The 71,863-nt window shown below is 46.3% G+C and overlaps 5 protein-coding genes across 5 annotated transcripts; 3 read left to right on the forward strand and 2 right to left on the reverse strand.

The window, feature by feature from the left end:
* Positions 1 to 16,656: 16,656 nt before the first annotated feature.
* LOC109750858 (UPF0481 protein At3g47200) lies at positions 16,657 to 18,951 on the forward strand. Its single transcript, XM_040395691.3, has 2 exons — positions 16,657 to 16,757; positions 16,956 to 18,951. The coding sequence occupies exon 2, from the start codon at positions 16,964 to 16,966 to the stop codon at positions 18,488 to 18,490; it is 1,527 nt and encodes a 508-aa protein (XP_040251625.1). The 5' UTR covers positions 16,657 to 16,757; positions 16,956 to 16,963; the 3' UTR covers positions 18,491 to 18,951.
* Positions 18,952 to 34,388: 15,437 nt separating this feature from the next.
* LOC109750865 (UPF0481 protein At3g47200-like) lies at positions 34,389 to 36,496 on the reverse strand. Its single transcript, XM_020309802.3, has one exon. It carries the CDS (start codon positions 36,300 to 36,302, stop codon positions 34,779 to 34,781), a length of 1,524 nt encoding a protein of 507 aa, XP_020165391.2. The 5' UTR covers positions 36,303 to 36,496; the 3' UTR covers positions 34,389 to 34,778.
* Positions 36,497 to 42,857: 6,361 nt separating this feature from the next.
* On the forward strand, positions 42,858 to 46,175 carry LOC109750864 (tropinone reductase homolog At5g06060). Its single transcript, XM_040398378.3, has 3 exons — positions 42,858 to 44,901; positions 45,342 to 45,448; positions 45,812 to 46,175. The coding sequence occupies exons 1-3, from the start codon at positions 44,670 to 44,672 to the stop codon at positions 45,974 to 45,976; spliced, it is 504 nt and encodes a 167-aa protein (XP_040254312.2). The 5' UTR covers positions 42,858 to 44,669; the 3' UTR covers positions 45,977 to 46,175.
* A 5,745-nt stretch (positions 46,176 to 51,920) lies between these two features.
* LOC109750867 (CASP-like protein 1U2) lies at positions 51,921 to 52,613 on the forward strand. Its single transcript, XM_020309804.4, has one exon. It carries the CDS (start codon positions 51,964 to 51,966, stop codon positions 52,480 to 52,482), a length of 519 nt encoding a protein of 172 aa, XP_020165393.1. The 5' UTR covers positions 51,921 to 51,963; the 3' UTR covers positions 52,483 to 52,613.
* Positions 52,614 to 55,248: 2,635 nt separating this feature from the next.
* On the reverse strand, positions 55,249 to 55,749 carry LOC109750853 (putative cyclin-dependent kinase F-2). The gene has a single exon (XM_020309793.1). The coding sequence runs from the start codon at positions 55,747 to 55,749 to the stop codon at positions 55,249 to 55,251; it is 501 nt and encodes a 166-aa protein (XP_020165382.1).
* Positions 55,750 to 71,863: the final 16,114 nt, after the last annotated feature.

Raw genomic sequence — 71,863 nt, forward strand, 5'->3', positions numbered from 1 at the left:
ATTTTTTGAGCTATATGACCCTGAAAATGAAAAGCACTACAAATGAACTATGAAAAGGTTGAAAATTGGCATGGTATCATCATTTCACCCAAATAGCATGTGCTAAAAAGTTGAGAGGGTTACGGCAAAAACTGGATGCACTTCGTGTACAAAACGGACAATCTCTTTCGAAGTATCAGAGTTTCATACGGAAACTCGTCTGTTACATGGATATTCTAGATCAAAGGCATCATCATAATAGTTGTGGAGAGAAAGTCTTCACTTTTTCTTCACTTGTGTCCTTTGCTTATTGCGTCGTAACCATGGATAATCTTCATCGTTTATCAGGGTGCTTGGGTCAGCCTTGACTTTGAAGGGAGGAATTTCATGAAACTTTTCATAATCTTCGGACATGTCTGTCTTGCCCTCCACTCCCATGATGTCTCTTTTTCCTGAAAGAACTATGTGGTGCTTTGGCTCATCGTATGATGTGTTCGCTTCCTTATTTTTTCTTTTTCTCGGTTCGGTAGACATGTCCTTCACATAGAAAACCTGCGCCACATCATTGGCCAGGACGAACGGTTCGTCTGTGTACCCAAGATTGTTCAGATCCACTGTTGTCATTCCGTACTATGGGTCTACCTGTACCCCGCCTCCTGACAGATTGACCCATTTGAAGTTAAACAAAGAGACTTTAAAATCATGTCCGTAGTCAAGTTCCCGTATGTCCACTATGTAACCATAATATGTGTCCTTTCCCCTCTTGGTTGCTGCATCAAAGTGGACACCGCTGTTTTGGTTGGTGCTCTTTTGATCTTGGGCGATCGTATAAAATGTATTCCCATTTATCTCGTATCCTTTGTAAGTCAATACAGTCGAAGATGGTCCCCTGGACAACGAGTACAACTCATCACAAACAGTGTTGTCACCTCTGAGACGTGTTTCCAACCAATTGCCGAAAGTCCTGATGTGTTCACATGTAATCCAGTCGTCACACTGCTCCGGGTGTTTGGAGCGCAGACTGTTCTTGTGTTCATCGACATACGGGGTCACCAAGGTAGAGTTCTGTAGAACTGTGTAGTGTGCTTGAGACCAAGAATGCCCGTCCCTGCATATTATTGAGTCCCCTCCAAGCGTGCCTTTTCCAGTCAGTCTCCCCTCATACCGCGATTTAGGGAGACCAATCTTCTTAAGGCTAGGAATGAAGTCAACACGAAACCCAGTGACATCCTCTGTTTGATGGCCCATGGAGATGCTTCCTTCTGGCCTAGCGCGGTTACAGACATATTTCTTTAGGACTCCCATGAACCTCTCAAAGGGGGAACATATTGTGTAGAAATACGGGGCCCAGAATGACAATCTCGTCGACTAGATGAACTAGGACGTGCGTCATGATATTAAAGAAGGATGGTGGGAACACCAGCTCGAAACTGACAAGACATTGCGCCACATCACTCCTTAGCCTTGGTATGATTTCTGGATCGATCACCTTCTGAGAGATTGTATTGAGGAATGCACATAGCTTCACAATGGCTAATCGGACGTTTTCCGGTAGAAGCCCCCTCAATGCAACCGGAAGCAGTTGCGTCATAATCACGTGGCAGTCATGAAACTTTAGGTTCTGGAACTTTTTCTCTGGCATATTTATTATTCCCTTTATATTCGACGAGATGCCAGACGGGACCTTCATACTGAGCAGGCATTCAAAGAAGATTTCCTTCTCTTCTTTGGTAAGAGCGTAGCTAGCAGGACCTTCATACTGCTTTGGAGGCGTGCCGTCTTTTTCGTGCAAACGTTGCAGGTCCTCCCGTGCCTCCGGTGTATCTTTTGTTTTCCCACACATAGCAGGTTCACGCAAAGGTTCTTCGTCACGTGCATCACGTCGATTGAAGAGCGGACCTCTAGGTCTTTCCAGTAGGGTAGGTCCCAAAATATAGATTTCTTCTTCCACATGGGTGCGCGTCCCTCAGCTTCATTCGGAACAGATAGTCCGCCGGGACCCTTTCCAAAGATCACGTGTAAATCATTGACCATAGCAAGTACGTGATCACCGGTACACATGGCGGGCTTCTTCCGGTGATCTGCCTCGCCTTTGAAATACTTGCCTTTATTTCGACATTGATGGTTGGTCGGAAGAAATCGACGATGGCCCAGGTACAAATTTTCCCTGCATTTGTCCAGGTATATACTTTCGGTGTCAGCTAAACAGTGCGTGCATGCGTGGTATCCCTTGTTTGTCTGTCCTGAAAGGTTACTGAGAGCGGGCCAATCGTTAATGGTTACAAACAGCAACGCGTGCAGGTTAAATTCCTCCTGTTTGTGCTAATCCCACACACGTACACCGTTTCCATTCCACAGCTGTAAACATTCTTCAACTAATGGCCTTAGGTACACATCAATGTCGTTGCCGGGTTGCTTAGGGCCTTGGATGAGAACTGGCATCATGATGAACTTCTGCTTCATGCACATCCAAGGAGGAAGGTTATACATACATAGAGTCACGGGCCAGGTGCTGTGATTGCTGCTCTGCTCCCCGAAAGGATTAATGCCATCTGCGCTTAAACCAAACCATACATTCCTTGGGTCACCTGCAAACTTAGCCTAGTACTTTCTCTCGATTTTTCTCCACTGCGACCCGTCAGCGGGTGCTCTCAACTTCCCGTCTTTCTTACGGTCCTCTCTGTGCCATCGCATCAACTTGGCATGCTCTTCGTTTCTGAACAGACGTTTCAACCGTGGTATTATAGGAGCATACCACATCACCTTCGCAGGAACCCTCTGTTGGGGAACGTAGCAGAAATTCAAAATTTTCTACGCATCACCAAGATCAATCTATGGAGTAACTAGCAACGAGAGAGAGGGGAGTGCATCTTCATACCCTTGAAGATCGCGATGCGGAAGCGTTGCAAGAATGCGGTCGGTGGAGTCGTACACGAAGCGATTCAGATCGCGGCCGAATCCGATCTAAGCACCGAAGAACGGTGCCTCCGCGTTCAACACACGTGCAGCCCGGTGACGTCTCCCGCGCCTTGATCCAGCAAGGGAGAGGGAGAGGTTGGGGAAGACTCCGTCCAGCAGCAGCACGACGGCATGGTGGTGGTGGAGGAGCGTGGCACTCCAGCAGGGCTTCGCCAAGCACTGCGAGAGAAGAGGAGGGAGAGGGGTAGGGCTGCGCTAAGAGAGAGGGAGACTCATGTCTGTGGCAGCCCCAAAAAACCCCACTATATATAGGGGAAGGGGAGGGGCTGCGCCCCCATCTAGGGTTCCCCCCTAGGGGTGGCGGCCAGCCCTAGATGGATCTGGGGGGCGGCCATAGGGGGAGAGAGGGGGGCGCACCCTAGGTGGGCCTTAGGCCCATCTGAGCCTAGGGTTTTCCCCTTCCCCCCTTCCCTGCGCCTTGGGCCTCTTGTGGGAGGCGCACCAGCCCACCTAGGGGCTGGTCCCTTCCCACACTTGGCCCACGCAGGCCTCCGGGGTTGGTGGCCCCTCCCGGTGGACCCCCGAACCCTTCAGGTGGTCCCGGTACGTTACCGATAATGCCCAGAACACTTCCGGTGTCCAAAACGGGACTTCCCATATATAAATCTTTACCTCCGGACCATTCCGGAACTCCTCGTGACGTCCTGGATCTCATCCAGGACTCCGAACAACATTCGGTAACCACGTACATCTATTCCCTATAACCATAGCGTCATCGAACCTTAAGTGTGTAGACCCTACGGGTTCGGGAATCATGCAGACATGACCGAGACATCTCTCCGGCCAATAACCAACAGCGGGATCTGGATACCCATGTTGGCTCCCACATGTTCCACGATGATCTCATCGGATGAACCACGATGTCGGGGATTCAATCAATCCCGTATACAATTCCCTTTGTCAATCGGTATGTTACTTGCCCGAGATTCGATCGTCGGTATCCCAATACCTCGTTCAATCTCGTTACCGGCAAGTCACTTTACTAGTTCCGTAATGCATGATCCTGTGACTAACTACTTAGTCACATTGAGCTCATTATGATGATGCATTATCGAGTGGGCCCAGAGATACCTCTCTGTCATACAGAGTGACAAATCCCAGTCTCGATTCGTGCCAACCCAACAGACACTTTCAGAGATACCTGTAGTGTACCTTTATAGCCACCCAGTTACGTTGTGACGTTTGGTACACCCAAAGCATTCCTACGGTATCCGGGAGTTGCACAATCTCATTGTCTAAGGAAATGATACTTGACATTAGAAAAGCTCTTAGCAAACGAACTACACGATCTTGTGCTATGCTTAGGATTGGGTCTTGTTCATCACATCATTCTCCTAATGATGTGATCCTGTTATCAATGACATCCAATGTCCATGGTCAGGAAACCATAACCATCTATTGATCAACGAGCTAGTCAACTAGAGGCTCACTAGGGACATGTTGTGGTCTATGTATTCACACATGTATTACGGTTTCCAGTTAATACAATTATAGCATGAACAATAGACAATTATCATGAACAAGGAAATATAATAATAACCATTTTATTATTGCCTCTAGGGCATATTTCCAACAGTCTCCCACTTGCACTAGAGTCAATAATCTAGTTTACATCACTATGTGATTGCAATGAATCCAACACCCATGGTGTTTTATCATATCTCGCTTGTGAGAGAGGTTATTAGTCAACGGGTCTGAACCTTTCAGATCCGTGTGTGCTTTACAAATCTCTATGTCATCTCCTAGATGCAGCTACCACGCGCTATTTGGAACTATTCCAAATAACTGCTCTACTATACGAATCCGGTCTACTACTCAGAGTCATCCAGATTAGTGTCAAAGTTTGCATCGGCGTAACCCTTTACGACGAACTCTTTTACCACCTCCATAATCGAGAAAATTTCCTTAGTCCACTAGTTACTAAGGATAACCTGACCGCTGTCCTATGATCCATTTCTGGATCACTCTTGTACCCCTTGTCTGACTCATGGCAAGGCACACTTCAGGTGCGGTACACATCATAGCATACTGTAGAGCCTACGTCTAAAGCATAGGGGACGACCTTCGTCCTTTCTCTCTCTTCTACCGTGGTCAGGTCTTGAGTCTTACTCAATACTCACACCTTATAACACAGCCAAGAACTCCTTCTTTGCCGATCTATTTTGAACTCCTTCAAAATCTTGTCACGGTATGTATTCATTTGAAAGTACTATTAAGCGCTTTGATCTATCCTTATAGATCTTGACGCTCAATGTTCAAGTAGCTTAATACAGGTTTTCCATTGAAAAACACTTTTCAAACAACCCTATATGCTTTCCAGAAATTCTACATCATTTCTGATCAACAATATGTCAACAACATATACTCATTAGAAATTCTATAGTGCTCCCACTCACTTCTTTGGAAATACAAGTTTCTCATAAACTTTGTATAAACCCAAAATCTTTGATCATCTCATCAAAGCGTATATTCCAACTCCGAGATGCTTACTCCAGTCCTTAGAAGGATCGCCGGAGCTTTGCATACTTGTTAGCATCTTTCAGGATTGACAAAAACTTCTGGTTGTATCACATACAATCTTTCCTCAAGAAAATCGTCGAGGAAACAATGTTTTGACATCCTATCTGCAAGATTCCATAAATGATGCAGTAACTGCTAATATAATTCCAACAGACACTTAGCATCGCTACGAGTGAGAAAGTCTCATCGTAGTCAACTCCTTGAACTTGTCAGAAAACATCTTAATGACAAGTCGAGCTTTCTTAATGGTGATACTTACCATCATTGTCCGTTTCCCTTTTAAAATCCATCTGTACCCAACAGCCTTACGACCATCAAGTAGTTCTTCCAAAGTCTATACTTTGTTTTCATACATGGATCCTCTCGGATTTTATGGCTTCGAGCCATTCGTCGGAATCCGGGCCCACCATCGCTTCTCCATAGTTCGTAGGTTCATTGTTGTCTAGCAACATGATTTCCAAGACATGATTACCGTACCACTATGACGTAGTACGCATCCTTGTCAACCTACGAGGTTTGGTAGTGACTTGATCTGAAGTTTCATGATCACTATCATCAACTTCCACTTCAATTGGTGTAGGCCCCACATGAACAACTTCCTGTGCCCTGCTGCACACTAGTTGAAGTGACGGTTCAATAACCTCATCAAGTCTCCACCATCCTCCCACTCAATTCTTTCGAGAGAAACTTTTCCTCGAGAAAGGACCCGATTCTAGAAACAATCCCTTTTGCTTCCGGATCTGAGACAGGAGGTATACCCAACTATTTTTTGGTGTCCTATCAAGATGCATTTATCCGCTTTGGGTTCGAGCTTATCAGCCTGAAACTTTTTCACATAAGCATCGCAGCCCCAAACTCTTAAGAAACGACAGCTTAGGTTTCTCTAAACCATAGTTCATACGGTGTCGTCTCAACGGAATTGCGTGGTGCCCTATTTAAAGTGAATGTTGTTGTCTCTAATGCCTAACCCATAAACGATAGTGGTAATTTGATAAGAGACATCATGGTATGCACTATATCCAATAGGGTGTAGTTATGATGTTCGGACACACCATCACAGGTGTTCCAGGCGGTATTAGTCGTGAAACAATTTCCACAATATCTTAATTGTGTGCCAAACTCGTAACTCAGATATTCATCTCTATGATCATATCATAGACATTTTATCCTCTTGTCACGACGATCTTCAACTTCACTCTGAAATTACTTGAACCTTTCAATAATTCAGACTTGTGTTTCATCAAGTAAATATACTTAGCATCTACTCAAATCATCTGTGAAGTAAGAACATAACGATATCCACTGCGTGCCTCGGCACTCATTGGACTGCACACATCAAAATATATTACTTCCAACAAGTTGCTCTCTTGTTCCATCTCACTGAAAACGAGGCCTTTCAGTCATCTTGCCCATGTGGTATGATTTGCATGTCTCAAGTGATTCAAAATCAAGTGAGTCCAAATGATCCATCTGTATGGAGTTTCTTCATGCGCATACACCAATAGACATGGTTCGCATGTCTCAATCTTTTCAAAAACGAGTGAGTCCAAAGATCCATCAACATGGAGCTTCTTCATGCGTTTTATACCAATATGACTCAAATGGCAGTGCCACAAGTATGTGGTACTATCATTACTATCTTATATCTTTTGGCATGAACATGTGTATCACTACGATCAAGATTCAATAAACCATTCACTTTAGGTGCAAGACCATTGAAGGTATTATTCAAATAAACAGAGTAACCATTATTCTCCTTAAATGAATAACCGTATTGCGATAAACATAATCCAATCATGTTTATGCTCAACGCAAACACCAATAACAATTATTTAGGTTTAACACCAATCCCGATGGTAGAGAGAGCATGCGATGTTTGATCACATCAACCTCAGAAATATTTCCAACACACATCGTCATCTCACCTTTAGCTAGTCTTCGTTTATTCCGTAGCTTTTATTTCGAGTTACCAACACTTAGCAACCGAACCGGTATCTAATACCCTGGTGCTACTAGGAGTACTAGTAAAGTACACATTAATATAATGTATATCCAATATACTTCTGTCGACCTTACCAGCCTTCTCATCTACCAAGTATCTAGGGTAGTTCTGCTTCAGTGATCGTTCCCCTCATTACAGAAGCACTTAGTCTCGGGTTTGGGTTCTACCTTGGGTTTCTTCACTAGAGTAGCAACTGATTTGCCGTTTCATGAAGTATCCCTTCTTGCCCTTGCCCTTCTTGAAACTAGTGGTTTTACTAACCATCAACAATTGATGCTCCTACTTGATTTCTACTTTCGCGGTGTCAAACATCGCGAATAGCTCAAGGATCATCATATCTATCCCTGATATGTTATAGTTCATCACGAAGCTCTAGTAGCTTGGTGGCAGTGACTTTGGAGAACCATCACTATCTCATCTGGAAGACAACTCCAACTCGATTCAAGCGATTGTAGTACTCAGACAATCCGAGCACATGCTCAACGATTGAGATTTTCTCCCTTAGTTTGCAGGCTTAAGAAACTTTTCGGAGGTCTCACACCTCTTGACGTGGGCACGAGCCTAAAATCCCAATTTCAGCTCTTGGAACATCTCATATGTTCCGCGGCGTTTCAAAATGTCTTCGGTGCCTCAATTCTAAACCATTTAGCATTACACACTGAACTATCATGTAGTCATCAAAACGTGTATGTCAGATGTTCGCAACATCCACAACCGACGCTCGAGGTTCAGCACACTGAGCGGTGCATTAAGGACATAATCCTTCTGTGCCGCATTGAGGACAATCCTCAGTATACGGACCCAGTCCGCATAATTGCTACTGTCAACTGTCAACTAAATTTTCTATAGGAACATATCTTAAATAGTAGAATTAAAGCGTAAGCCATGACATAATTTGCAAAGACCTTTTGACTATGTTCATGATAATTAAGTTCATCTGATTATTTAATGAACTCCCACTTGGATAGACATCCCTCTAGTCATCTAAGTGATACATGATCCGAATTGACTAGACCGTGTCCGATCATCACGTGAGACGGACTAGTCATCAACGGTGAACATCTCCATGTTGATCGCATCTACCATACGACTCATATTCGACCTTTCGGTCTCTCGTGTTCCGAGGCCATGTCTGTACATGCTAGGCTCGTCAAGTCAACCTAAGTGTTTTGCATGTGTAAATCTGGCTTACACCCGTTGTATGCGACCGTTAGAATCTATCACACCCGATCATCACGTGGTGCTTCGAAACAACGAACCTTCGCAACGGTGCACAGTTAGGGGGAACACATCTCTTGAAATTTTAGTGAGGGGTCATCTTATTTATGCTACCGTCGTTCTAAGCAAATAAGATGTAAACATGACAAACATCACATGCAAATCATAAAGTGACATGATATGGCCAATATCATCTTGCGCCTTCCATCTTCGAGGCGCGGCATGATCACCTTCGTCACCGGCATGACACCATGATCTCCATCCTCATGATCTCCATCATCGTTTCTTCATGAAGTTGTCTCGCCAACTATTACTTCTACTACTATGGCTAACGGTTAGCAATAAAGTAAAGTAATTACATGGCGTTTTTCATTGACACGCAGGTCATACAATAAATTAAGACAACTCCTATGGCTCCTGCCGGTTGTCATACTCATCGGCATGCAAGTCGTGATTCCTATTACAAGAACATGATCAATCTCATACATCACATATATATATATATAATTCATCACATCCTTTTGGCTATATCCATCACATAGCATACCTTGCAAAAACAAGTTAGACGTCCTCTAATTGTTGTTGCATGTTTTACGTGGCTACTATGGGTTTCTAGCAAGAACGTTTCTTACCTACGCAAAAGCCACAACGGTGATATGCCAATTGCTATTTACCCTTCATAAGGACCCTCTTCATCGAATCCGATCCGACTAAAGTGGGAGAGACAGACACCCGCTAGCCACCTTATGCATCAAGTGCATGTCAGTCGGTGGAACCTGTCTCACGTAAGAGTACGTGTAAGGTCGGTCCGGGCCGCTTCATCCCACAATGCCGCCGAATCAAGATAAGACTAGTAACGGTATGCAAATTGAACAAATCATCGCCCACAACTACTTTGTGTTCCACTCGTGCATAGAATCTACGCATAGACCTAGCTCATGATGCCACTGTTGGGGAACGTAGCAGAAATTCAAAATTTTCTACGCATCACCAAGATCAATCTATGGAGTAACTAGCAACGAGAGAGAGGGGAGTGCATCTTCATACCCTTGAAGATCGCGATGCGGAAGCGTTGCAAGAACGCGGTCGGTGGAGTCGTACACGAAGCGATTCAGATCGCGGCCGAATCCGATCTAAGCACCGAACAACGGTGCCTCCGCGTTCAACACACGTGCAGCCCGGTGACGTCTCCCGCGCCTTCATCCAGCAACGGAGAGGGAGAGGTTGGGGAAGACTCCATCCAGCAGCAGCACGACGGCGTGGTGGTGGTGGAGGAGCATGGCACTCCAGCAAGGCTTCGCCAAGCACTTCGAGAGGCGAGGAGGGAGAGGGGTAGGGCTGCGCCAAGAGAGAGGGAGACTCATGTCTGTGGCAGCCCCAAAAAACCCCACTATATATAGGGGAAGGGGAGGGGCTGCGCCCCCATCTAGGGTTCCCCCCCTAGGGGTGGCGGCCAGCCCTAGATGCATCTGGGGGGCGGCCAGAGGGGGAGAGAGGGGGGGCGCACCCTAGGTGGGCCTTAGGCCCATCTGAGCCTAGGGTTTTCCCCTTCCCCCCTTCCCTGTGCCTTGGGCCTCTTGTGGGAGGCGCACCAGCCCACCTAGGGGCTGGTCCCTTCCCACACTTGGCCCACGCAGGCCTCCGGGGTTGGTGGCCCCTCCCGGTGGACCCCCGAACCCTTCAGATGGTCCCGGTACGTTACCGATAATGCCCAAAACACTTCCGGTGTCCAAAACGGGACTTCCCATATATAAATCTTTACCTCCGGACCATTCCGCAACTCCTCGTGATGTCCTGGATCTCATCCGGGACTCCGAACAACATTCGGTAACCACGTACATCTATTCCCTATAACCCTAGCGTCATCGAACCTTAAGTGTGTAGACCCTACGGGTTCGGGAATCATGCAGACATGACCGAGACATCTCTCCGGCCAATAACTAACAGCGGGATCTGGATACCCATGTTGGCTCCCACATGTTCCACGATGATCTCATCGGATGAACCACGATGTCGGGGATTCAATCAATCCCGTATACAATTCCCTTTGTCAATCGGTATGTTACTTGCCCGAGATTCGATCGTCGGTATCCCAATACCTCGTTCAATCTCGTTACCGGCAAGTCACTTTACTCGTTCCGTAATGCATGATCCCGCGACTAACTACTTAGTCACATTGAGCTCATTATGATGATGCATTACCGAGTGGGCCCAGAGATACCTCTCCGTCATACGGAGTGACAAATCCCAGTCTCGATTCGTGTCAACCCAACAGACACTTTCGGAGATACCTGTAGTGTACCTTTATAGCCACCCAGTTACTTTGTGAAGTTTGGTACACCCAAAGCATTCCTACGGTATCCGGGAGTTGCACAATCTCATGGTCTAAGGAAATGATAATTGACATTAGAAAAGCTCTTAGCAAACGAACTACACGATCTTGTGCTATGCTTAGGATTGGGTCTTGTCCATCACATCATTCTCCTAATGATGTGATCCCGTTATCAATGACATCCAATGTCCATGGTCAGGAAACCATAACCATCTATTGATCAACGAGCTAGTCAACTAGAGGCTCACTAGGGACATGTTGTGGTCTATGTATTCACACATGTATTACGGTTTCCAGTTAATACAATTATAGCATGAACAATAGACAATTATCATGAACAAGGAAATATAATAATAACCATTTTATTATTGCCTCTAGGGCATATTTCCAACACCCTCTTCCTGGGGGGCTCGCCGTCAACATCACCAGGGTCATCTCGTCTGATCTTATACCGCAATGCACCGCATACCGGGCATGCGTTCAAATCCTCGTACGCACCGCGGTAGAGGATGCAGTCATTAGGGCATGCATGTATCTTCTACACCTCCAATCCTAGAGGGCATACGACCTTCTTTGCTGCGTACGTACTGTCGGGCAATTCGTTATCCTTTGGAAGCTTCTTCTTCAGTATTTTCAGTAGCTTCTCAAATTCTTTGTCAGGCACAACATTCTCTGCCTTCCATTGCAGCAATTCCGGTACGGTACCGAGCTTTGTGTTGCCATCTTCAAAATTGGGGTACAACCCTTTTTTGTGATCCTCTAACATGCAATCGAACTTCAGCTTCTCCTTTTGACTTTCGCACTGTGTCCTTGCATCAACAATGACCCGGCGGAGATCATCATCATCGGGCACAACGTCTGGTTCCTCTTGATCTTCAGCAGCTTCCCCCGTTGCAGCATCACCGTATTCAGGGGCCACATAGTTGTCATCGTCCTCTTCTTCTTTGCTGTCTTCCATCATAACCCCTATTTCTCCGTGCTTGGTCCAAACATTATAGTGTGGCATGAAACCCTTATAAAGCAGGTGGGTGTGAAGGATTTTCCTGTCAGAGTAAGACTTCGTATTCCCACATATAGGGCATGGACAACACATAAACCATTCTGCTTGTTTGCCTCAGCCACTTCGAGAAAATTATGCAGGCCCTTAATGTACTCGGAGGTGTGTCTGTCACCGTACATCCATTGCCGGTTCATCTGCATGCATTATATATAATTATGTGTGTCAAAAACCATTACAGATTCACATGGATAGATAAGTGACCAAATTAATAGAAGTTCATCATCACATTAAAACCAAAGTACATACATAGTTCTCATTGAACAACATATAGCTCTCCAGAGCATCTAATTAAACCATACATTAAAACTATGTAAAACCTTTCAATGCAACAACAAATGCGATCATAATTACAACCAAGGTAACAATTGATCCAACGACATAATGATACCAAGCCTCGGTATGAATGGCATATTTTCTAATCTTTCTAATCTTCAACCGCATTGCATCTATCTTGATCTTGTGATCATCGACAACATCCGCGACATGCAACTCCAATATCATCTTCTCCTCCTTAATTTTTTTATTTTTTCCTTCAATTAATTGTTTTCTTCTTCAACTAAATTTAACCTCTCGACAATAGGGTCGGTTGGAATTTCCGGTTCACATACCTCCTAGATAAATAAAATCTATGTCACGTTGGTCGGCATAATTGTCATAAACAATAAATGAACCAAATAGTTATAAAAGATAATATATACCACATCCGAGTCATAGACAGGACGAGGGCCGACGGGGGCGGATATCAAAACCATCGCACTATATAATAACAAGCAATAATAAAAGTAAGAAAATTAGACAAGTATCTATCTAAAGTAAGAATTTCTTTCTTTCAGAAAGAAGATAAGAACAAGAGGCTCACCACGGTGGTGCCGGCGACGAGATCGGCGCAGGCGATCGACGGCGGTGAAGACGGGGACGGGACGTGACGGAACCGGGACTAAAGGCCCCCCTTCTGTCCCGGTTCTAGGCCCGAACCGGGACCAATGGCTGTGGGCCAGGAGCGAGGACCATTGGTCCTGGTTCGTGCCTAGAACCAGGACAAATGGGTACACACGAACCGGGACAAATGCCTTCCGAGGCCCGGCCGGCCCGCTGGGCGCACGAACCGGGACGTATGCCCCCCATGAGTCCCGGTTCGTGACAGAACCGGGACTAATGGGCTGGCCAGGCCCCAACCAAAGCCCTGTTTTCTACTAGTGGCATGCAGTGATTCAATACATCTTGAAATCTGAACATGTAATGGTAAGTACATAAATTTCTACATGTATATAAAGCTGAAAGGAGGGAGTATCTCTAGAGTTTTGCCACCGACCTCGTAATGAAAGATTGGTCCGAAGGGCGACCTCTTGCAGCCCAGCCCAACGAAGAATCAGACCCCACAGAATTGAGACAACACCACAGCTCCAAAATAAATGGGCAAAGATGCTGAAAAAGACTGTTTCTGCGTTACAAATTCGAAGGCGCGGTACTCATACAGGCATAAATGGCATATAAGGTTGCACTATTAGTTTATGAACCCGTTCATGCATTGCTTTGGTCTTGATTGGTGTACGTGATCACATGCATGGTTGGTGGCACTATACCTTGCTCGCACTCACGACCAAATCTCCAGCTATCACCCAATCATATCATACCCTATCGACTTGTTAGAGTGTCGCGACAAGTTGTTGTTTAAGCAGAGGGTGGGTGATGGCGGTAAAGAACAAAAAAGGAATGCACTATCGCAGTTTGTAACTACTCGCTCCGTTGTGGCACCAAATAACCAATCTGGTACGCATCTATTTGCAGATTCTATGCCCAATAGACTGATAGATAATTCAACTCACAACTGGTAATGTAATCTTGATTACTGTTGAGTTTGTTTGCTAGCTCGGCATGTTAACTACGAACATGTTTTGTCGTAAGAGTTGTAGTTCCCTTGAGCTAGCTAGCTAGCGCACGTCAAGGTAGAGTTGGCTTACATTGGATATACTACCTCCGTTCCCAAATATAAGTCTTTGTAGATATTCTATTATGAACTAGATACAAAGCAAAATGAGTGAATCTACACTTTAAAATGCATCTATATACATCCATATATTATCCTAGTACGTCCGGATGTCCTCTTATACGCCCCAAATCTGGGCCGGATATAGGAAGCGCCGGTCAGTTCGACCGTTTTGGCCGGCTGCCCGGTTGGGTGGTCAAGAAAGTCCAAGCATTGACCAGGCAGTCTGTCCATGCATTTGGGGCGGGTATGGGTTACTTGGTCCATCGTATGTGCCAATGGACACCCACATGGTCCCTCGTGTGTGCATGTGGCGTAAGATGGGATGGAACCTTTTTATTTGAGGAAAGAGATGGAACTTTACATGTCTACTACTAGTTGGCACATACAACATAACCATTATATATGCTTAGCAGTTTGGTGGGCGTGTGGAGGTGTGTCTCCGGCGGATCTATGTTTGGTGTATTTGCTCGGATCTGGTCGTAGTTCATCTACGTTTATGTGTTTTCAGGTTCGATCCTTCCGATCTACGCTACTCTTCATCGGCGGCGGTGGCTGTTCTGCTGCGCTGGTCCTACGGGGCCTTAGCACGACGACTTCCCGGCTGTCTACTATAACAAGTTTTGTCCGGCTCCGGCGAGGGAGGGGCAATGACGGTGGCGCGCCTTCGGCTCGCTTCAGTGCTTGTAGTCGTCGCTAGGTGGTCTACGGATCTGGATGTATTTTTTATTATTTCTGGTGTTCGTTGTACTACCATGATTGAAGATGAATAGATTAAAAGTTTTCTCGCAAAAAAGGAACTTTTGTACAAATAAATATTTGGAAACCCATAAATGGTTAAAATAATGGAGTTTTATCATACCATATTTTATCTACTCCCTCTGTTTTTAAATATAAGTCTTTTTTAGAGATTTCGATATGGACTACATACAGAGGACAATGAAAGTACAAAGAGTACCTTTAACATGCTCCCTCTTACCATTTCTTTTCACATGAAAGATAAGAAGGTAAGAGTTAATCTGACCACTACTTAATCAAATCAATGGCTCAAATCTATTATGAACTCTTACGTACCTCTCATGTGAAAAGGAAGGTAAGAGAGATCATGCTAAAATTTGCCAAGTAAGTACAAAAGGGGATATATATATATATAGACAAGTTGAGGCAAACCAACACCTATTGCACCGGCTCTATTTTTTTGGGATGAAGTTCATATGGCATGTTTTATCCCATCCATAGTGTGTAAGAAATTTAGGTTTTTGGCCTACCCTCTATTCACCTATGGTCGATGGGTGTGCTTGCTATACTACTACCCCCGTCCTGGTTTATTGGTCCCCTTAGTATTTTGTGTCAAACTTTGACCATATATTTAACTAAGAAAATAATAATGCATATCATCAAAAAATATATCATTGGATTCGTATTTAAACATAGTTTCTAGTGATATTATTTTTTGTTACATGCATTAAAATTTTGATAGTTAAATATAAAGTCAAAATTTAGCACAAAATGCGAAAGGGACTGATAAACCAGGACGGAGGTAGTAGAGCAAGTACAATAGTGGGCTTAGACTAGCCACAATGGGTAGTAACATAGTGTAGTAACATGCCCATGTTACTACTCTATGTTACTACCTCTATAGTGGGGAATAACATATGTGTGGTAACATACAACACTTAATTTATTAGGCTATAGACTCATCTTGTCTTGATATGTGTGATGTTACTCACATTAGTAGTAACTAGCTATGTTACCACATGCCTCTCTTTCTTCATTTATTGCTTGCCACATCATCTATATTATCTAGATATGTGTGATGTTACTACCTATGTTACTCCCATTGTGGGTAGTCTTATAGCATACTTACATGGCATTTTTGCCTATGTGGAGGAGAGAGATGTAAAAAAGTAAGGGAGTGGGCTCTCATGCAAGAGCCTAGCTATATACGCATTCCTAAGTAAATGCAATAAATGTGAAGAAAGAGAGAGAAGATGGAAAAAGGTACTAATGTAATAGCCAACCTTATAGCCCACATTATTATATGAGTGCATATAGACGATGGCTATAGATGGCATGGCAGTTCCTTAGAGCATGGTTAATAGTATAGCCAGTTGCTGGCTATATGGTCTTGTCACATCATCTATAGCCAACCTTATAGCCGGCAAGTACAATAGTTGCATATAAATATGTACTTTTTTTGATACATGGCCCACCTCCCTCTCTCACAACATGCCTAGGAACACGTGCTGCAGCCGGCTGTTAATCAGTAGCCCGCTTCCCTTCTCTCCTCTCTCTTCTCCAACTCATCCAAAATATAATATTTAAATCTTACAGCCTGACTACATCATCCTATTGTACTTGCTTATAGCCATCAGTATCCACATGTGGCAGGTGGAAATGTATGTGGCAGGTGGAAATGTATCCACATGTATGTGGCAGGTGGAAATGTATGTGGCAGGTATAATCATGCTCGTATCCACATGTGGCAGGTGGAAATGTATGTCTGCCTACAATTAATGCACCTTGATTGTATAAAAATCCGAGTTGGTCATGACTAGCTGATCAAGACTTGATCTACAAAAGGAGGGACAAGGTTGTGTTTCTTCTCGATCGCCGAGCACGCGAGGTGACAGTCTTCCTCTTTCTTTTCTTGTACCGTCGCCTCTCTGGCTCCTGCTAGGTAGGTAGGCCATCAAATTTCCTTTCTCCCATTCCCATGCATGATATTAGTGCTGAACTAGTGATTGATGCCAGCTAAAAGTTTCGCTATGATCTCTTCCTAGCTAGATCTTATTCTCAGTTTTCGTTTCCAGTTTGATAAAGTTATTCACTTACAAATGCTCTGTGGTGGACCTTCATTTCATGGCCGATTTGACAGGGAGGAGCATGGAACCTGCTGTATGGCCACCCTGCGACTTTCATCTGGCCGATTGGTCCATGGAACCCGCGGGAGCTGCGTGGGTTGCTGACGAGTTTGTTTGGTCCACTGAAATGCTGGGCACCTGCTTCCAGACGTATGTTCCTAGCAGCCCTAGCGGAGGGCAGCTGCAGCAGGTTCAGTATGCGGCAGCCACACAGAAGTCACCTTGTGAGGAAGAAGCACATCCACAAAACAAGATGGAGATGGAGATCCGCGACCCGATGCAAGTGTTCGAGAAAACAGCACACGAGTTCGAGGTCGACATCGACATGTTCGACAGGAAGATGCATAGGTACCCCGGACTCATTCGACGTCTCAGCGACGGCAACAAAAACTACACCACTCCGGTGACGGTGGCCATCGGACCCTACTACCACGGCAAAGACCACCTCAAGCCGGCGGAGAAGGTGAAGTATGTGGCTGCCTACCACTGCATCATGGAGTCGGGCCACTCTGTCCAGGAGATGTACGACGCAGTCGTCTCAGTCGCAGGCGAGGCCCGGGGGCTCTATGACAAGGACGTGATGGCAGGTATCAGCGACAACGACTTCGAGCCTATGATGTTCTATGATGCCTGCTTCTTGGTGCAGTTCATGCTTAAACTTACAGGCTCCAACTTGAATTCGTATTTATCCCGCTATTTCAAGGGCAATATGAACGACATCTTCCGTGACATCCTCCTGCTTGAGAACCAGCTCCCCTGGCGGGTGGTCGAGACCGTCATGTGGTTCAGGCAGGTGTCGTTGCCGAAGCTCGTTAATTCGTTGAAAAACGGCCTGCAAGACCGCAAGGTCCGCGGGAGGAAGCCTTTGGACTGGGAAGAGAAGTACAAACCGCCACATCTCCTCGGTCTTGTCCGGTTCTACATTGTGGGAAGGAGCAAACCCAAACCGAACCGGCAGCCGCTACCCCGCCTCGAGTCGGTTTCGATTTCTGTAGGTGCCATGGAGCTTGCAGAAAGCGGCATCATGCTGACGGCCAACAAGACAAGTGACCTCGTAGACATGGGCATCGACACGAAAGGGCCCTTCTGCGCGGAGCTCTCTCTGGCGCCACTGTCCCTGAACGATTTACGCTCAGTCTGGCTAGTCAACATGGCAGCCTTCGAGCTGTCCACGACCCTAGAATTTCAAGGGCGTGATGCTGAAGATGAAGCGTCCGCTGTCTGCTCCTACCTCCTCCTCCTAGCCATGTTCGTGGACAAGGAGGAGGACGTGCACCAGCTGCGAACACAGAGTGTTCTGCAAGGAGGAGGAGGGCTTACCAACAAGGAGGCGCTCTCCTTCTTCACCAGCCTTCAGGACCTGCCTCTCGGGAGCCGCTATGTCCGCACCATGAAAGAGATTGAGAATTACAGGAACAAGCAGAGGCGGAAGCGGACACGGTGCCACGCCTTTTTTCACAAGAACTGGAGAATCATCGCCACGGTCTTCTCCGCCGTTGCTGCACTCATCACTATCTTGAGCACGCTTGCGTCTCTCAAGAAACAATAGCTCCTCTCCCTTTGTCTATGATCGATGTTGTGATTTTGCAACCTTTAATTATTATTTTTCTTTTTGAATCAGAATTAATGACATTTGCAAGTAAATGCTCCATCTTAATCTTCTGATTCTCCTGGGTGTTGTTTGGTTTCATCCAAAGATTAATCACACATCCGAAACAGAGAATACTCGCCCACGGAAGGCTATCTAGGCCAACGCTTAGGTTATCTGCAGCTTCGTTGCCGCTGGCAGCTGGAACCGTACGTGCTGTCGTGCGGGCCTGCAACATTGTTCCCATGTTGTGAGTTATTTATCCAAAACCCTCACACTTGGGTTAGAGTAACAACTTGATAGCACATTAAAGGCAGGGCACGAAAAACCACCGGAAATGTGACTAATGCGTAACACGGATCACTGATAGTGAGATAACTTCGCGAAAACAGTCAAAGTGACCGGTTGGGCCCACCTGTAAGGCTGACGTGGCATGCCTATTTGGAAATTTTGCTGAGATGGACCTAGGTCCCACCTGTCGTCCATCCGTTGTCTTCTTCCTTCCCATCTCTTCAATCGGCCGCGTAGAGGACAGGAGCTCCGATGGAGAGGTGCTCGCCGGCGGAAGCTAGGAGCGGTGCAGGCCACCACGCTCCCATAACAGAAAAAGGAGGCCACCACGCTCCGGTGGTGGAGAGGTGCTCGTCCGCGTCACGCCCCCTACTTGGCCGGAAGAGGAAAAGGAGGGCAGGCGCGCGGCGGCGGTGCTCCGGTCGCTGAACGGCGACGGCGGTCGGTGTTGGCGGCGTGGAGCTCCACGGTGGCGGTGGCGTTTGGGAGTGGGAGCGAGGAGGCGGGGTCGCACAGCAGGGAGCGCGCGATGCGGGCGCGGAGCAAGCTAGCACGACCTGTTGCCGACGCTGCTCCCGCTCGCTGCGTCCCTGCCTCATCCCTTCGTTCCCTGCCGGCGGCGTGGAGCTCCGCGGCGGTGGCGGCGCTCGAGACTGGAAGCGAGGATGCGAGGCCGCACACTGAGCTCCGGCGAGATCCTACGCCGGCCAGGTCCGCGTCCACCTCTAACGAGCGGCCACTTCCATGACGCCACCCACAGACGCGAACTGGTCTCCCGGAGGTGCTCGCCGGTGGCAGGCAGGAGAGGTGCTGGCCAGGCGTTACCGCTGCACATGTCCTCTGTGGTGGCGGCGCCGGTGATGTCCGTGTCCAGTGCTCGCTCACGAAGTGTTCGGTTAAATGCCCATAAAGAAGAGAAAGAAATAAAAAAAAGGTGACAAAACTAAACACTTTTGTCATTGACAGGTGGGACCCCAGTCCAAGTCAGCATCTTGTCCACACAACAACACCACATCATCCCGACGGCGGGCCTCACCTGTCGGTTTCGCTGTTTTCGCGGTCAAATTCGACCATCAGTGCTTCGCGTTATGCATTAGTCATATTTTCGGTGGTTTTTTTTGCCCTGCCTTTAATGTGGTACCAAGTTGTTACCCTATTATCAAGTGTGGTAGTTTTGGGTAAATAACTCCCATGTTGTTAAGCGACTTGGTTCTCCTTTTTTTTAGAAACACGACTTTTTTTTGGTTCTCCTATTCTCCGACCCGCGCGAGGGGAAACGAGCAAACCCAGAGAACAATTAGTTGACGAGCGCTTCTTCGGGAGTCTCACAACGATCAGGGCCACTTGGCGCGCTCTCGGTGCTCCCTCCGGATTTTTTTTATTTTTTCGCACGCGTTTTCTGCTTTTTAAACGGTTTTTTCCTTTTTTTTTGACTTTTTGGTTTTCCACCGGTCTTCCTTAGATTTTGGAATAAAAAAAGTTTGCACGAAAAAGCGTGTTTTTTTGCTTTCGTGAGAGGCACGGTTTTGCTTTCGCGAGAGGCACAATCACGCCTCTCAGAAACGAAAAAAAATACGTGTTTTCTTTTTCTTTGCCTACGCGACAGGCACAGTTTTGCTTCTGCGAGAGGCACGGTTTTGCTTTGGCGAGAGGCACGACCGTGCCTCTCAAAAACGAAAAAAAACGTGTTTTTATTTTTTTTCCTTCCGCGAGAGGCACGGCCGTGCCTCTCGAAAATGAAAAACGCGTTTTCTGTTTTTTCTTTCCACGAGAGGCGTGTTTTGCTTCTGCGAGATGTACGTTGTGCTTTCGCAAGAGGTACGGCCGTGCCTCTCGAAAACGGAAAGGAAAACGCATTTTCTGTTTTTTTTTCTTCCGCGAGTGTCATGATTTTGCTTCCGCGAGGCGCACGGTTGTGATTGCGCGAGAAGCACGGCCGTGCCTCTTTCGGAAAGGAAAAAAATGGTGCTCCGGGTTTGGTTTTTTCGTCCGGTTTTTTTTATGAAAAAAAGTTCATCAAAACCTATCAACATGGGATCTAGTTTTGAAGATCTCACACGACGAAACCAACGGTGAAAATAGTTCGAGATTCGGACGCTTGGTTTGAAAGATAAAACGTTTTGAATAAACGGATGTATGAAAAAAAGAAAACTCCGAGGTTGTGACTAGTGGCGCACATGCAGCGCGCCATTGTCACAACCTGGGAAGGTGGGAGTGATCTTTGCAATGAGTACTCCTAATTACTGATTTCAGCAAACCCACACCTACCCACACACTTTGGATCAGCCCACGTGCGCCCTTGTTGTTTCATAATATTTTCTTTGTTTTTATTTACTATTTAAAAAATAATCCGGCTTTCAAAAAGTACTGATTTTTTTGAAAAAACTGCGAATTTGAATGTTCACAAATTTAGGGTTTTTGTTTTATTTGTTTTAAAAAACCAACATGTATGTAAATTAAAAAAAAGGTCACACATTTGAACAAAAAAATTCATTGATATAAAAAACGTTCATCGATTCAAAAAAATGTATATGAATTTTAAAATATTCACAAATTGCAAATATTCATGATTTCAAAAAAATCACGAATTAAGAAATGTATGCGAGTTTGAAAAAAATGTCCATGTTTTTTAGAAAAAGTTCACAAATTTAGAAATGTACTTGAAGTTTAAAAAATGCTAATGAATTTCAAAAATTGTTCGCAAGTTTAAAACAGTATTTCCTAATTCCAAAATATCATGAATTTGAAAAACAAATTTTCAGTTTGAAATAATGTTCGTAACTTTTATAAAAATGTTCATGAGTTTGAAAAGATTCTCAGGAATTTCAAAAATTGTTTACAGCTCTAAAAATGTCATGAATTTAAAATTTGATCATGATTTTCGAAATATTCATGAATTGAAGAAATAGTTGTGATTTATAAAAGTTCGCGAATTTGAAAAAAAAATAACAGGAAAAAATGAAACAGAAAAAAGTAAAAAGGAAAAAAGATTGGTTGAGGAACTGGTGGGGAGAATGCCCAAAATGGGACGGTCCATATAGAGGCCTATTGCTAGCTGGTGAGGTACAACAGATTTTTTGTGCCCAGTTTGTGTAGAGAAGCCCTTTGTTCAGTGCATTCGCTGGCTTGTGGGCCCTGTAGTGTGGGTTGTCTTTGCATTCGTGTTTTAAATGCAGCCTGAGTTTGAAACAAAATCAACCTTTTAAGTTCTAAAAAATTCGGAAAAAATTACAAACCTATATAGAAATGTAAACTACATGTTTGTAAAGTTCCCTTATGGATTATTTTGATGTGATATACACAACAAACAATTCTATCATGGGTACTATTCACTATTAAAAAAATCCATGAATTTATCTTTCTATAGAGCACACTAAAACGTATGTTATCATGAAAATTTACGGCCATGAAGTATACATCCCTATTTATATATATACTCGTCTTCCGAAAAATGAAATATAAAAGTAGATTTTCGATTTTATATGAAGTGCTAGAAAATATATCAGAAATCGTATAGTCTCTCAAGCTTTTGGCACATCCTGTAATTGAATGTCATCGAGCACCAAAATAACCACATTATAATTAAGACGTGGCGTCGAGCTTCAGCTACGACTATGCTTTTCTGCCTCACCATCCTTGTTGTCCTCTGTCACCTCACCGTTTGTGATTAGTGGCCCCCACCTAAACATAAATGAATTTCATTTTAAATTTTAAACATGAAATTGAGTAATGTAATACAATTTCAACATCAAAACTCCCCCGCACACAGAAATATTGGAGAAAGTCCGACTAAAAAAAAACAAGTAACCATGAATGAACAAAGACATGTATTAAAATAAAACATAAACTCTGACTTTTTGCAACCACAAAATAGGCTAACGAGATATTTGGGTCGGTCTGAAACATAACAGAAACTAACTCCATACCTAGTAAGACAAAAGACAAAAAAACATAGAACAAAGTTTTCCTTAATGAATTAGTGGCATTGATATTACCCTTTAAGAAGATAGAAAATGAAAATGAATAAAACAAATAATGACAGCATTTGCACATAATTTGCGCTCTTTAATAATTAGAAGATAAACATATAATAGTGAAGTTTTCATATAATTCTTTTCTAAGAAGAAATGAATTAATGTCATTGGTATTATCCTTAAAAAAGAAAGAAGAAGAAATAAAACTAATACTAAATCCCTTTTTTTGCGGGTGAAACAAGATTATATTAATTAAGAAAAGGTGACAATGTTATTACCCTTCAAGAAGAAAGAAAATGAAAATAAAACATAAGATAAGTACACACAACTCCACACTGAAATTACTTTTTCAAATATGAAGAATAAGCATGTAATAGTCCATTTTCTACACTTCGGTATAATTTACACACGTATTATAGAGTACTTGTGTGTATACATTTACACTCACCCAATATCCTAAAAAATACACATATATAGAAAAAAGAAAAATCAGCTAAAAATAAAAATAATAGCTAAAGTGCACAAAAAAATATAGACAATGGGTAATGAGTTTCAAGCCCAACTGAAAAATGAACTATCTACAAATAGAGGCAAGTTAAAAAAAATATAGCAAAAAAAGCCACAAAACACCACCAAAAGGAACAACACGAATCTCGATAAAAGAGTCAACGTTCAGACAATTGACTTATCCAAATATAAAAATCAGACAGCTTACATATAGCTGAGGTGAAAAACTTATCATTAGCGACAATAGCTTCCTACCAAGAAGTTCGGTACCTATAGATATATTAATTGTGAGCAAGTTAGTACACACTCGGTTGAGTAAATTGTCAAAAACCATCACAATTGCGTCTGATAATGCAAAAAACAATTGTTTTTGTATAAGTTTATTGAAAACACCTATTTTGAGTAATTGTTTACTAAAAGAACTAAAACCTCAATTGACTGCATTTTGACAGCAAATCTGACAGTGGGGCCCTGTCATCAGTCCCACGTGGCACCAAATTTTCACTTCGTTTGGCAACAACGTTAGAGCATCTCCAACAGCCGCGTTATATAAGCACCGCGCTGGAAATTTTTGGTTTTTAGCGCGCGCGCAACCGCTCAGCGAGCTCCAGCGGAGGCGCAATAACCGCGCGCGCGGCATAAAGAATTCAGTGCGCGGTCCAAAACGCCATCGTGCGCCGTTTATTTATTGCGCCTGCTTCCGCGCGCCGCACACTCGAACGCTCGCGCCGTACTCTCTCCGCCGCGCTACTTTCGCCCCGCCCGCGTCGCCGTCGGCGAATTGGCCCGATGGACGGACGCGCCAGCACCCCCCTCACCCCTTCCTACACCCGCGACCCCTCCATCATCGCAGGCGCCGCAAACCCTAGCGCGGGGAGTTTTCGCTTCGCCACCGTCGGTGCTCCTCCAAGCACCGGCGTCGTGCGCGGCCTTTTCATGCCACAACGGACGACCTCGACGGCGGGTGGCGTCGCGCCGGCGCCCGCGATGAAGCCACGTGCCCCCCCCCCCCCCTCTCAAAGCTCCCAAATGCGGCGCGGGCGAAGAAGGGCAAGGTATCCGCGAAGAAGAACCAGGCTGCGGACGGCTCCTCTAGGCCGTCGAGGAAGAAGCTTGCAGGGCGTGCGACGAACGCGGCGGCGAGCTCACTTGTTCAGCCGACGGCCGACGCGCACAAGGTGGTCGATGAAATGCCCACAAGGTAAAATTTCGCCAACTTTTTGTTGTTGTTGTTGTTGTTTTTCGAATGCATACATATGGATAGATTATTTGCTTCGTTGTATATAATTCGTAGTTTCAATGACGAGGCATATATGTCAACTATGGGTGTTGGCTCCAACATTTCTCATTGATCTCAAACCAATGAGATGCATTTCGATGATCGTGAGTTTGAGGTGGACGAGGATGGTGAGGGCATCGTTGATGCACCGAAAGGAAGAGGGGGCAACTACATCATGGATGAAGACATCTTGCTTTGCAATACTTTCTGCAAGTGTCGAATCCCTCCGTTGCAACTATGCCATGTCTTTGTTTTGATGTTTGAAATATCATCATTGTCTTCAAAATGCAACGTATGGCAAGTGCCGGCTGCTCGCGCGCGCTGCAGTTTAGCGCATCTGTTGGAGCGGCTCGGGCGCACTATAATTTTTAGCGGCCGCTGGAGCAAGCGCTCCTCGCCGTATAAAAACTCGCGATCAGTACGCTGCAAACGCTTTTTTAGTGCGTCGCTCGTTGCATGGTTGTTGGAGATGCTCTTAAGCTAGACGTAAGGCCCACCTGTCAGTGTGTCTGCTCTTCTCTCTCCTAGAGGCATTCCCACAAATACGTTCTGTGCGTCTCTCCATCTCGTGCTCCCACTCTGCACCTGCGCGCCAGCATGGACGAGCTGCTGCTTGCTGTTGCTAGCGCCGCCGTAGTATGGCCCAGCCGCAGCACGGGCTCGCTGGTGCAGGGTCGCCTTCCCCGCCTTGTGGTCGAGCTCGGCCACGAGTCCGTCCAGAGTGCGCCGAGCACCGCCGTTTAACGCCTGCGTGGCCAAGACCGCAACACGCCGCCCCGAGGTGCTCTCAAGCTCCGAAACGACGCCCCAAGCACACCTGCCCAAGGAATCGGCCCCGGCTGCTCCGAGCTCGAGCCATGGCCGCCGGCCGCCACGGCGACGGCGAGGACGAGCGCATCGAGACCCGGCCCGCAGCGCGTGCATGGCGAGCAGGATGACCACGCAAGGCGGAGGTCGAGGCGCTCCAGCGCGAGCGCGTGCATGCGGAGGTCGGGTGTCGTCGTGTGTCGCCCATAGATGCCGCCGTGCTCCTCCTGGATGCGGACGTTGACGAGGCGACAGCCCACGGCAAGCTGTTGCACGTCCGGGTCGGGGGTCGCCAGGGAGCTCCGCGTCCGTACGCGCCAAGGTCCTCCTCTCCCTCCGTGCCCACAGCAGCTGCTGCTTTGGCACGAGCGGCAACGCCCGCTGCTCGCAGGCACAGTGGTCGTCAGAGCATCTCTAGAGGATGCAAACGGGGAAGGAAGTAGAGGGAAAACAACTGGGTGCTCACCCTGAGCATGTACGCGTCGTCTGGCAGCTGGGGATGCAAGGGAGCATCGTCTTCGACGTTGATGGCGGCGGCCGGAGTGAACGGCGTCAGGGACAAAGCTTGCCTCAGCTGCATCCGTTTAGCGGAAGGTTGAAGACGACGGTTCATCGGTTGTGCAACTGGCTGGTGGGCCTCCCTTTCTTTTTAACAGTCCAGTCAAACGGTCTACTCCAAGCCGTTACCTCGTGCCACATCAGCACCGACAACAGATTCGGTGTCAAAACGTGATCAATAGTTGTTTTAGTGCTTTTGTCAACACAATTACTCAAAATCAGTGTTTTCAGCAAACTTTTAAGAAACGGTGGTTTTTGACACTGTCACGCGCAATTGTGGTGGTTTCCAACAATTTACTCCACTCGGTTACTATACGCATGCGTACCGTACATGTCATGATTGAGCATTGATTAGTAGAGGTGAAACCGGATCGGATTCAGACGGATAATTCTCATACCGCATCCTATTTCATATTTATTTTTGGTTTTGGAAATGGGCCGGTTGTGGATTCGAAACCAGATCATGCAGATTCTAATACCAAGTTATGGCGGATTCATACATAGTACGGTAAGAATGGAGTTGGATCAAAAATGTCCATATACCACATGCATAGACGAGGAATGTATAAATGATTTAAACTAAATTTTATATATAAACAATGAGAAAGTATTAATACTTATACACTTTAAGCACATAGAGAACATTAAAAAGTACTAAAATAAGCCAAATAAATCATTAACTATCATTTGTCTCATCTCATAAGCGAAAATACCATTTACCTATTGCTAATCTTTATCTTTATCTTTACCTAATAATAAAAGGGCTATTGCTTCTTCCCACCGTAATTTCGTCCCTCTTAAAATTTTCGTCCGTCCGTCTCAAAAACCATCGTACGTCAGTTTCGCTTCCGTCTCAAAAATCCTTCCTTGATATCTACTCTGGTCCGAGAGAAGGACTAAACCCAACATATCCACACCAGCAGGCCAAATTAACCATCCCGTTTGATGCGGCTGATGGCCGAAGGAATCAGGCCCACTTATCCTGACGAGCCAGACCGAGGCAAAAAATGTTTGAGCGTAGAATCGAACACGCAACCTACTGTTGAGCGCATAACGCCACAACCAACCGAACTAGGTTATATTCAGTGTTAAAAAAAGGTCAACTCGCACCACATCGCCCCCTTACATGTGATCCACCCAATTTATATATGTCATTAACTTCCCTGGGAGTTAAGAAGTCCTCTTGGAAATAAGAGAGAAAGAGAGAGATGCTAAGGAAGGAAAGAGAGAGGGGCTAAAGAAATTAAAGAAAGAGAGGCTGATTTCAGAAACAAGGAGAAACAGACGTGATTCACGTTCCTCAAGAGGGCTAAGTAAGGAAGGAAACAGAGAAGGGCTAAGGAGGAAAAGAAAAGAGGCTTGTGATTTCAGAAATAAGGAAGCAATAAGAAAATAGACGTGATGCATGTTGCGTCAGGGGCGCTAAGAAAGGAAAGGAGAGGCTCTTTGAGTTGTGATAAGGAAGCAAAGAGAATATACCGAAGAAAAAGATGGTAAAATTACAACAGATTATTGTTGCATTGACATCCGATCTACAACTGAAGTTGGACGGATAATGTGTGCCACTTCAATGTCAGCAAAAAATGGACGGCTTTATCAACACATCCACCAATTAATGATGCAAAATCTATTCGGTTTCTTTTTTAATTAATAACGGATGCATACAATATAAAAAGCTCTCATGCAGGCAAGCGATTTGGATCACAATCTCAGGTCATTGGTACCAAGTAACAAAGAAGGAAAAGGGATAGAGAATGGTATGCACGGATGACCAATGTAGAAAAATAGAAAAAACCAAAAAAAGCGTCATGAAACCTATCGGCAAAATAAAACAATTAAGATTCAATCCAGTTGCAAAATAAGACACAAGGGAGGAAGAAATATTCAAACATGAAGCCAATACGAAAGAAAAAAAATGCGCACAGAAAGGCAGAAATATGCAAATATGCAGAGGAAAAAAAATATGTTTCGGTACTTTGAATTTTGTTATCTTTTGTATGTCTTTTTATTCTTATGCTTGAGTTTATTTTTTTCATCACAGTTGGAGATGACTATCTTTAATCAAACCCGCAAATTGTACAATGCATAAGTTTATTAGCCGTTTGTAAAAAATGGTTGGTTGAAATCAAAATTCTCCTTCATGTTATTCCTCAACATACACATTCCCGTCGCCATGCATATTTGGTTTAGGGGCATGTATTTTTCACCCGTTGCAACGCACGGGCATATTTGCTAGTTAGTACTTAAAACTTTACCTATAAACTAGATATGCATATTAAAAAGGTCTGATTATACTATAAGAAAAAGGTTTATCCTACAACGTCATATATTAGTAATAACATATCCTACCAGTCGGACTCCGACTCGGGTTGGATTGTGTTCCGATGTCTAACATCTCTTACCGAAGGTGCGTCCCTTGCGGGATTCGGTCGGTGGTTGTCTTTGGTGGATCCCCTCGAATTCGGTCTTCATCTATGTCAGTGTGTCTCCCGGTTCCCGGAACCTTCCGATCTACGCTTCTCTTCATCGGCGGTGGTTGCTTTTCTGGTGTGATGGTTCTATGAGGCCTTAGCACGACGACTTCCAAACTATCTACTACAACACGTTTTGCCTGGCTCTGTCGAGGGAGTGGTGATGACAGTGGCGCGCCTTCGGCTCGCTTCAGTGCTTGTAGTCGTCGTTAGATGTTGTACGGATCTGGATGTAATTTTTATTATTTATGATGTTCGTTATACTGCCATGATTGATGGTGAATAGACTGAAAAAATTTCCGCAAAAAAAGAAGGTGTGTCCCTCAATTTTCTTTCTTCTCGTGGAAGAAAGAAAGACGATCTAGCCGCCGACCTCTGGCATCGTTCTCGTGCAAGGGCGAAAAGCCTTTCGGCATCGTTCTCTGGCGACTTCCCTCCGCCGCCGACCTCTTGGTCGCTGATGGTGAGGTGGGCTGCCAGATCTCACACATGCAGGCGTGTGTAGCAATAGGTTTAGGGTATCTGATAGTTTAGGTTTTGGTCGTTCGACATCTTGCCTTCAGTGACGTTGATGCGACGTAGAATAAAGAATCTCCAGATCCTTTTTTTTGAACCTTTCCAAATCCTTCTTCGATGAGGCGCTTACTCTATGGTGATGGTCGGTGATGAATTTAACAACTAGTATGTTCAAGCGGGGATGGCATGGCCGCGACAACATCCTTGTGGTGAATTATGTCCTCAAGCTCTGACGTTGCCACGACGCTCTGGCGTCGGTGCGGACCATGTGAGGTTGTTCAGGAGCGGTAGCGGCGGTGGCTGGAAGACAATGGATTCATGGTGGAAGGTTGGTGTGTCAGGTTTCCTCCCCCGATGTCGTCGCGCAAGGGCGTTAGATTTAGAGTTCAATGGCGTGTCCGGGATGGTGCCCCGGCTAGATTCTTTCGATGGATATGGCTTTGTCTTTGGCGACCTACTTTGGAGGTCCGAAAAGCTGGAGCCCAGCGATGGAGACGCATCAGTCTCGGGCCTTCAGTGGCCATTGTGATGGTGCCGGAGACGGGTGATGGATGTTGCCATCAAGCTCGGGGATTCTTCAATCTTGATTGTAATTTTCATTTTTTGGGTGGTGTCTATGTGGCTTGTACTTACTTTTTGTTTTATACATATGGCATGTATTATCTTTCAAAGGAAATCCTTTACCGTATCCTAATAAAACGGATTTGTTAATAAATTATCCTAACCACTTTCAACTTTACTAGTCAGTGACGTTAGGCAAAACTGAAAAAAGTTAGGGCAGTGATCTGCGCCGGTGCATCGGCCCAACGGTTGGGCCGGTCGAGCGCCAACCGTCAGATCTGGTGCCCTCGCCGTCAGATCCCTTCGTCCCCCGCCTTCTTCTTCAACCTCTCGCACGGGAAAAGGGACATGCCCGCCTCGTGCACGTCGACGCCCCAGCACGTGCCGACCGACTCGCCTCGCCTCCTCACCGTCGACCGCCCTCGCCGTCGGTCGCCTGCGGTCGCCGCCCTCGCCGCTGGTCGCCGCCCTCACCTATGTCGCCTTCGTGTGTTTCCTAACCTTCGTGGATGCAGCAGGGTGCGGCCATGTTGCAGCCCTTGTAGCTCCGGTGCCACCGCTCGCAATTCTAGTGCACGACGGCCGCGCTCCGGTGGCGATGGTTCGCCGGACACAGCACCCCGACGGTTGCAACTTCTCTGACTGCAGAGTCTGGTTGTAGCTTTCTCTCTCAAAGGTTGAAGTTTTTTCCTCTACGGTAGAAGCTTTTCTGTAAACGATTGAAACTTTTTTTCTTTTTGAGCAGCATCTGGGTGAAAGCTTTTCTCTATCGTTCGGTTGAAACTTTTTTCATCAAAGGTTATAGCATTTTATATAGACGGTTGTAGCTTTCCTCGATAGCACTGAACGCTTACAGCTTTCTGTATATACGGTTGAAGCACTTTTAATCTTGGGTTGGAGCTTTCCTGTCAACGGTTGCAGCACTCACCAGCCTCCCCAGCTATCGTGCATCTCTGATTGAAGCAAAAAATACCATCGGTTCCAGCAAAAAATCTCTAAGGTAGTAGCGAAACCAAAACACAGTTGTAGCAAAAAATGGTCATCCGTCGTCTCGCCGTGACGTCGAGGTTCCAGCAAATTTGCGCCGCGGGGCGCAGTCCTGCCATGGCTGGTTGCAGCTCCAGCGTGGCCGGGTCCGGCAAGGTAGGGAGAGCTCCGATGCACGCGGATCCGCGCGGATCTGGTCGAGGGCGGCCAGATCTGCTGAACGGCGGCGCGCCTGGGAGGCCTGCGGCGCGGGGCGATGCATTGACCATGGCAGCGGGGAGAGAGAAAAAGAGAGATGCGCGAGAGGAAGAAGAGAAAAGGGAGGAGGACTAGTCGTCTCGGGTCTATCGCGCCACGTGGTTGCTCGCGAGTGGGTCGCATCGCGCGCGCGTGGACTGGACCGGCCGAAGCTTCGGCCGGTGCCCCGGCCCCAAACGTTTCCCAAAAAGTTACTATACGCAATCACCGGAGGGACGTATGAAATTGGAAAACAAAATTGGAAAACCGGCTCATCCACGGAACCCTTTTGTGTGTTCGCGTCCAAACCAAGGCGAGGCCGACGCAGCCGCGTGCTTAACCGGCCGGAGGCGAGGCAAGGCTCGGAGGCAGGCGGGGAGCGGGGAAGCGAGTACAGCCAACGGCGGCGGCGAGTTCAACCAATCGCGGCTAGGCCAGGGCAACCTGCGGCAGTGGTAGCGGCGGCGCGAGGGAATCAAGCAGCAGTGGTAGAGGCTGCAGCAGAGCGGGGCAAGGTCAACCGCGCTCCTCTCCAGCCCCAACAAGCTCTGCCCACTACCAAGCTCGCCTCCTCCTCCCATCTCATAATCTTGTGCCCGACGAGATCTCCTCCTCACCATCAACACAAACACAAGCTTCAGCCCCGTAAGCACGGTCTCCCCTCTGTTCTTCCCTCCCTCCCCGCCTCTCCATTAATTTGCTTGCAATACTGGGTAGCTAGATCATGCACTCTAACTGTTTGTGGAAATGTAGAAATAAAATATGCAGTATTCTCTTTTCTGATTTGATAAGAGCATCTTCAACAGGCGCACAAAAGTTTCGCGACTGTAGCACTTTTATCGCGCCGGACCCAACATTGCTTGAGATGCCAAAAAACGCGCGTCCAAAAAAACACGTAGTGTAAATTGTGAAGCGCGCGCAATCCGGCATCTCAAATTTGCAGCATGAGATAGCATTTTTCAGCGCGTGCCCAACTTTTTTTTTGCGCACGCAGTATTTTACAGCTTCTGTTAGAGCTGTCCGGCACCCAAAAAATCCAAATTTTAGCACGCGGAGCAGTTTTTGGGCGCCTGTTGGAGATGCTCTAACTGGGTTTGGCTAGCATAATGTTACTGCATATTTTAGATAAATTATCTAAGTACATTGATCTCTCGGAAGTTGGGGCCCTAGATAAAATGCAGTGGTCTCATAGTACGAGGATGTGCTTTGGTGGATGAGTTTCTCACCAACAAGTTTTTCCCAGCCTCTCCTCCAATGGCCCCAATATTTGTAAAATCATATACATGTTCACACGTTTGGTTGAAAAGGAAAGGCTTCTTACACTTATTCAGTCCCTAGATTTAAAAGCCGAGTCCACAATCCTTCACACTACGGAGCTTACTGCTAAACTTGAGGCGGAGATGAGATTGAAAGAGCTTCTCCATGAAGAGGAATTGAAGTGGACGCTGCGGGCTAAGGTTCGCAAAGTTGTCCAGGGGGACGCGAACACTCAATTCTTTCATATGATCGCTAATGGCAAGCACAGAAAGAAAAGAATATTTCAGCTTGAACAAGACGAAGGAACGATTTTAGGACAAGAAAACCTAAAATTATACATAACCGAATACTACAAGTAGTTGTTTGGGCCTTTGGAGGATAATTGTGTGTCCCTGGATGAGTCTAGGATTGAGGATGTTCCTCAACTGGCTGCCGATGAGAATGATATTTTGACTGCCCCATTTTCGGAGAAAGAGGTGTTTGTAGCAATCTCGCAGATGAAAAATAATAAGGCTCCAGGGCCGGATGGATTTCCGGCGGAGTTCTACAAAAAGTGCTGGCATATTATTAAGGGGGATTTGTTATCGATGTTCCATGATTTATTCTCTGGACAGCTTCAGTTATTTCACCTGAATTTTGGAACAATAATCTTGCTTCCTAAGAAAACAGAGGCTGTGAGAATTGAGTAATTCAGGCCGATCTGTCTTCTTAACGTTAGTTTCAAAATTTTCACTAAGGTCGGGACTAATAGGCTCACGCAGATTGCGCATTCTGTGGTGCAGCACTTCAAAACTGCTTTCATGCCGGACAGAAACATCCTTGAAGGGGTTGTGGTCCTTCATGAAACGCTCCACAAAATTCACACGAAAAAACTAGATGGAGTTGTTTTCAAGGTGAATTTTGAGAAAGCGTACGATAAAGTCAAATGGCCTTTCCTTCAATAGGCCTTGCGTATGAAAGGTTTTGATGAAGCCTGGCAACGACAGGTTAAATCTTTCACGCAAAAAGGGAGTGTTGGAATTAAAGTGAATGACGACATAGGTCATTATTTCCAGACACATAAGGGCCTGAGACAAGGTGATCTGATGTCTCCTATTTTGTTCAACACTGTAGTTGATATGTTGGCAATTTTAATAGGAAGGGCTAAGGAAGCTGGTCAGGTGGGTGGCTCGGTGCCTCACCTAGTGGATGAAGGTGTGTCCATCCTGCAGTACACCGATGATACTATCATCTTTATGGAGCATGACTTGGCAAAAGCAAGAAGTATGAAGCTAGTGTTATGCTTATTTGAACAGTTGACCGGGCTAAAGATTAACTTTCATAAAAGCAAATTGTTCTATTTTGGAAGAGCCAATGAGGAACAAGAGGCTTATAGGTAATTGTTCGGGTGCGAATTGGGGGCTTTACCGTTTACGTATCTAGGTATACAAATTCACCGTCGTAAGCTAACAAACAGAGAATGAAAGTGTATTGAGGATCGATTTGAGAAGAAACTGAGTTGCTGGAAGGGCAAGCTCATGTCATACGGAGGCCGATTAATTCTTATTAATTCGGTTCTCACGAGTATGCCTATATTTCTCTTGTCTTTTTTTTTGAGGTTCCAGTTGGAGTTAGGAAAAGGCTGGACTTCTATCGATCCCGTTTCTTCTGGCAAAGTGATGAACTAAAAAAAATACAGACTCGCCAAATGGGATATTATTTGTCGACCAAAAGACCAAGGGGGTCTTGGCATTGAAAATCTTGAAGTCAAGAACAGATGTCTTCTTAGCAAGTGGTTGTCTAAGTTGTCTGTAGGGACAGAGGCCACATGGGCGCAGATTCTCCGTAGTAAGTATCTTTCCTCCAAAACTTTGTCCCAAGTGACAGCAAGGCCGACGGATTCGCCTTTCTGAAAAGGGCTGATGAGAGTCAAATCAGCTTTTTTCAATAGGACAAAGTTTATAATCGGAAATGGCACCAACACGCGTTTCTGGGAGGATACTTGGCTAGGAGAGACACCCCTTGCGCTTCAATACCCGAGTCTTTATAGTATTGTTCAACGACGTGACGCGTATATTGCAACAGTATTTGAGTCCATCCCCCTTAATATTCAATTCAAGAGAACGCTAGCCGGTAATCGGTGGGAAGCTTGGCTCTATTTAGTGAGTAGACTGATGGAGGTCCAGCTGTCTCATCAACCCGATCAGTTGCACTGGAAACTTACTAGGACTGGGAAGTTTACAGTTGAATCTATAAACGGAACTGCTTTACAAACCAAAAAGCATGGACGATGTGTGGACGGCTACAAAACCAGCGGCCGTTGCTCCGCTGTGGACATGCATGTGCGGTCGGATTTTCACTGTCATGCAGGAGCCGTCTGAGTTTTGTCGTCCGTATAGCAAGGTCCATCTATGAATGTGGCATGTCATCTAAGGTTGCACAATTAGTTTATGATCTTGATCGCGTATACTTTGGTCTTGATTGGTGATTTGATGTACTCAACCACATGGATGGTTGGTGCCATTATCCTACTGCTTAGCTCTCACTCATGACCAGATCTACAGCTAACCGCCATCCATATCATAATACCCTATCGGCTAGATGCAACAAAGTAAGTAGATTAAAAGAACTGCATTGTCTGGCAAGAGCAGTGTTCAGCTATAAATTAGCCCAGTGACACCAAGTAACCAATCTCATATACATCTATGTGCAGATTCCATGCCCAATAGACAAATAAATAATACAAATGGACAACATTTCACTGCAAATTGCATTCAGATGCAGATGCAGACGCAGGGAAGTTCACTAAAAACAAGTTAGACAAATTAAGATCGTCTCCTGAGGGACATAAGCGAGCCGAAGATACCTGCGAGTACACCAACGATGGAGAAGACGGTAACGATGATCCTCATGTTCTTGTAAACGAACGCGTGCAACCGGGTCCGCTTCCGCCTCTTGACCCTGTAATTCTCAATCTCTTCCATGGTGCGGATATAGCTGGATCCGAGAGGCAGGCCCTGAAGTCCGGTGAAGAAGTCGAGTGTCTCCTTGTTGGTGAGCCCTCCTCCTCCCTGCAGGAGACGCTTCCTTCGCAGCTCGTGCACGTCCTCCTCCCGGTCCGCAAACATGGAGAGGAGGAGGAGGTACGAGCAGACGACGGACTCCTCGTCGTCGACCGCTTGGAAGTTTGGGGTGGAGCAAACTTCGAAGGCAGCCATGTTGGCGAGCCAGCTTGCGCGCGCGTGATCTAGGGACAATGACGCCATGGAGAGTTCGGCGAAGAGGGCCCGCTTGTTCCTGACGCCCATCTCTATGAGCTCGCTCGTCTTGTTGGCCTTTAGCGTGATGCCGATTTCCGCTAGCTCGATGGCGCTCACGGAGAACGACATGGACTCGGTTTGGGGTAGGCGGGTGCGCTTGATGTTGCTTCTCCCTACAATGTAGAATCGGAGAAGGCCGAGGAGGTGCGGCGGCTCGTAGCTATCGTCCAATGCCGGAGACTTCTTCTCGGTTAATTTGCGGTCTTGCAGGCCATCTTTCAAGTAAGTGATGAACTCCTCCAAGGGAACCGGCCTGAACCCCATGACGGTCTTGACCACTCGCCATGGGAGTTGGTTCTCGAGCAGCAGGATGTCGTGGAAGATGTCGCTATCGTTTCCGTCGAAGTAGCTGCGCAGTGACGGATCCATCTCGGAGCCACCACTGGTGCATGTGAGCATGTATTGCACGAGGAAGCACGCATCATAGAACATCATGGGCAGGAAGTCATCGTCGCCGATACCTGCCACCATGTCCTTGTCGTAGAGCCCTCGGATCTCGCCGGCGACCGAGGCCACCGCGGCGTACATCTCTTGGACGGAGCGGCCCGATTCCATGATGCAGTGGTAGGCGGCCACGTGCTTCACCTTCTCCGCCGGCTTGAGGCGGTCCTTCCCGTGGTGGTAAGGCCCGATGGCCACCGTCGTCGGGGTTGTGTAGTAGCCGCCGAGACGTTGAATGCTTGCAGGGTACTTGTGGATCTTCATGTCCCTCATGTTGATGTCGACCTTGAACTCGTGTGCTGCTTCCGCGAATACTTGGATCGGGTCGTGGATCTCCATTTCCATCTTGTATTGTGCTTCTTCTTCTTCTTCCTGGATAGCTAAATTTGGTGTTGTCGCTGCCCCATACTGAAGCTGTTGCAGCTGCTCTTCGCTAGAGCTGCTAGAAGCATGTGTCTGGAACCACACTGCAGACTCGACGGGGAAGCCAGGAGCCCACACAGGTTCCAAGGACCAGTTGGCCGGAAAGCCGCAGGGTGGCCATGCAGCAGCTGGTGGTTCCATGCTCCTTCCTGTCAAATCGGCCATGAACGTGGCAAAGCACCTAGAGAAGGGTGGCAAAATATCTATGAAGAGATCATAGAGAAGATTTCAGCTAGCATCCATCAGGGTCCATGCCATGACTAATACAATGCATGGGAGAAACGAAAACTGATGGCCTAGCAGGAAGCAGAGAGACGGTAAAAGACAAGAATAGAAGAAGAAGAAGAAGAAGAAGAAGACGACGACTGTCATGGGAGAGGCCTCGCCTGGGAAGAAGCACAGCCTTGTGTCTCCTGTTATAGAGATAGTATTGAGTAATTGACCAACCAGCCATGTCCATCTCGCTTTTGTTTTATTCACTCAAGGTTGGCCACATGCCCAGTTGCCCACATCCACATACTGACATACATACATTTCCACCTGCCACAAGTGCATAGGTAGGCACACTCGTCGATCACAGTGGATGTCTACTAACGGTGGGACAAAACATGCCAAATGAACTTCACCTCTCATCTGAAGAAGATCACCGCAGGTACTGGTTTGCCCCTCGTCTTGTGTATGTTAAGAGGGCCTACATGCATGTGTGCTAAGCATAAGCGTGTGCTGACTATTGATGCCAATTAGTGGCCATGTAAGTAAACTTTGGAAATCCATCCCATCTCAGATCTCACATCACATGCACACGGGAGGGACCATGCATGTGGGTGTCCATTTGGCTTATACGATTGACATTACAATACCTTACGGAGAGGAGACTATATATATAGTACTGGTGTTCGGTAGGAATAGGTATTCGACAAGCAGGATTACTTGGAATGGTTTATGGATGCAGTCCTGGGCTTGATCATGGAAATGGTTTTACTACGTCTGTATACGTTTCATTTTACAGGGGCTATGAACGTACGAGTTGGGACGCGGATGGTGCACCAAAACTAGGCACTAGTGACCTTTTTAAGTTAATAAGTACTCCCTCCGTTTTAAAATATAAGACATTTTTTGGTCTAGATTTAGACCCAAAAAAACATCTTATAGTTTGAGACAGAGATGGTAGCACATATGCCCGTTGCAAGTTTGTCGCAATGGGAGATTTTTTTTATGTGAATTCAATTTTTAATGAGAATTGTGAGATCTCGCTCATTTCACAAACCTGCTCCGCGCGCCACTTCTTCTATTCAACTCTGACAAATTCGTTATGAATATGCACAGAAGATGGGAATAATTCAAAAAACATTTAGTGCACTCCATATTTTTTTCCATTCTTCTTTCTTCGAGTAGGGGGTATTTACAAATGTCACAAATAAGATTTCTATCATTTGCAGCGATAGTGTAAAAATAATGTTATTGTCGTCATGCTTTCACCCTTGTTTGTAATTGTAATTTATGTTTCCGTTCATGCTATAAAAGATTAAAAAAATGTTTCAGTTCATTGATCTGCTTCTGTGATGGATAAAATCTGCTTCGATTTATTTGAAATTTATGCCCTGTGTAACCAACATGACATTTTGTTTCAGAAGCATCATGATATTGCATCGGTCAACTAGACGATTAGAATCGATTCAAACTGGCTGCATCAAGACATAAAATATTTCACATGTTATAGAACCATCATGATCTTGCTTCCGTCGACTGGGCAATTAGATAACTGCTTCACCTTCACACATGCTTCCGTCAAAAAAGAAAATATTCCATATGTTTCAGAAGCTTCACGATCTTGTTTTCATTGACTAGACACTTGCTTCCAAGGAAATACTATTTTGCTTCCATAAAAAAGAAAAATATTTCCAGTCATAACTACACATGGTTCATACAAATTATGAACTTGTTTGCAACCCCTGAGCCCCGCCGTGGCTAGGCTACTTCGGCTACCACGTCCACCCTCCGCGCCAAAAAAAATACATTGCTTCCAAAGTGCCAACAGAGAATATAATTTGCTCCCATGGCTAATGAGATTGCTTCCAAGACAAGCGAGCATAATTACTGAAGCAGGAACATAGATTGCTTCCAATTGCTTTCGCAAAAAACGGATTGCTTCCAACTGATGCATTTTTTGTCCTAATGAGCTATAGAAGCATAGTTTGATATGTTGAAGCAGGAACAAAATAGTACCGAAGCATTGGCAAAGTCGTCTAACGCATGAAGAAAACATGTGGGATACTTGGAAGCATATTGCAGGTACAACAGAAACATGCCACATATGATACAGAAGCACACCCAATGAACTAAACCAAAGGGAGCACACACATCATCACCGAAAAAATTAAATACATAGAACAGTGAAGCATATTTGTAAGAATGAAGCATGATGTCACCACTCTCGCATGCGTGGTCAATCGGTCGAGGAACTTGGTGCATCACTGACAGGAAGCATCGGAGACGATGCCGACCTGAACAAGGGCATCGTGCAGAGGGATGTCTCCGAGGCAACAGTTTCCTTGAATCCACTAGGAGCAGCATGTAGGCGCGTCAATTACTGAGCAATGCGAGAGTAAGGGCTAACACGCCGGCAAGACAGGATCAGCGATAGCCTCCCTGCCATGCTCCTCGCACATTTTCGGTACGTAATATTCAGATTAGCGGGATGAGACATGATGTTACGTTGGATCCAGATTGGTACCAACGGCAAGCCGGCGGCACACTGCTTCAGCTCCATCTCGACAATCTCCGGCAAGCACTACCATCAAAATAAAATTAAAAAACTAATCACAGGGATGAATGGAAAATAAAATTGGCAACCCACAACCTTGTACGGCCTAATCAACAAATCAAGAGCATGCTGGACAATAACAACCGCTGGTGAAGGGCACCATGGTCACTTGCATCCGCCACGATGCTTCGATGCGGTGGCAATAGATGAGCGTATCTTGAGGGAGAGAAAGATAACTGGCGGCAGGGCAGGAATTGACGGGCAAAGGCTCGTCCGGCAACGGGGTGGGGATCATTTGGAACGGGGAAAATCCCGACACGGCCCGGCCGGCTATGGCTACAAAATCCTTGTTTACGCGAGCCCGAGCCCAGCCCGGTTTGCCTGTCAGGCTCAATTTCCAGGCTTGAGCCCATCCCAATGGCACGATCAGGCCTGGCCCAGGATTTTTGGGCCGGGTCGGGTCAGGCCGTCCGGGCCGGGCTGCCCATGGCCAGGTATACTCTGGACCATGGGATGCGAAGGAAATCAATGGGTGAAGTTTGGCCTGACGTTTGGAAGAAAATCAGACATCTGACCATAAGTGTTTTTTTTTGCAGGTAACCATAAGTGTTTACATGTGGTAATTCTAATAAATGAAGCATGTGATTAGAAACAACACAAAACAAAGAACTTCGTTTTATTGGGCTCATATAATGACAGTGGATTTCTATATGGAACAAAAAAAATTGTACTCTATAACCAATGGAATGTATATTAATGTACTCCTTCCAATCCATATTAATTGATTCTAGTTTAGTACAAAGTTAGAAAAACTTTGTACTAAACCAACGTTAATTAATATGCATCAGAGGGAGTAACAAGTTTCACTGGGCAAACTTACAGCATAACCCCAATATGTTACTGAGCTCAAGTGAGCAAGGTAACGTTGTTGACAAATGCTCTACAAGTTGAGTCGGTCTTAACACGAGACACAATCCAAGAAATTCCAGTTCTACCAGGAATCACGACCTGATACATCCAAGGCTGACTGGTAGTCGAAGGGGGGAAATGAGATCTAACCATTGCAACGAACGATGCACGATAATCCCTACACATAATCTAAATCTAATCAGCAAACAGAAACCATGGACCAGAATCAAATTGTCCTCTGTAACCAATGGAATGTATGATGGCCGAGGATGGCCACTGTATGATGAGCAGCCGAGAATTCTTTTTTTCGACAAAGGATGGATTTTATTAACTCAAATGCAGCAAACACAATAAGCACACACCCGGCCTCTGCATAGTTAGGATGCACACAGCCAACACAAACTCACGTAAAAAAAACACGCCAGCAAATAGCAAAGTCATATAGGAGCAAAGCTATGTGTAGGCGATGAAAAATAAAAAGCCCCAAAGCGACCATGTCCGTGATGGGCAAACTAGAAAAATGACCGTATCTGCACCATTCATCTCATGACACCACACGGACGACGAAGTTCTTCAACAGCAACGCCTTCAGGAAGGGAGCGACACTTGAGCGTCGCCATCACCGGATCCAACCACCAAGGCTAGAATCTAGATTTTCACCCTAAAGAATCAGTCTGAGCATTCCGAACAATGCCTTCAATAAGGTAACGACATAAAAATGTCGCCATTGCCAGGTATACCCAACTCGGGGCAGACCTAAGCTTTTGCCCCGGCACTCGAGACCGGATGCTCAAGTACCACCACCATCAAAGTCACTGACATGTTGTCGCCACCACTTTTCCACGATACCAGCAGCTACCAGCGATGTGACCGCCGCCGCCGCACAACCATCCTTCTGCATCAAGAATTCTTGTGCAAGGGTGATTTAGGTGATGTATCTTTCCTGCTGCTGCTGAATCAAATGAACAGAGGACTTTGCGTCCAGATACAGAACACGAACTTCTTCGAGATCAGCCTGGCAGAGGATGGTGAATTCTGAATACAAGTGACTGAGATCAGGCTAGGAAGATGACATGTTATTGAAATTCAACACATGCCTTGCAGATCTTCTCTCTCCCACTAGCCTTGGCAACTACGCTTACAAAGAGATTCAAGGTCTATTACAATTTACAACCCATTACAACTAACAATGCTTACACTAGGCACATACAGACATGTTGAAATTCAAATAGAAGAAAAATATATATAGAATCTACAGTTATAGAGAATCTACCACGGTAGAGCACCCTAGGTTGATCGACAAGCTTGTTGACACCGCATTTCGTTTATTTAGCTTCCTATAAACATAATTGCTTGTCCTAAAAATGATGATAGATCAACACGCGGTACAGTACAAAACAAACGGGCTTGACTTGTCTCTTCGACCTGTCTAGCACACAATTTCTGACTTGACTTGTCTCACGTAGTTTCTTCGAGCTGTCCAGTTTCTTGTTTTGCTGCAGATTTTTCGTCAGTCATGGGCACGCGCGCCCGTCCGTACGATAAACAAGTGCATGGGGTAAATGCAAGTAATAACAGATGCTGACGGGGATATATGGACATCATCGAAGAGTGCACCGTGAATTTTTAGCGAAGACCCAATTCATTGCTGAAGTGAGGTGGAGATGCACGTCCATAAGGTGTGACTTGTCGAGCACAATTGTGTGGATGGTATAAGTAGGAGCAGCAGTTCCGGAGACACCACACACTCTGTTACATTTTGTTCCGGTTCTGACTAGCCGGTCCGGCATGTCAGATTCGTCGATAAATCCACTCAACTGTTAGGCTGGCCGGTCGACGCCTATCACTGGCCAAAAAGATGGTGCCAGCAAATCTAATGGACAACATGCATGCCATCCCTGCCGACGGTCGCAACGAAACATCTCACCAGTCCAGCAAAAAACCTTGTCGTTATAGCAAAACAAAAACCCGGTGCCAGCAAATCAAATGGACTAGTCGTCCAATTGCAAACGTTGGTCGGTGTGGATGCAACTTTTTCGCCGGCCGGTTCCAGCACCGAGGCCGCCGTCTCCATTGCTGGCAATGCTGGTTGCAGCTTTTCACCGGCATGGTTCCAGCAAAAGAGCCAGCCGGTTGAAGGCTGGAGCGTGTTGTCTCCATCACTGGCGGCTGCTGGTTTGCCGCGCTGATGAATTGTTGTCTGGTCATCACTCGCCACCATGGTTGTTTCAGTTGTGCCTTGCCACACCACCCGTTCAGAAAACCGTCCATGGCCTCCCACGCTCTCCATTTGCAACACTGCCCCACAACACTACCCATCCGCATCCGTGGGGGCGGTAGGAGCCTGCGCGAGCACCGCAGCAAGACAGCTTGCCGGGGAAGACTGTCATGGCGTGGCTGGCCATGGCTGGCAAGCAGTGGTTGCGGTGGTAGGAGATTTGGGGAACGAGTGGCTGCGCTCGACCGAGAAAAGGATAAGAGGATGAGGGAAGGCAGCGGGGTGGACCCATATGCACACATGGAGCAATCTAAAGGCACGCGCGGCGCGACCGGCCGAGGATGGGCCGGAAGCCAACGTTTTCCTTTCTGTTCTATCCTGCCCCAAATTTCCTTTTTTCTTCTATCTATATCTTATACGAATAGTGGTGGTTTTTCTTAGTCAGCTTATAGTCTTCTTATAGTCTACGAAAGCACACCACCACCAAGGCACCAACCCACGGGTAGGAATAGGACAACCATCCCTACTGGATCGCCATTGACTCTCTTAGAGAACTCAAAAAAAAAAAAAACTACTCAATACTCCCTCCGTTCCTAAATATAGGTCTTTTTAGATATTCCACTATAGACTACATACGAAGCAAAATAAGTGAATCTACCCTTTAAAATATGTCTATATACATCGATACGTAGTTTGTAGTGAAATCTCTAAAAAGACTTACATTTAGAAACGGAGGGAGTACATCAATTAGTGAGGAGCGAGTATACTACTAAGTGCGTGCATCGCGCGAGCCCTTCCTTTACTCAGTATTTTTTTGGGGGAGATTCCACGAGGTGTATTTTTTACTTTGCGAAGATGCCAGGGAGGGTGTTGACCCTCGAACGATCTGACGATCCAGATCGCGTCCCACAGAGTTCGGCATACGAGGGATATGTTGCTAGCCACAACACAAAGCACCAGAACACGCAGAGAAGAGAGAGAGAGAGAGAGAGAGAGAGAGAGAGAGATGGCAGCCAGCAGCATGAGCAGGGACGAGAGGTGGAACCTGGCCGGCGCGACGGCGCTCGTCACCGGCGGCAGCAAAGGGATCGGGTACGTAGGCTCGACATTCTGGTAACCAACTATCTCAGCGTAGTTTTTTTTTTCCGACAAAGGCCACTTTTTATCGGCTCGTAGTAAGCATCACGGGATACAAGCACAATAAAAACACCTGAAATCTCCAAGCCCTGGTATCCGATACTAAAGAGGCGACGTCTATACGGTACGCATCATTAGGAGGAAGGAGGAGCCGCTTGAGAGCGGTCCGCCCCGCGTCGTCCTCCCCTAGGGCGACTCGGGCGGCCAGAAACCTAGCCGCTGCCGCCGCAAACTCCCTCCTCCTCTCCCTCCACCGCTGCCGGAAGACGCCGCCGGGCTAAGCCCGGGGGCCGACGGCGGTGGCGGGGCATCTCCTCTCTCGCGCGTCTTCGGGGTGGGGCGGACCCCAAGGCGTGTGGTGGCGCGATCGATCTGGGATCTGCAGCGCGGCGGATGGCTGCAGGCAGCGGAGGCCGGCCCGTCCTCGGACGGCGACGGCTTGGCGCGGCGGAGGCCAGGGCTGCGGGCGCTGCGGATGGCCCTTCGGGCGGCGGCGGCCGGCTTGGCTCCAGTGGCGTGCATGCTGCCTTCAGATCGGCGATGACGGTGTGGAGGGCCTGGTGGTCTTGTCGGCGGCACCTCCGATCAGATCTGTTCTGACCGGTGCAGCCGGCGGTGGTGGTCATCTCTTCCGTCAGAGGTGGTCGGCCTGAGGCTGGGTGTTCGAATCTCGGGATCCATCATCTGGCACCAACTGCGAGTCGGGGAGACGTAGTTGCCGGTGAAAACCGAGCCGATGGCGGGCGATGGAGGCGTTCTGAGCCACTCGTATTACTCCGGGGGAAACCCTAGGATCTGGTGCTCCAGACCGGACGATGGCGGCACTGCGGTGTCGTTTCTCTCTTGGGAGCAACGTTTTGTGGAGCAGCGATAAAGTCAGAGGCAGGACGTGGAGCGGCTTCGTCTTGCACGGAGATTCGGTGGAGATGTCAAGTCATGCCTGACCGACAGGTGCTACGCTTGGTCATGCCTGGTCGGCAGGTGCTACGCACGACAGATCCTCCAAGGGCTTCAAGCTGTGTCGGTTGGTGGTACTTGGCCGCATGGCGCTGAGGTGTATCAGTGGCGACCGCGACATGTTCAGCTGTTTGCGCGCAGGGAGGAGGTGACGTTGGGCGCCGTGGTGGCGTCGACGATAGCTGGACCGAGTAAGGTTGATGCATCAGTACAGTTCTGAAGATGAAGCGGTGGCAGTTGGCGGCGGCGGCCTCTGAGAGCACGCCGGACCAGTGTGTGCCCCAGACCCGGCAAGTGGCTAGGTTGGGGTCTCAGGTCTTAGATGTTAGGTTTGGCTGCGATATCTGTTTGGTATTAGGCCCAGGCTATCTACGCCCCTTCATCAATTGGGTAGGTGTAGCGACAGTTTGTTGCTTAGACGGTGACTTTAGTCTTACTGTTGTATGACTTTGTAAGGTCTTGTGAGAATAATTAATAAAGTGGCCGTATGCATCGCCCAGATGCAGAGGCCGGGGGTCATCCTTCTTTTTTTTAAAAAAAATATGCTATGCAGGTGAACAACGCGGCGCAGATTGTTGCCAAGGCGAGCGTGGAGTGGACATCGGAGGAGTACTCACACCTGATGGCGACCAACCAAGAGTCGTACTTCCACCTCAGCCAGCTCGCGCACCCTTTCCTCCTCAACGCCTCCGTCGCCGGAGGAGGTAGCATCGTCAACATATCCTCCCATGCCGGCTCACTTGGCTTCCCTGGCCTCGCGCTCTACAGTATGGCAAAAGGTACCCTATTGCCTCTTTTTCAATTTTCGGTGATTGCTTACCAAGCAAAGCAAGCCGCTTGGTGTACCCTATTGCCTCTGTTTTCCAAACTTTTGAATTTCATAAGTCCAAGGAAAATGTAAAATCTACTTTTGGATACTAATTCATACGCATGAATCTAAGTATTCAATCTAAATATTTCTAAGATATCAATAGTCAAAATTTGAAATTAGACTCTGTCCTTGACGATATTCTTAGATGCTATCAAATTAATCTAACTATTTGTACATATGATCACACTAAAATTTCAAAAGTTAGATTGTGCTCATTGGAATATACAAATATTTTTGAGAAGTTTTAAATTGAAGATATTCATAACTGCAACTCAATCCATATTTCAATTCAGGCATCAAAATTTCATCTCCTTTATATCATTATAATAAATACCGTCTGGCATGCAGGAGGAATCAACCAGCTTACAAGGAGCCTTGCTACAGAATGGGCCCAGAACAAGATCCGGGTGAACTGTGTCGCCCCTAGCGCGACTAAGACCGACATGTTAAACAGTGTACGCACCATCAGGTTCTACATGAAAATATGTTATAGAAATGAATAAGTTGAACTGCTTTACATAAGTAGTTATATGATGTACTCCCTCCATTTCTAAATATAAGTCTTTTTACAGATTTCAATATGAACTACATACGGATGTATATAGACGTAGTTTAGAGTGTAGATTCATTCATTTTACTCTGTACGTAGTCCATATTGGAATACCTTAAAAGACTTATATTTAGGAACGGAGGGAGCATATGCAATAGAATGCTCTTTTACTATCGTTTTCGAGGAAACAATTTAACTAAGCCAACTGATATTGCTGCCACGCATGGCAAAATGTCTGACAACTGATCACTATACCTGAATGAAACAGCTAGGGCCGGAGATCATAGAAAACGAGTTGGCCAGGACTCCGATGCGGCGAGCAGGCGAGCCAGCCGAGGTGGCGACTGTGGTGTCATTTCTATGTATGCCGGCGGCATCCTTCGTCACCGGCCAAGTCATCACCGTCGATGGTGGTAGGACCATTAGTGGTTAGTCAATTAAGAGTACCTTGCGAATAAACTCCTGTGTGTGTTGACCACAAAGAGCGACAAAATCCAACAATCCAAAGACATTTCGTGGTACGTAGGCAGATCGAAAAGCATGTGTAACAGCGTGAGGTAACTTTTGTATTGAAGTGAAAGAAAGGCAATCCGTATAAATAATGGCTACATGGGTGTTAATTAGTTGTTACTAGGATTTTTTTTTCTTAAACGCGGCTTTGCCCTTTTCTATTAGTTAACCTTGTATTTCCTATGCATATATCTCTAATCTTTGGGATGAAATACACGAACATGATTTTTTGGACAAAAGATATGATTTTATTCATTAATTAAATAAAATCACAACAAAGTAGAGCGCACACAAAGAGCAAAGATCATTGGTACAACCAAAAGTTACATAAAAAATTTCAAAGTGAAGTCCTTACCTCTGGCCTGGCTCTATGAACGCTCCCACGAGGTCCACGACACGACACGCCACCCTGCCTAATTCCGCCAGTCCTCCCTGTCTACTTATGCTTGATATCGCTCTCTTCTCTCGGCCCCTTCATTGTTGGCCGGGATGATCCAGTTATCACACCACTCCCGCCAACTGGACCACTCCCACGCGTTCCCAGCCACGCCATCCCTCCTCCTCATGAACGTGAACATGCTGTCGCGCCTCCTCTCCTCCGCACATAGCTCTGGCCGGTTGACGCCATTGACGCACACAAGGTGTTACCTCTTTTATTCTTAGACAGTATGCTACCTCTTTTTGTTTTCTTTTTCCCCAGCAATTAGATCATGTTTAAATGAGTAAGGATGTTGGCGTTGTTCAATGACATTGGTGTCAATGAAAAATCAACCGAGGAGGAATGTTTATGATCCATTACCCGAAGGATGGTCATGAAATCCTTGAGGATGATGATGATTTGGGCACGGTGGCTCTTTTGCTTGCGGAGATGGACGAGGGCAACAACCGAAAGCATGCATGTTCTCAACCGGGGTGTGTTATGATTCTTCGGAACATGTTAGAATCATCGCATGTGTGATTACTTTGCAGAGCCCGTGTATCCCGAGCTTCTTTTCAGGAGACGCTCCGGAGCAGAGAAATTAGAATTAAAATGAGGTTCATATTGAGCACCCCGAAAGTTTGAATTATTATGATTTGGGGGTGAAAACATTAAAGTTGAATTGTTGTGATATGAATTTGAAGTTAAAATGGGGTTCTATGCAAAAGAAAAAAAGAGAAATAGAAATCTAGGAACTGCAGTTATAAATAATCTGATAAGGCAAGGCAACCTGAAATCTCAAAGCTTTTATGGATTGACCATAAAGTGGTTTAGGGTCTTCCACTATAAGAATCTGCTAGAGTTGCACTTAGGTCTCTCTGGTGCATTGAGCACCAACAACATTTTCTTCACCAGATTGATAGATAAGCTTGCTGTCACTTCATTGCATCTTTTTTACCTTCCTAGACATAGATGTCTGTCGTGACAAACAGTGGCAGAGCTGTTGAGAGATAAATGAGGGGGTAAATGGCGAAATATATTTTTTAGGGTACTATTTCTCTCAACTTCTGCCAACCAAAACAGAGTTTCTTCACAAAAAATCCATGGGAGATGGACCCCATGCAGACAGTATCAGAAATTGGATAGCCATTCATCTTAGCTAGGCCCCATTAGTTTCTTGATGCTAGAAAGAACTGGAATCGGATGGGCTATGTGCCATGTCATTTTTCTTTTTTCTTTTATGCTTGTACATATAAATTTACTTTATTTATATAAAATTCATACTGTAGAACGATTTCTTCGAACGGTGATCAGACCGAGACCGACACGCAGTCACGTAGTAGAGTACAAAAAGGACGACCGACTTGCAGCTTGACTTGTCTCACGCATGCTTCCCGACCTGGCCTGCCTACTACTAGTACACAATTTCTTCGAAGTGCCCGGTCTCTTCCTTTTTGTTTGCTGTTGCAGATTTGTCTCGATAAATAAACAAGTGGCCAAGTGAAAGCAAGCAGTAGTGGATGCCAACAGGGACGTGCACGTCAACAGGGTAGACTAAGTGAAGACTAAGATTGTGTATTCCAGAAAAAGACTGAGATTGGAAATGTCATACTGACTGCGCTCTCGATTCCTGTAGTGACATATACTTTTTATAATCAAATCTAAAATCCACAAATTTGAGACAAATCCATTTGTTCAAAATGCTCAGAAGCTTTGAATTGAGAATAGATATACTAAAACATGAACTGTACTAGCAAACCAGTCAACAAAAGTTGTGTCGACACTTCAATATCTTCGCCAGAGCTATATATATCTCGTCTGTTTCGAGGCAGAGTTCTGTCTAGCCAATGGCAGGCGCTCTACTGGGCCAACCCTTTACTGCAGCACCAATTTTTTTAGTTCCACTGTTTTGCATGGTTTTTGCTTTGGTTCTCTTCCGTTTTTCCTTTTCCTTTTCATTTATTCTTCAGTTTTCTTTGTTTCTTTCTTCGTATTTTTTTCTTTCTTTGGTTTTCACCAATTTTTCTTCGGTTTCTTCTCTTTTTTTCAACACATGTCTACATTTTTCATACGCATTGTACATTTTTCGTATACAGCAGGAATATTTGTTTTATACATGCCTAACAAATTTAAAATATATTCTTTGTGTCTAATTCGTTCATACACAATGTACATTGTTTGTATACTTCTGAAATATTTTTATATACCTTAAACTTTTTAAATACGTGATTAACATTGTTTCAAATAATCATTTCTTAGATTCAATATGTGTTAAAATAATTGGAATACACGTTGAAACATTTTTGTCACATTGGATAAACATTTAAAAAAATCAAAAACAGTTTGCTTGAAACGCATGAACATTTTCTAAATGTAACATGCATTTCATTAATGGTATGAAACATTCTTTTTTAGAATAAGGCGAACATTTTTCACATTGTTTGACATTTCGAACAACTTTCAAAGCGTGAACTGTTTTTTTAAATCTCACATACATTTTTGAATGGTATAAACATTTTTCTAAAAGTTGAGTGACCGGTTTCTTACACTGCATTTACATTTCTCTAATTGTGCAATGAACATGTAAAAAAATTAAAAATAATCTAATATAATTATTTATTTTTTAAATAAAAAGGTAAAAAAAACGCATGCGACTTCTGCATGACAGGAACTCGTGGTTAGTGGGCCGGCCTACTGTTGGTTCCCTTAGGCGATGCAGTCTATTGTCTGATATGAAGCGAGACATAGACATGCCCCAATATCTTTGTCTGCGGGCAAATTGTAGGCCTATGGCCCAAGGAGTGACATGAGGGTTGTAGCTAGGAAGTGTGAAATCACTAATCAAGGAATACTCGTTCCGAAAGTCACTCCCACCTTTCCAGATTGCGACAAGTATCACTGCATGTGCGCCACTTTTCACAACCTGAATGTTTTCCCTTTTTTGTAGATTCGTTTATTCAAAATGTTTTATCTCTCAAACCATGCGTCCTAATCTCGAACCATTTTCATTGTTTGATTCCTTGCGTCGAGATCTTCAAAACTAGATCCATGTTGATAGGTTTCAATGGATTTTTTCCACAAGAAAAACCAGACGAAAAAACCTGAGCCGGAAGGATATTATTTTTTCTTTACGAGAGGCATGACCGTGCCTCTCGCGGAAGCAAATCTATGCTCTCGGGAGAAGTAAATCTGTGTCTCTCGCGAAAAGAAAAAACATGTTTTTTTCCCTTTTTTGAGAGGCATGACCGTGCCTCTCGCGGAAGCAAACCCGTGCCTCCATGAGAAGTAAATATGTGCATCTCGTGAAAGGAAAGAAAAACGCATTTTTCCTTTTTCCAAGAGGCACGACCGTGCATCTCGTGGAAGCATATCCGTGCCTTCACGAGAAATAAATCCGTTCCTCTCGTAAAAGAAAAATAAATAGGAAAACATATTTTCCCCCTTTCCGAGAGGCACGACCATGCCTCCCGCAGAAGAAAATCCGTGCCTCTATGAGAAGTAAATCTGTGTCCCTCGCGGAAGGGGAAAAAAGAAAATGCATTTTTTTCCTTTTTCTAAAGGCACGACCGTACCTCTCGTGGAAGCAAATTCATGCCCCCATGAGAAGTAAATCTGTGTCTCTCATGAAAAAAATAGAAAAAAATATTTTTTTCCCTTCTGAGAGGCACGACCTGCCTCTCGCAAAAGCATATTGTGCCTCCACAAGAAGTAAGTATGTGCCTCTCGCGATAAATAATTAGAAAACACTTTTCTTCTCCCTGGCCGAGAGGCACTACCATGCCTCTCGTGGATGGAAATAAATAAACGTGTTTTTTCACGAAAAAATTGTTTTTTCAAAATTTTATTTTTGGCCAAAATGCTAAGATAAATCGGGGGGAAACAAAAATTTCATTTGGATGGGTGCTTGCAAGGTCCACGACACGGCACGCCAACCCACTTAATTCCGCCGGTCCTTCCCGCCTACATTTGCTCGGTATCGCCCTCTTCTCTCCGCCCCTTCATTGCTGCCCCGGATGATCCAGTTATCGCACTACTCCCGCCGCCGCACCACTCCCACGCGTTTCCAGCCACGCCGTCCCTCCTCCCATGAACATGAACATGCTCTGGCCGGTTGACGCCGTTGACGCACACAAGGTGTCACCTCTTTTTTTCTTAGATAGGATGCTACCTCTCTCTGTTTTTTTTTGCTTTTTTCCAGCAGTTAGATCATGTTGAAATGAGTAAGCATGTTGGCGTTGTAATGACATTGGTGTCTGAAAATTCATCCGAGGAGGAATGTTTAGGATTCATTGCCCGGAGGATGGCGATGAAATTCTTGAGGATGATGATGATTTGGGCACGGTGGCTCTTTTGCTTGCGGAGATGGATGAGGGCAACAACGGAAAGCATGCATGTTCTCAACCGGGGTGTGTTATGATTCTTCGGAACATGTTAGAACCATCGCATATGTGATTACTTTGCAGAGTCTGAGCATCTTTTCAGGAGATGATCCGGAGCAGAGAAATCGTAATTAAAATGAGGTTCATACGAGAGATGAGCAGCCCGAAAGTTTGAATTATTATGATTTGGGGGTGAAAACATTAAAGTTTGAATTGTTGTGATATGAATTTGAAGTTAAAATGGGGTTCATATGCAAAAGAAAAGAAGAGAAATAAAAATCTAGGAACTGCAGTTATAAATAATCTGATAAGGCAAAGCAGCCTGAAATCTCAAACTTTTATGGATTGACCATAAAGTGGTTTTAGGGTCTTCCATTATAATAATCAGCTAGAGTTGCACTTAGGTCTGTGCATTCAGCACCAACAACATTTTCTTCACCAGATTGATACTCCCTCCGTCCTAAAAATAAGTGACTCAACTTTGTACTCATTTTGGATAAGCTCGCTGACACTTCATTACATCTTTTTTACCTTCCTAAACATGAATGTGTGTCCTGACGAACAGTGGCGGGGCTACTGAGGCATAAATGAGGGGGCAAATGACGAAATATTTTTTCAAGGGTCCAAAGACACTATTTCTCTCAATTTCTGCCAACCAAACACGTCGTCATGCAGTAGATAGAGTACAAAAAGGACGACCGACTTACGCCCACAGCAGCTTGACTTGTCGTCTCAGGCGTGCTTTCCGACCTGCCCTACGCAATTTCTTCGAACTGCCCGATCTCTTCCTTTTTGTTTGCTCTTGCAGATTTGTCTCCAGTCCCATGCACGCGCGTCCGTCCGTCCGAAAGATAAACAAGTGGCCGACGTGAAAGCAAGCAAAAAAGAAATGGAAGCAATGGTGGATGCCAACACGGACATGCACGTCTACGGAGTATACTGAGGAGTTTAGCGACGACCCAGGTCAATGCCGACGTGGACGCGCACGTCAACAGAGCGTGACATGTCCAGCATTACCGTGTCCGTGTGGAAGCATGGCATGCATAAATAGTTGCACCAAGCTATTGTAGACAGCATCGTAGGTAAGCAACAGCAAAAATCCATCCATCGACCATGTCTGGGTGGTGGGAGGACGAGCCCAACGGCTCCAAGGCGGTGAGCCTGCTGCTGCGCCTGTCCGCGCTCATCCTGGCCCTCGCGTCGGCGGTCATGATGGCCACGGCCGACGACTGCGCCATCGCCGGCGCAACGCCGCCCACGGCCGTCACCTACCGGGACTACGGCGCCTTCGTATACCTGGTGTGGGCCAACGTCGCCGCGGCCGTGCTGCAGGCCGCGGCCGTCTACCTGCAGCTCAGCGGCGCCGGCGGCGACGACGATGACGACGGGGGCAGCCAGGTCCCCGGGGTCGTGCTGGTCGTCGTCGACGTGCTGGCGCAGGCGCTGCTCTACTCGTCGACGGGCGCCGCGTACGGGTGTGGGAAGGTCGGCGTCGACGTCTGCGTGGCGTTCGGCGAGCAGGTGGGGCGGTCCAAGCTGCTGTCCTTTGGCGCCAGCGTCTCCCTCGGCCTCGCCGCCGTCGTCAAGGACGTCTCGCTGCCGTTCAATGTCTGGCCCGGCTCATCGGACTGAGCTGCCGGACGGCCAGCCCAGAGAACCGTGTGCCGTGTTAGTGTGTATGCGTGCATGGTACAGTACAGAGTATACGGCAACTGTAAGCATCGTGTACTGGTTGGCTATTGATCACGCGACTTATTCGCCGAGGGTTTTCTATCTTTCCGTACAAGAAAGAAGGCCGTCTAGCCGACGCACGGGCGACAAGCTTTCCAGCAACGTTTTCCGGCGGCTTCTGTGCTGACGATCTCTTGGTTGCCGGTGGTGAGAGGGTCAATCGGATCTCTTGTGTGGGGACGTCAGACGTGTGTAGCTATAGATTTAAGGCCCTATTAGTTCAGGTTTTGGTTGTTGACGTCTTGGATTCGGCGGCGGCGACGACGACTGCGGCCCAGAATGAGAAAAGCTTCAGGCGTTTCTCCAACGAGGCGTCTTGCTCTATGGTCATTGATGGATTTGAAAACTAATTTGTTCAAGCGAGGATGGCGTGACAGAGCATCCTTGTGGTGGTCTTGTGTCTTTGGCCTTCACCGTTGCGGCAATGTTTGCTCCAGTGTCGGCACAGAGCTTGGGACTTAGTCCAGGAGCAGATGCAGATTGTGGTTCGCGTCGGCGATATCTGAAAGATGGCAGGTCGTGTGTTGGATTCGTGGTTGACGACTAGTAGGTATGATTTCCTCCTCCTACGTCTTTCTTGAGCGGGCTGGAGGTGGGAGGTGGGAGGAGATATGAACTTTGATGGTGTGTTCGGGGATGTGCATATTAGATTTAGATACAGAACAAAATTGCTTTTCTATCCTACAAACTAATCATGTCCTACAGGAAAACTCACAAGCAATAGGACTATCGTTAGTACATGTAGGAATGAGTTCAACAACAGAAGAAGAAAATATGAAAAAGTGAATATATACCAGCGTAGGGTGTTCTTACTTCAAGTTAGACAATTAGCCCATACAAACTAATATCAGGATATTCATGGTCGGCATAATGTGACCATATACTGTACTCCTTCCGTTCGGAAATACTTGTCGGAGGAATGGATGTATTTAAACGTATTTTAGTTTTAGATGCATCTATTTATATCCATTTTCACGACAAGTATTTTCGGATGGAGGGAGTATCATTCACTCTCGGTGTGCAAAGTCGTATTCTTATCCAGGGCAACGCGTCAAATGTTGACTAGATGGGCATAGTAAACTAGTTGTACTACTGTATTTTGATTCCAGATTACTGGAAAATTGGACAAAATATAGTTAACAACTAAATTTTACATCGGCAATAAATTTGTAGCATAATTTACAATTATCCACTAATAGAAAAAATGACTTTACGTGAGACACATTAGTCCCGGTTTGAACGGCTATGCATCAGTCTCTGTTCGTGTTGAACCTTTAGTACCGGTTCATGGCACGAACCGGTACTAAAGGGGTGGTGGCAGGCCGGCGTCAGGCGGGGGCCGACGAGCCCCTAAACCGACACAAACCGGGACTAAAGGGTAATTTTCAAACTCTACCCCCCCCCCCCCCCCCCCCAATCGCCTTTTCAGTTTTGAAAAAAAAAACAAAAGAAAATGACAAAAACTTCTAAAATTAAAATCCTTCTAGATGTAGTTATGTTACTACATCTAGTAGTTAGGGAAATTTAAAAATATAAATTTCGACATGTTTTGCAAAAAAATGTTATGAAAAAGTAAAACGACTATATCTTTTGCATACGATATCGAAAGAAAACATATAACATATCAAAATGTTTAACACGAAAATCCGCATCCGATTGTGACTGCCGCAGGCTGTTTTACAAATTTTTAGAATCCTCAAATTCTAAAAGGAAAAAAGTTATGCTCAAATTTCAGTTTTTTTAAATTTTGGTTAAATCTGGTCAAACTACTTATTCAAGAAATGTTAGTGTTACTAATTAATTATTCAATAATGTTAGTGTTACTAAATAATTATTTTAATTGTTTTGAATTTTGGTCAAATCTGGTCAAACTACTTATTCAAGAAATATTAGTGTTACTAAATAATTATTGTATTTTAGAATAATAGTTTCAAACTCAAATAGTGAAATGTGTGACTTCATACTCAAGCTAAACTCCTGAGGGTTAATAGGATTGACAGCTTACTACTGTCAGGAAAACAACAAGTGCTGACTTGGAAACTAGGGGAATAGAACTCGGACGTTAAGCGTGCTCAGGTTGGAGTAGTGAGCGGATGGGTGATTGGCTGGGAAGTTAGACGATTTGGAGTGAGTGGTGTACACTTGAGCAGTTATGAGGGGTGATTAGAGACTAAATCGTCAAATAATTTAGAAAATTGAAATAAAAAAAATCATTTTTCAAAAGAATTCGAAAAAAAATCCTTTAGCCCCGGTTGATGTTACCAACTGGTACTAAAGGTCCCCTAGACCACGGCACGGGCTCGTGCCACGTGGTGGGCCTTTGGCCCCGGTTCGTGTTGAACCGGGACTAAAGGGGGTACCTTTAGTTCCCACCCTTTAGTGCCGGTTCCAGAACCGGGACCAAAAGTTATTTTTCTACTAGTGATCATACACGACAAGCATTAATACTTTTTTAACAGGAGGCATCAAAGTACCTTGAACAACAAAGAGCAAGAAACCATAGTAGAAATGGATCAATCAGCCTTACAATATGTGTGGTGGTGATTCACAGGAACAACTCCTGCTTACATATCTCACACCTCATCCATACTCATTCGTTCCATATATGATGTTTACATTTGTAATTTACACAAATCAGATGCGTTGTAGGTCATGCACTTTCAACAATCAACTCCTTGTAGCCCTAGGGTTGGCCTCCTTGAACCACCGATGCTTGAGCGCTTGCTCCGCCGTGAGCCTCTTCTCCGGGTTGCATCGTAGAAGACCGCTCAAGACCTCGAAACCAGCCTCTAACAATGTCGGCGGGCCTTTCATCCTGGCCTCAACCTGACAAGGGAACTTATTCCGCAGAAAGCTTCCTGGTTGGCATCCGCCGGGCAAACGGCGTCCATCGTAGCCTGACCACTCTTTGATGTCAGCTGTGCCGAGAAGGTCCAAGATCTCGCTGAGGTGCTCCGTATCTGACCTCCCATGGAAAGGGTGCTTGCCGGCGAGGAGCTCAGCCATCATGACCCCAAGAGCCCACGAGTCGACATGCTCGTCATAATCCGTGCGGGGCAATAGCTCCTGTGCGACACATTTGAGGTGAATTGGCAAGAGTGCGACGTTGTTCGAGTGAATGGCTGTGGTGCGACAATTTTGAGCAGGTAAATAGCCCACGCACGACATGGCTGTTAAACTCAACTGATGCCCTCGTTAGCTGTTGGGGGCTGGACCCACCACTTATCCACGTAAGTGCGGGACCCACCACTTGTCTATTCGCGGGACCCACCTCCTCGCAGCTAGAAGAGACGAGCGCCCGTGCCCGTCCGCCCGCCGCCGCCCATGCATCCCCTTTCCCCAATCTTTCTCTTCTCCGGCGACCTAGCGCAAATGTCTACCTCCTCCGCCACGCACTCAAAATGGCGACAGTATGGACCAGTGCTGCTCACAAGGTGCCCTGACTGCCCACGCCCAGACCCTCTTAAACGGTTGGTCACTAAGAGGGATGCCAATGGCAATCTTGGGCGGGAATTTGTGAAATGCTTGAGAAAACCAATGGCAGGAAGGGATGTCAAGGTTAGATCTTAGTTCTTAGCCCGTTCTTTCGCTGTCTTTTGCTCCGATTTCTCCATATTTTGTTTCTTCTCCTCGAATTTGGGATTTAGGGTTCATGTTGTTCTTTTCAGATCTTGAAGAAATGTTACCATTTCGAGTGGATTGATGAATATGTTGATAGGATTCAGTTTGAGGGCTACGTTGATTCGAACGTGGCCGCAACCTGGGAGCTCAATTTGGGCGGGGTGCCGCCGATTGCTGTGGAGAATACGGGGAGCTCGGGCGGAGGGGCGGGCAGAGTCGTGCCGATGGCGATGTATGCGCTTAATGCTGAACTGCGTGCACTACTGGAATTAACTTATTTGTCGTCTGCCAGTTCTTTGCCGTCTGCTGGCTGACGGCAAAGAAGGTCTTTGCCGTCCGCTTCAAGAAAACGGACGACAACGAACTGGCTGATGGCGAAGGTCTTTGCCATCAGCCAATTCTTTGCCGTCAGCTGGCAGACGGCAAACAGAGAGGTGGCCCCCGCTAACGAGCTGATCATAAAAAACTTAACGGGCCCTCTTTGCCGTCTGCCAGCAGACGACAAAGAGAAAAAAAGCGGACGACAAGGTGGGGCGGACGGCAAAGAGCTAACCTAACTAACGGCCGAGCCCCACCCCGCCCCTCCATCTCTCTTTTCTGTCTCCTCCCCGACAACCACCGCCACCTGCCGCCGCCCCCGCCGCCGCCTCCAGCACCGGCCGCCGCCCCCTTGCCTCGCCACCCGCCCCCGCCGCCGCCCCCTTGCCCCGCCACCCGCCCACCCATCGCCCTTCGCTCCGTCGCCCCGACCACCCGCCGCCCCCTTGCCCCACCACCCGCCGCCGCCCCCTTGCCCCGTCGCCCCGCCGCCCGAACGGCCCACAGCCGCGGCGCCCCGCCGCCCCACCGCCCGAACAGCCCACCGCCGCGTCGCCCCGCCGCCCCCACCACCTGCCCAGCGCCCCGGTGCCACCGTCGCCCCCGGCGCCACCGCCCCGAAGCCATGCGGCACCCGTCGCCACCGCCACCCTGCCGCTGCGAAGCCCCGGCCAACGCCATCTCCGGTGAGTTTTTTTTTTCTTTTTTGCTGTTTAATTGTTAGATTAGACTAGATATGTGTTAGTGTTAGATTTAGTGCTAGATTATATTAGATTAGACTAGTGCATGGGTTTTAGTTAATTAGTTATATAATTATAAGAAGTAGAAAAAAAGATGAAAAAAGAAGAAGAAGAAAAGAAGAATATGTAGAAGGGGGAAGAAGAAGAAGAAGAAGAGGAGGAGGAGAAGAAGAAGAAGAAGAAAAAGAGGAGAAGATGAGAAGAAGAGGAAAAAGGAAAATAAGGAAGAAATAAAAGAAGAAGAAGAAGAAGAGAAGGAAAAAGAAAAAGAAGAAAGGAAAGAAGAAGAAGAAGAAGAAGAAGAAGAAGAAGAAGAAGAAGAAGAGAAGGAGAGAAGAAGAAGGAGAGAAGGAAACACCCCGACCCCGTGACCCCCTGACCCCGACACCCCGACCCCCTGACCCCGACACCCTGGCCCCGACACCACACCCCGACACCCCGACCCCCTGACCCCGACACCCCGACACCCCGACACCACACCCTGACACCCCGACCCCGACACGACACCCCGACCCCGAAACAGCACCCCGACCTCGACACGGCACCCCGACACCGACACGACACCCCGACCTCCGACACCCAGACCCCGAAACAGCACCCCGACCCCGACACCCCGACACGACACCCCGACCCCGACCCCCGACCCCCGACACCCTGCCATCATATATTTTTCGATTTTGTTATGAGAAACATCATATATAATTGTGTTGATCGGGTAGATTTAAACATCATATATATATTTTGATTTTGTTATGAAAAACATCATATATTATTATTCATGTCGGTATTTTTTTTATGTTGTACTAATTTCGTTTACTCTTTGTCATGGCAGGTGTTGAAAGATGGTGGGCGCTGGTCGGGAGCGCTCCGAGGCCCCTTCTTCGTCGGCGCGTGGTGGGAGGTCTTCCATTCCACACGCACCTCTCCGCCGAGTGTTGCTGGACAGTATGGCGACACCGCCCGGCCCTTCTTCGTCGACAGCGGTGCCCAGCAGGGGACGAGGTAAGGGAGGGAAGAAGAGAGGAGCACGTGGTCGCGGGAGAGGAGGTAGGGTGACTGCTAGGGCGCCTTCCTCGCCGCCACCCCCAGCTGTTTCACCCGAGCACGTGACTGCTAGGGTGGACTCGTCCGAGGAGGAGGCTACACGGACTCCGGTCCACGAGCCTTCGGCCCACGAGCCTCGGGTCGACGGGCCTTCGGCCCACGAGACCCCGGAGGAGCACACGTCTGGATGGGGTACCTGGCCGGATGAGCCTGAGGAGCCGAGTGGCCATGCTGATGATGGCGGGGGGCCGACTGATATTGATGAGGAGGGGGCACCGTCTAGCAGCGTGGTTGTACACGGCTCCCGTCCGTGCCGGCGACCCGCGAGCAGAGGTGGTTGATTTACCCTGATGGGGAGAGGTAAGTGCATTTAATCTTTTTGTACCTTCTGCATTCACATTTCTTCAAATATCTAATGTGTTGGCCTTGTCATGCTGTAGGGGTTGGGACCACCATCATAGTGTCCGTCGGCCCAACTCCGTCCTTGGAGTGCTTTGCCGGCAAAACTTCCCGGGGTTTGTCACGTTGCCTGGTGAGGGTCGGCTTTCAGAGCTTGGATTGAGCTGGGAGCACTACTTGGCTGCCCCGGCCCCGCCGGGTGAGATTATCGACGGTGTCTTGTGCGACACGAGGGCAGACGTGGTGATCAGAAAGTTCTGGGTAATTTCTCCTTTACACATTTAAAAATCTTCAACTAGCTAGTTATTAATTGCACTAATCAATATTGTCTCATTTGATTGCAGACATTCTACAGGTGTGAGGAGGGATACGAGGAGGAGGCGGCAAATGTTATCGAGAACGTCTGCAAGCGCCTACTACAGAACTTACGGCACGAGGCTCGGGTGCAGGTTGTTCGAGACTACTACGCCTTGCGTGGTATCAAGAAGCCCAAGCCGGCGTGCCGCGATAAGTTCCTAAGTAAGGAGCAGTACATGAAGGTAATTCTTAAGGCCTTGTACTTACTTCCTTCATTTAGTAATTCATAGCCGTAGCGCTCAAGTTTCTATTTGCTAACTTAGGCGCCTCCGAGATGGTGTGCGGATCGGATGGATTGTTGGGAGGTGTTGGTCAATGAGTGGTGCTCAAAAGAATGGCTAGCCGCCCACAATGCGGCCAAGGACAAACGTGCCCAAATGGAAGGTGTGCCACACCATCAAGGCAGCTCCAACTTATATCAGTTCGGGCGGAACTGGGTATGTGGTTTGCTTCATGATTCATGCAATTCATTCATCATGCTAGCTTGAGCCCTTTAATTACTAATTTACTTTGTTTCTCTCTTTCAGGCACGCTACAATAAGGCGGATAAGGAGCCAGAGGTGTACGACCTGTATGCCATGGCCCACACTGCCTCTTTCAAGAAAGTCAAGGCATTCTCTCCGTCTGACCTCGATGATGCAAACAACTTCACCAACATCTCCTCCCACGACAAACTCGTGAAATATAGAGATGAGGGGAAGGCGAGGCAAGGGGAGGACTTTAACCCGAGCCAGGGTCCCATTGATCCAGAGCTGGTGATGATATCTGGTGGCGGGAGGTCCCATGGCTCCATAGCCCTTGGAGATGGACTTATCCGTTGTCCTAGCACTCTCCCGGAGATCAAGGCGCGCCAGTCGAGCTCCGCTCCTGAGATAAGGCCTCGTGAACAGCCAGTCCAACTCGCCATCAAGGTTAGTTATATGTACTCAGCTATCTTTCTCCATTACATTGTGTGTGCTTCCATCAATGATTACAAATGGTAACGAGGAGTGGTGTTTCAGGCTGCTATACAGAGTGAGAGAGATAGAACGGAGAATCTTCTGGCGGAGGCGGCGGAGAGGCAGCGGGAGTTGGAGGAGAGGACGGCAAAGATGTTGGAGGAGGAGAGGGCACGGAATGACATGCAGGCAAGGGCTATGTACGAGCTCCTTGTGGTAAGTTTCTTCTGCAGATTAGCCAAAACATTCATGTAGTGTTTGTCTCATTACTAACTAGTATGACTGAGTCGTCAAAACCAAATGTGCAGTCTGTGTGCGAGAAGACCGGTCAGACCGCTCCGCCGATGCCAGTGATTGCTCCTGGGACCACGGTGAGTTTAATTTGAATGGACATTACTTGCTAGTCTTAACATTTGAGTGTCATCATGCTAACGAGACATTGGAAATGATCTTTGGTGCAGCGTAACTCCAGACAAGCATCGCACGATCCTTCTCCAGCTACCGGCACGAGCCAGCCCGCTCCTACACCTCCATGATCATGGTAAGTTTCTCTAGTGTTTTGCTTAACAAATGCATAAAGACCTAGACTTAGCCTTATTTCCTCCAATATGCTTACCACAATGACCTAGACTTAGCATAATTAGCTTAGTTAGCTCATAAACAATCCATTTTACCCAAGTTAGCTCTAAAATGACCCATTTTACCTTAGTTAGCTCATAAATGATCAATTTTACCCAAGTTAGCTCTAAAATGACCCATTTTACCTAGACTAGCTCCAAAATGATCCATTTTACCTATGTTAGCTCTAAAATGACCCATTTTACCTAGGTTAGCTCCAAAATGACCCATCTTACCTAGGTTAGCTCCAAAATGATGCATTTTACCCAAGTTAGCTCTAAAATGACCCATTTTACCTAGATTAGCTCATAAACGATCCATTTCACCTAGGTTAGCTCACAAACGATCAATTTCACCTAAATTAGCTCATAAATGTCATATATACTTCTTCTTCTTCTTCTTCTTCTTCTTCTCCAAAATGACATAATTTAGCTATAAGTTAGCTCTAATATGCTTAGTTCACTCAAAGATGGCATAATTAGCTAGGTTGGCTCCATTTTACCTAAGTTGGCTCTAATATGCTAAGTTATCTCTACTATGCTTAGTTTCCTATAGGTTAGCTCCAAAATTACTTATGTTAGCACAAAATGACCAAGTTTAAATAAGCTTAATTATAGTCTTCTTCTTCTCCAAAATGACATAAGTTAGCTATAAGTTAGCTCTAATATGCTTAGTTCACTCAAAGATGGCATAATTAGCTAGGTTGGCTCCATTTTACCTAAGTTGGCTCTAATATGCTAAGTTATCTCTAATATGCTTAGTTTCCTATAGGTTAACTCCAAAATTACTTATGTTAGCACAAAATGACCAAGTTTACATAATAAGCTTAATTATAGTCTTCTTCTTCTTCTTCTAGTATTCTTCTAGTCTTCTTCTAGTATTCTTCTAGTCTTCTTCTTCTTCTTCTTCTTATTCTTCATTTTCTTCTAGGTTAGCTGCATTTTACTTAAGTATGCTTACTTCTTATAGTCTTCTTCTTCTTCTTCTTCTTCTTCTTCTTCTTCTTCTTCTTTTTCTTCTTCTTTTTCTAACATCTTGTTTATCATTTTGCAGATTTGATTTAATTCACGGAAGCTTGCATGGATGGAGTGCTTCTTTTCCATTTGTGCTTTTATAGATGGAGTGCTTGTTTGGATGAACTATGTTTCTTTTGTATCGATGAACTATGCATGTATGGTAGGATGACACTATCATAATATGTATGGTTGGATGCATGTATGTGGAACTTGCTATGTATGGTTGATGGAACTATGCATGTATGATGAAATTATATGTGTTGAATATCTCATATGTTTGCTGTGAACTTGCCATGTGAAAAATATATATGTATCATCTATTTGCTGTGAAAATGGTTGGGTATAAGAAAAAACAAAAAAAAGAGGCAATGCAGGCTCTTTGCCGTCTGCCACCGACGGCAATGGGCTCTTTGCCGTCCGCCGCGGACGGCAAAGAAGCCACGTGGTAACCACCTGTGCTTCCTGGCAGCTGACCCATTTGGCCAGTTTGCCTATAGTGGCAGGCGGCAAAGGCTTGATGCTCTTTGCCGTCAGCGGCGGACGGCAAAGGCTGCCGTTAGACACCTAATGGACTAACAGCGAATTTATTGTCGTCGGCTTTCTTTGCCGTCCGCCGCTGATGGCAAAGGCCCCTTTGCCGTCCGCTTCAGAAAGCAGACGGCAAAGAAGCTCTTTACCGCACCAACTTTGCCGGAGCCTTTTGCCGTCCGCGGCAGACGGCAAACGCCTTTGCTGTCCGCCATCCTTGCCTTTGCCGTCTGCCGTGGCAGACGGCAAAGTAGCTGATTCCTGTAGTGATGCGGAGTCCGAACTGACCGAGGAACTGAAGAAGATCAAGAAACATCTAATGCAGATGATCGATTTGCAGAAGCAAGCAAATATCATGGCAGGGGGGTTCTAATGTTGTATCATTGCTCTGTTTTTATTTTATTTGTTGTTCATCCGTCATTAGAATGGGCATTTAGGCCTGTCAGGGTAGACGATGTGATCTGTGCGCCATGCCAAGTTATGTATCTGAATTGAAGCAGCAATTTGGAACACAAATTATTCAGTGTTCATGCTCTGTTTCCTCTGTTTTTGTTCTTCAGTTAACAGAGTACACACCCAAATTCAGTTCCTAGTAAAAAACAAAATTGGGCTGCCGAATAGATGTTGGGCCGTGACCAGCCCACCCGCGTTGGGGCACCAACCCACCCGCGTCGGGGCACCGGCCCACCTCTAACTTCAGCAAATAAAATGGGGCCCAATAAAATGTTACTTGTTTTTATTTTGGCCTTTTTCTTGCACTAAATTTTGTGATGGATCATTTTTTTATGCACTAAAACTAAATGTTAATTGTTTTTATGCATGTCTACGGTTCCATGAACTAAATGAGTTGATGCTTGCATGAAGTGCCCGAAGTAAATTAGTTTGCATTTTCTAGTTGCACCCATGTCCATAGTGGGTTTGCATGGGGCTCCTAGTTGCATGTCCATGGTTTGGCCAATATTTTGAAGATGGTGTGTGTGGTGATTGGGGTGTAGAAACCCGGGCCCGTAGCAACCCATAGCAATACACGAATAATCAGCAAAAACAACCCATAGCAATCCACAAATAATAGCACGAAACACACAATATATATAGTAGCATAACGATTATATAGAAGCATAACGATTGCAACCCATAGTTCCACGATAGCCTTACAACTCCATGATAGCCTTACAACTTAAAGTACTAATAAAACTTAATAATAGTAGCATAACGATTACAACTTAAAAAAACTAATACGATAGATCTATAGCAAGCTAGATAGATAGGGGGGCACCAAACGCGGGTTCTTCGGGTTCTTTTTCTCCTCCTCCTTCGGGGCCACCTCGCTCCTCCGAGCGCCGCCCTTCACTCCTCCCCGTTGTTGATGGGGTACGGGAGCGTGTGCATAACGCCGTTGTTGGGGAAGATGTCGTTGAAGTCGGTGACGATATTGTAGGTTGTGAAAGCTATGAACTCACAACTAACCCAATACGCTCGCCCGAGGAGATGGAAAGCATCGAAAGGGTTAGTGAACGTGGCGAGGAGCCCAACCACAACGCCGTTGTGGTTGACCTCCTCAAGATGGTACATCCGAGGAGAGCCGCGGGGGAGGTGGAGGAAGCCGGCCGCAAGGAAGAACTCCGTTAACTCCCTTGCGCCCCTCCACCTCGAGATCGCCCAAACCCTAAGGGTTCTCTCTACATACACTCCGGCCGGGTAGAGCCTTTCCGGCACGGTTGGGGAGAAGCGGTAGGTGGGGCCGTTGTACTGCATGGTGGCGGGGTGGCTTGAGGGCTCGATCGGGTTTGATGGAGAAGAAGGAAGAAGGAGGGCAGAGGAGGTAGAGGATGGGGTGTGGATGAGGAGGGAGAGGAAGACGATAGTGCCCGGATTAAATAGCCCAAGTGCGACGTGGTTTCACCCCGTAGAATTAATGGGCGGGCGGCGTTTGGTGGCACCCCATGAAAGTGTGTACACGAGCGTGGGAAACGGGCTGCGATCCTTCTGTGCCATCGGTCGCGGGTCAAGGGGGACGGGCTCACGCACGCGTCTGTGCCGTCGTGGGTCAAGGGCACATGCCTGCCCCGGGTTCTCTGCGTGTGTCGCCCGTGCATTCATGCCGTAGCCCATTAATTTGCACATCTTGCTAGGGCCTGGCTAGAGGGCAACATTCGGTCGATGGGAGACGTGACAATAATGGACGCCTTCATTTGCCCATCTTGTAATGGGCAGCATGCCGTTTGAACTGCATCGATACCCACATCGATACGCCATGCCAGTATTGCGTCCTCAAAGAGGAGCACGCCATGTACAACACGCCATGCAGCGTTGGCTTTTTGGTTGCCTTCATCGGGCTGCTGAATTGTGGCCGGGTGCATGCTTTGATGCGACGATGTGTCGGTTCTAATGGTAGGCATGCGACAGCTTACTGCGTCGATAGGGGTGGTGGAGCAGGGCTACGTCGAGGGCATGCATGCAACGCACGGGCGCAGTTCTGCGGGTGGGCATGCATGCTGCGGGTAGGCACGGGCACGAATGCAACGATGGAAAGGGCACTGCGTAGGCTTGGTCCATGCACCGCGTCAACTCTTGCCGTTGGATTCAAATGAACGGTCCTGATGCCCCAATGAGAGAGGCTGATCCAAACCCCACCGATTCAACCAATCACCGCGTCTCACGCGGATCGATGCACACTGATTCAACCAATCAGCGCGTCTCATGCGGATCGATGCACACTGTAGCTAACCCTAGCGCCTGATCTCAACCGTCCACGCACAACGATCGACGACCCGGTAGTGTGCGGGGTTTTGAGGGGTTTTGAGAGGGGTTTTGACTGATTAGGGTTGAGCATAACTAATTCAAAAAAAATCAAAAAAATATAAAACTTGCGCACATAGTTTTATTATGTCGTATAGTAACGAGAAAAAATATAAATATGGTTTACATACATTTTTACGAAAAATCCTTCACAGAATTGTCATTCCTCAAACAATGTAGTATGGAGTTCAAGGGAGAGAGTAGTGGGCACCCGAGAGTAGGTGGGGTTTTGAAAATGAAAAGTGTGAAAACCTCACCAAAACTTCATTTTGGATTGACTAAGAAAGATCTTAACTTACTTTTCTCATTTTCATGTTTTAAACTTGTTTTATATATAATTTTCTATTAAACCTTGTTTTTCAAAAAAAGAAAATAATAGAAAATTAATTCAATAAATAGTGAGACTTTAGATTTACACTATATAGGTAGAATAGATGTGTAGAAAAATTATTTGGCTGGTTTAGACAAGGTGCCAAGAAAACTTGCTTAAATATGAGGTCGTTTACCCTACCTTTGGAGGTCATTTGAGACACACTTTTCATGACTATGAGTTCAACTTACCAAAAGGGCTCGGAATGATCAGCAAGCAAACATATTTCAGTTGAGGTACTTTAGATAGCATTAAAACATCAATACCCCATCCCTAATTCAAATTTGAGCCCAAATTTGAATTTAAATTTGAATTTTATTTGGTTGGTTTAGACAAGGTACCAACAAACAAGTTCGAATAGAAATACGGGGATACATAGTGACTACCAGTACGCACCAAGTTACAAATATTATTACATGCCCCAAATTTTCAAACTGTTCTTTGTTCTACCTCTTCCTACCACGTTGCGTGCCCTTCTTCGCCTTAGCACTTCTTGTTTTTGGTTCTACTACACACACAAGTTTCAATGATCATCTTGGTTTTCTTCACTGGTCTTTTCAACACCTCGCCAACACCCTCGTGATCAGTGTCTTCAGTCTCAATGTTGACAGCAGTTTCAGTTTCTTCGGTGTGTACCTCAACATGGGTTTCTTCAGTCTGAACCTCGACATGCTCAGGTTCAGTTTCAACCTCGAGAGCAGTTTCTTAAGTCTGCTCAGGCTCAGGCACACTTCTCTTCTTTCTACCGCCATTGACTCTTGCTTTTTTTGTTGGCCAACACTGTTCAACAACAAGGGGCTGACTTGCTCGCTTCCTCCTGGCCATTGGGAAAATGTTATAGATATAGTAATTGGAAAAAGCACCAAATCAAAACACAGATAAATAAACAAGAACATACTTTGGCTTATCAGGAGTGTAACGGCATTTGACAGATCTCACTCTGTGCCCAAGTTCCTGGCACAACTTGCATCTATTTTTGTTACCTTTTTGGGCCCTTTTTGGCTTTCCATCTTTCTTTCCCTTCTTACTACTCCCACCTTTCTCAAACCATGCCTAGAATCTACTATGTTTAGGCCTGCCAGCCTTTCTTTTCGTCAAGGGAGGACACATGGAAAATTCAATGTCCACTTCAGGCCACTGAGACTGGTCTGTAAGTGCTGGAATTGGAGTAGCATATGCGGCTTTGAATCTTGCTACCGAATAATATTCATGCAAATATGGGTGCATGTTTATCTTCGGTTGGGATGCTAAGAAGAGAATGGCATGCTCACATGGTTTACCAGTGTGTTGCCACTCGAGGCAAGTGCAATCATGCAATTCAGTGTTAAAAACATGTCTCCTTCCAGTTTTGTTATCTCTAACTTCAGCACCCCAAGGTGAAGATTTTTCAACAAACAAATGTGAAAGACATCTGCTCCTATTGACCACCTGTTGTACCACTGCTGGAAGCTTATCACCTTGCAGACAATCACCTATCCTTCTTCTCAATTCCCACAACCGCATGAGCATGATCCTGATTTGGTCAACCATGTCATGCACAGGCAAATCTTTTAACTCCTTCACCTTGTTGTTGAAACTCTCTGCCAAATTGTTGTTGATGTGGTCACACTTGATGGCAGTGTTGAATGCTGACCTGTACCATAACAAAGAATGGTAGGTGTTCAGCCATGGACCAAACTCCTCACATGCTGCCATTATCTTATCAAGATGATATTTGTGCGTCTGTCTAGTGTAAGATCTTGCTGCTGGCCACATGCGCCCAAATTCTTCTCCTCTAAATTTTTTGATCAAATTCATCCACAAATGACCGAAGCACTCCCTCTGCTCAGCATGTGGGAAAACATTTTTCACTGAATTTTCAAGCCCCTTACATGCATCTGTGTGTATAGCCAAAGGTGACACTGGCCCTAGGCATCTTTTCAACTGGATCATGAACCATGTCCATGAAGCCTCTGTTTCTGACTGAAACAAGCCAACAGCAATAGAAAACATCCAGTTGTGTCCATCTAGAGCATTGCATGCTGCCAACTGACCATTCCACTTGCCTGTAAAAAATGATGAGTCTATGCTCAAATATGGACGGCACCCTGCTTTGAACCCATCGATGCAAGGCTTCAAAGCCATAAAAAACTTGGAGAACTTGACATCACCTTCGGCTGATACCTCTGTATCTATCTCCACAACGCTGCCAGGTGACCTCTTTTCCACCTCTGCTTTGAAGTTGTAAAGCATCCTAAATGTATTTGCCCAATCACCATATAAAATTTTCATTGCCCTTTGTTTTGCCTTCCACACTGTGGTATATTTCAGTTTAATGGGGTACATCTTTTCCAAGTCTACTTTGAGTTTCTTGGCAGTAGTGTTTGGTATTTTGGCTAAAATTGGGGTGATCTTTTCTGCAACCCAAAGTTGTGATGTCATGGTTTATACTCTCTGTGAACTTGTAATACAAGTATGTTGATTGGGGATTTGGTTAACCCTGACAGTACTTCCATCAGGTTGCAGTCTAGCAGATATGTACCACTTGCAAGGCTTCACACTACCATCAAATCCTCTGCACCTCGCATAAAACTTCTTTCTATCAGTCCAAACAGTCTTGGCATCAAACTCATGTTTCACTGCATAAGTCTTGAAACACATTCTAAACTCCTTCATGCTTGGGAACAACTTGCCTACTTCAATGACAGGGTTTTCTTTGTCATACACATGCACCAGCTCATCATCATGTGCATCATCTACTTCATCTGCAGCTTGTTCCATCAACTGTCCATCTACTTCTTCATCAGCATTAGCAGGCAAACTAGATTCGCCCCTCTCCTGCTTATCTCTGACATCGACTGGAATGCCAAAAAGTTTGGCCATCTCAATGTCAGGCATTGGTGTAATGACCAAATCAGTAGGCTCATCTAATTCAACTACATTCCAATCAACAGTTGCTGCAGTTTCAGTTTCAGTTCCAGTCACATTTCCCTCTTCGGCTATTACTGTAAGTTCAGTGCACATGGGAATCAATGGCCTCTATGTAGCCCAATCATCATCTACCATCTGCGCAGCCAATTGTGATGGCACATATCCAACCTTAAAAAAAATGTTCAGATCAACGAGCTCAGCAAAAAAAATTAGCCCGTTTGCTTGTCCAGCCGTTTTGCCGATCGATTTCTTCAACAATCTGTTCACCATCTTCTATTCTCACATACTCTCCTTTCCAATCATCAAACCGCAACAGTGATACTTCTTGCTCTAGACCCTAAACAATATTCTCCCCAATTTTTTCCACCCATTTCTTCACTGCCGTCTCTCCCATGTTCTGTAGAACTTGTGGATCAATCTCTGTAAACTCAACCTCCTATTTAACAATTGTGTCTCTCTCAATGTTCTGTATGCTACCATCAACTAATTTTGCCTTTGATGGAAAGAAATTGACTGTCAATTCGAAGGTCCGAGCGGCAGCATCCCCTCTGTCAATGGCGGACAGTGTGAGCCCGTGAGAAAGAGCAGACGAGGCCACCCCCTAATTGCATGCAAAATTGGATCGGAGAGAGGCGCATTACCTATTCGAAGTTGAATCTGGCGGCTCCATCTCAGTATGCCCATGGGCTCCCTGTTGGGAATCGTAGCATAATTTTAAAATTTTCCTACGTTCACCAAGATGCATCTATGGAGTATACTAGCAACGAGGGGAAGGGAGTGCATCTACATACCCTTGTAGATCGCGAGCGGAAGCGTTCCAATGAACGTGGATGACGGAGTCGTACTCACCGTGATCCAAATCATCGATGACCGAGTGCCGAACGGACGGCACCTCCGCGTTCAACACACGTACGGTGCAGCGATGTCTCCTCCTTCTTGATCCAGCAAGGGGGAAGGAGAGGTTGATGGAGATCCAACAGCACGACGGCGTGGTGGTGGATGTAGCGGGTCTCGGCAGGGCTTTGCTAAGCTTCTGCGAGAGAGAGAGAGGTGTTGCAGGGGAGGAGGGAGGCGCCCAAGGCTGTTGTGTGCTTCCGTCCCTCCCCCCCTTTATATAGGCCCCCTGGGGGGGGCGCCGGCCCCAAGAGATGGGATCTCAAGGGGGGGCGGCGGCCACAAGGGGGGGAAGGGGTTGCCTTGCCCCCCAAGGCAAGGGGAAACTCCCCCTAGGGTTCCCAACCCTAGGCGCATGGGGGGAGGCCCAAGGGGGGCGCCCCAGCCCACTAAGGGCTGGTTCCCTTCCACTTTCAGCCCACGGGGCCCTCCGGGATAGGTGGCCCCACCCGGTGGACCCCCGGGACCCTTCCGGTGGTCCCGGTACAATACCGGTAACCCCCGAAACTTTCCCGGTGGCCGAAACTGGACTTCCTATATATAATTCTTCACCTCCGGACCATTCCGGAACCTCTCGTGACGTCCGGGATCTCATCCGGGACTCCGAACAACTTTCGGGTTTCCGCATACATATATCTCTACAACCCTAGCGTCACCGAACCTTAAGTGTGTAGACCCTACGGGTTCGGGAGACATGCAGACATGACCGAGACGCCTCTCTGGTCAATAACCAACAGCGGGATCTGGATACCCATGTTGGCTCCCACATGTTCCACGATGATCTCATCGGATGAACCACGGTGTCGAGGATTCAATCAATCCGTATGCAATTCCCTTTGTCAATCGGTATGTTACTTGCCCGAGATTCGATCGTCGGTATCCCAATACCTTGTTCAATCTCGTTACCGGCAAGTCTCTTTACTCGTACCGCAATGCATGATCCCGTGACTAACGCCTTAGTCACATTGAGCTCATTATGATGATGCATTACCGAGTGGGCCCAGAGATACCTCTCCGTCACACGGAGTGACAAATCCCAGTCTCGATCCGTGCCAACCCAACAGACACTTTCGGAGATACCCGTAGTGCACCTTTATAGTCACCCAGTTACGTTGTGACGTTTGGCACACCCAAAGCACTCCTACGGTATCCGGGAGTTGCACGATCTCATGGTCTAAGGAAAAGATACTTGACATTGGAAAAGCTCTAGCAAACGAAACTACACGATCTTTTATGCTATGCTTAGGATTGGGTCTTGTCCATCACATCATTCTCCTAATGATGTGATCCCGTTATCAATGACATCCAATGTCCATAGTCAGGAAACCATGACTATCTGTTGATCAATGAGCTAGTCAACTAGAGGCTTACTAGGGACACTTTGTGGTCTATGTATTCACACATGTATTACGATTTCCGGACAATACAATTATAGCATGAATAATAGACAATTACCATGAACAAAGAAATATAATAATAACCATTTATTATTGCCTCTAGGGCATATTTCCAACAGTCTCCCACTTGCACTAGAGTCAATAATCTAGTTACATTGTGATGAATCGAACACCCGTTGCGTCCTGGTGTTGATCATGTTTTGCCCTAGGGGGAGATTTAGTCAACGGATCTGCTACATTCAGGTCCGTGTGTACTTTACAAATATCTATGTCTCCATTTTGAACACTTTCACGAATGGAGTTGAAGCGACGCTTGATATGCCTGGTCTTCCTGTGAAACCTGGGCTCCTTCGCAAGGGCAATAGCTCCAGTGTTGTCACAGAAGAGAGTCATCGGGCCCGACGCATTGGGAATCACCCCTAGGTCGGTAATGAACTCCTTCATCCAGACTGCTTCCTGTGCTGCCTCCGAGGTTGCCATGTACTCCGCTTCACATGTAGATCCCGCCACGACGCTTTGCTTGCAACTGCACCAGCTTACTGCTCCTCCATTCAAAATATACACGTATCCGGTCTGTGACTTCGAGTCATCCAGATCTGTGTCGAAGCTAGCGTCGACGTAACCCTTTACGACGAGCTCTTCGTCACCTCCATAAACGAGAAACATATCCTTAGTCCTCTTCAGGTACTTCAGGATATTCTTGACCGCTGTCCAGTGTTCCTTGCCGGGATTACTTTGGTACCTTCCTACCAAACTTACGGCAAGGTTTACATCAGGTCTGGTACACAGCATGGCATACATAATAGACCCTATGGCCGAGGCATAGGGGATGACACTCATCTCTTCTATATCTTCTGCCGTGGTCGGGCATTGAGCCGTGCTCAATTGCACACCTTGCAATACAGGCAAGAACCCCTTCTTGGACTGATCCATATTGAACTTCTTCAATATCTTGTCAAGGTATGTACTTTGTGAAAGACCAATGAGGCGTCTTGATCTATCTCTATAGATCTTGATGCCTAATATATAAACAGCTTCTCCAAGGTCCTTCATTGAAAAACACTTATTCAAATAGGCCTTTATACTTTCCAAGAATTCTATATCATTTCCCATCAATAGTATGTCATCCACATATAATATGAGAAATGCTACAGAGCTCCCACTCACTTTCTTGTAAACACAGGCTTCTCCATAAGTCTGTGTAAACCCAAACGCTTTGATCATCTCATCAAAGCGAATGTTCCAACTCCGAGATGCTTGCACCAGCCCATAGATTGAGCGTTGGAGCTTGCATACTTTGTTAGCATTCTTAGGATCGACAAAACCTTCCGGC

This window comes from Aegilops tauschii, chromosome 1, assembly GCF_002575655.3.
Source record: "Aegilops tauschii subsp. strangulata cultivar AL8/78 chromosome 1, Aet v6.0, whole genome shotgun sequence".
In the NCBI taxonomy this organism is placed as follows: Eukaryota; Viridiplantae; Streptophyta; class Magnoliopsida; order Poales; family Poaceae; genus Aegilops; species Aegilops tauschii.

What these genes read in the sequence shown, in the direction of transcription:
- LOC109750858 (XM_040395691.3), top strand. Translation starts at nt 16,964, where the DNA reads ATGGAACCTGCTGTATGGCCACCCTGCGACTTTCATCTGGCCGATTGG.
- LOC109750865 (XM_020309802.3), bottom strand. Translation starts at nt 36,302, where the DNA reads ATGGCCGATTTGACAGGAAGGAGCATGGAACCACCAGCTGCTGCATGG.
- LOC109750864 (XM_040398378.3), top strand. Translation starts at nt 44,670, where the DNA reads ATGCAGGTGAACAACGCGGCGCAGATTGTTGCCAAGGCGAGCGTGGAG. An exon ending in GCTCTACAGTATGGCAAAAG is followed by an intron (nt 44,902 to 45,341) that starts GTACCCTATTGC and finishes TCTGGCATGCAG; the next exon opens with GAGGAATCAACCAGCTTACA. An exon ending in AGACCGACATGTTAAACAGT is followed by an intron (nt 45,449 to 45,811) that starts GTACGCACCATC and finishes TGAATGAAACAG; the next exon opens with CTAGGGCCGGAGATCATAGA.
- LOC109750867 (XM_020309804.4), top strand. Translation starts at nt 51,964, where the DNA reads ATGTCTGGGTGGTGGGAGGACGAGCCCAACGGCTCCAAGGCGGTGAGC.
- LOC109750853 (XM_020309793.1), bottom strand. Translation starts at nt 55,749, where the DNA reads ATGTCGTGCGTGGGCTATTTACCTGCTCAAAATTGTCGCACCACAGCC.